Genomic DNA, 72089 nt, shown 5'->3' on the forward strand with positions numbered 1-72089 from the left:
ATATTGTTTTTGAAAAACCCTCTGACTGACATCTACTCACCTATAATTATGAGACCACACACCAAATTTTATTTGATCACCCTCATTTCAGCCCTTTTATCAGTTGTTTTTTTTTCAATATAAAAATTATGCTTTTCAGAGGGTCAAACATTTTTCTGTGGAAGCTACAAAACGTAACATAAAAATGTACTAATTATAAACTATAACGAGAAAGTCTCGTTTTAACCAATGTGTGAGCGGAGTAAGGACAGTGGAATAACGCCTATCACTTTTCACATTTGTATAATTCCATACCGATAACGCATTTCAAATAATGAATTACATGCAGGGCCGGCGCCAGACCCGGCCAGACTATCTGGCACCCTAGGCAAGGTTAGATTCTTGCGCCCCCCCCCCCCCCCCCCCCGCCCCCCAAGGAAAATATCAATTTCAAAATTTATAAACAATAAAAAAATTTAAAAATGCGCCCCCTGAAATTAGCGCCCTAGGCGGCTGCCTAGTTTGCCTACATGGTAGCGCCGTCCCTGATTACATGAGACTTTTAGCCCGTGCACATAGCTGTGATAGCATATGTAAAAAATACAGTATACACAATATAATTTATAGATAATTTATAGATATAGTTTATGTTTAGGAAAATGTAGCCAATTATGAGTTAGCTCTGCTAAAGTTGGAGCATCATATCTACACCACGTGACTTCAGTCCGACACAATAAGCAATCATTTCACTGAAATAGTAAATTATATCAACAAATAAGCTGTACGAGTTAAATTGTCTGGCGAAAATCGACAAAAGAACAGCATACAAGATAGACTGCACATATAAAGGTAAATATGTCCATATATGTTCTAAATATAGTACTTAACAATATAGCTTGGCTTATAATATAGGACGAATCATTGTTATGTATTGTTACAAGACATCCTCGCTATATATAGGCAGGTACAAATGTTACATGCATGTCTTTGTACGTACATGAAATAAAAGAAGTAGCATGCTTATTTGGTTGTCCTCAGTTTCGAAGCAGAACTCTCCATGAACCTATGGTTGCTTTTGTCAGTTTTTGACGTTACCATCACCATATATATATATATATATATATATATATATATATATATATATATATATATATATATATATATATATATATATATATATATATCGTCAAGCAGCCTCAGGCTTATTTCATTGACTATCTAGTTATTTAAATTTGGAACTGAAATAATAAAATAATATATATTAATATTATGTTTGATTCACACACACACACAAAAAACTCATTCAGTTAGTTGTCTCATAAAGTCTTATGACAGCTTAACAATTGTCTTTGCATGGACGACATTTCTGTACCTTCATACGATTTTCGAATACTAGGTCACTATCAATACGTATTCGAAACCATGGACATAAAATATATTTTCCTGTCAATTAAACAGATGGATTGTCGGTGAAATTTCTCCAACATTAACTGTAATAAATCTAGGCCTGGCCCTAGGATGTGCGGGCCCAAGGCAGCAAGCGATGAGCGTGTTCCAAAGCCAAAAAATTGCATTGCGGAGTTGATTTCCTGAAAGCGCAGGGCCTAAGTCGGTTGCCTCGTTCGCCTTGTCCTAGGGCCGGGCCTGAATAAATCCGTAATGAATACATCTTTCTCTGTTTGAATTTGAGACTTGAACTCTTTAAATTTTACTGTGATAGTGTAAGCTATCGTTCTAAAGTTTCCAGAAGTAACACTTTGCGTTGGCTCCAGTGTAAATATAATCTTCATGGGAAACCTAACGATTCTCATTCTTGGCTGGTATTGACGCTGTATATTTTGTGGTGTTGGTAGAGGTAGATTCTTTTAGGAGAGTGTTGAGCGGCGATACAGAACGCAGCCGTCGCTTGGCTGGTTCTACCTTGGAAATGTGTGATAACTTTACGACTGTAGATGAGTGAAAATAAATTTAAAAAGGTCACACACTAATATATATCCCAAACGGCACAATGACAAGATTAGTGTACATGGTAAATATTTAATATTTTTTAAAGGAAGAGATGGTTTGAACATGGAATTAAAAGAATTAACGACCTAGTGGATGCTAGTGGACAGTAGTTTCATATGGTTCAGCTTCATGTTTCAAACAATTAGTCTAGTTTAAAAAGATTTAATAGGAGCAATAATTGAGTTTGAAATAAATGTTGGTATTAGATTGATCCGTATATCAGTTCTAAGCTACTTTAGCTTAAAGTTAACTGAAAGAGTTGACAATGTATTTACAAGAAACTAATTAAAAAATGAGGAAATTCATTCCTCAAGATACGAGTCGTACAAAGAATTTGCCCAAGTAGAAGATGACAATTGGCAAATCAATTTTTCTTAGATCGAGATTTAAGAAATCGTCCACAAATTAGGTGTTTTTTAAGATCAAGGTATTGGACATAATTTTTTTTACAGATACATTTTTAATTTGGTGTAATAGATTGGTGCAATGTGTTTTTCTGTTGCCAGTTTTCTAAATCGACATGCCATTTGTTGGGGGGTGGACATAGTTTGGAGGTTATGGGCAAACGTTGTGTCACTGATTACCAAAAATAGTTGTAATTATATCCCAAATTGTAATGTATCTAAAGGAAATGTGTTGCTTGATATAATCAAGCGTCAAAATTCGAATGATTGTCTTTTTTATCTTACTGCTTGCAAAGTATTACATTTACTTTTCAAGCATTGTAATTCCCATCCTCATATGTCACATTTTAAATAAGCTTTAGGCAGCAGTTATTTTAGTTGTTTTTTTTATTAAAAAAACTGCAATGCTTTTGAAGAGTTTTGGACGCGAAACATTTTGGAAGAAGTGGATGACCTATATAAATGAGGTTCAGCAGAGCAAAGAGTCTCGAGAAACTTGAATTCGTTTTATAAATCTGTATTCTGATGGTAGTGTGTAGCCACCTTCATATTTACGTTCTTGTAATGTTTCAAAATCAGAAATAATTTGTTCAGGATTTAGTTCATCAGATATATATATATATATACATATATATATATATATATATATATATATATATATATATATATATATATATATATATATATATATATATATATATATATATATCGTCTTTTTCCAATTTTTTTAAAAGCAACAATAATATCATTGATATTTTCGTAATTCATTTTATACTAAATATACATTGAAAAGACAAACAAAACAAATAAACAATAGCATGATGAGTGGTCATCATTCATGGGGTCCCTTCCTTGGCCTTTGTGTCTTTCATATGGTCCTTTTTGAGACCACTTTTATGGTCTTCTCGACACCCTTTGACGGTTTCTTTTGGCCGACATTCTTTCTGAATGTCCTTGTGGGGTACCCTTCAGTCAGATTTAGAGCTCACATCAACATAAATCAGTTTAAAATGATAAATTGACAGTTGTATCATAATTACTTATGAACAATGACAAAAAAAGAAAGAAATTAAATAAATAGTAAATATAACGGGATAACTATTTAATTACTCTACCGGAGATATCTTAGCTTGACAGTTATCTCTAACAATAATGGAAAATGATTTTTTTAATTTATATTTCTTAGAGAGAGCAGATTTATATATTTTATATGCAGCAAATTGTACTGCACCTAGGTTAATATCAAAATATCTCCCAGCTGAATTTATTGATTGAAATATTATTTCTTCGCCTGTCTCTGAATTTGTAGATTTAACCGCCTTCCTTGAGACTTTTTTCCTATTTACCAGTCCCACCACATGCAGAATTCTGACTCTGCGTGATAGCTCTCAGACTGGATAAATTATTAAGTTTTTGGCCATCAATATGATGGATCACAAAACCGTCTTCGATCTTTTCACTGATACATTCAAATATATGTTTTATTTCCATTAGTAAATATGAGATAACCACGATTATTAACATAACCAACTGGATTTTTTCGTCGACAGTGCCTAATTACACCATCAAGAGATGCTTCATAATCTTTGATGATTGGATGCTTTACAAATTCTCGGTTCATTTATATATATTATTATTTGTTTAGATAATAATTTGTCTAAATTATTACTTTAAAAAGCTAGTTAGATAATCTTTTACGCTTTTTATAACCCTGTCACCGTCATTACTTTTTTATATCATCGTATCTTTTCAGTTCTCTATATCTTTTACCACCACATTACACACACAACTGCGTTTTCCTTCTAACTCCAACACTACACCGTAAGCACGGTTTTGGACCAAGACTCCCTCTCCTTACGCTCTGCAAATGCTGTCCGCAGAATTCATTTACGCAAGATTTGTTACAAGGAGTTGAAGACCCTATCATCAACCACTTGCATTATTTGAGTCATTGTATATATACTATTTTTTATTTAAATATTTGTCTAAAATATAATATGGAGGAGTTTGAGAGATTATCCACAATAGAGCCCTGGAAATCTTCGTTTCCTGAATCCAGATTCGATCTTGACAGAAGAACTCCTGACTTGCGGAGGTGAGCTTTGGTTGATCTGACGAATAATCTGATTAATAATATTCGGAATGCTACAAAAAAAGTATTTCGTGATGATGGGGCATCTCACACGTGGTCGACATACAAAATTATACGCAACACCAAAGGTGTCGATGAAGTCATTGGTGCTACAATGAACGATGAGATTGCGAAAAAGATTATTGAATATCTCAACAATCAAAGATATTTTTCAGAAGAACGTTTACTGTGCTAGCAGAAACAGATTCCGCTGAGTGGATTATCCGTGACAAACGTGATCCTGTTTTTCATAATGGAAAAACCATTGTGCTAAGTAAAAATTCCAAACCAGGAATGCTGACTGGTATTGATAAACCATATTACGCTCAAGCGTATGCTATGACCGCGGTTATTTATGGAATTTATCAGCTAAATGATAACCCCAACATTAATGATCTTTCGCCAATGAGATTTTCAAAGCTGAATTGTGTAGCCGAACGAGTAATCGGATATTTTACAAACGTAATGCTTGGAAATGGGTTAACGGATCTACGACGGGAAAAAATAAACAAATGGACTGAATTAGCTAAGGATACCGGAGCTACAATAAATGATGTCGCAGAGATATAAAATAAATTAAAATAAATTAAAGTTTCCAATAATAGTAAAAACCATAAGGGGGAGATTTTATACGAATCAAAGAATAAATCGAGAGGAGACCCAATTGAAATTATTGATCATAATGCGCACGCGTGGACTAGCGCAGTAACAATATTTCCACGAGATCGGACTGTAAGATTTTACCCCCAAGACTCTGGAAAAAACATGTTTTTTTTATTCACGAAATAAGTAAAAACGATCCTGTATCAGCATGGTTATTTCAAAGTTTCGATGATGGGAAATATGATCAATTTGTACGACCTAACGGCGAAATATATCGTAAAGAATCTCTCCACGAAGAAATGAAAAATCTTGCGCAGAAATTTTTAACAGAAAATATTGAGCAATTGTTGAATAATTGTTTTACAGTTCCGTTAGTTGCTGCTCACTTTGCAAGAGAGAAAAATTCGTGGAAGCCAACACGATTTGAATTTCTCTAAGACGTGAAATTAAGTTGCTGTGAATACGGTCATGGCGGATTGTGGAATACCGAGTATGGCCACAACGATGTTATCTGGGTTGATATGGTCGCGTGTTTTCCTGGAAGTTTTCTTGGTTACAGAGAGTGTTCTGGATATTTTAAAAGATTTGGACATCCCACACACGAGATGACTAGAGTATCGATAAATGGAATCCTACCTGATTTTGATCTAACTGGATTCGCTCGTATTGTATCATTCGAGTTTGCTGAAGGTCTTCAGCCGATCTGTTATGTTTGGTTTGGTAGGCACTTTTAAGAAGAAGAAAACAAAACGTTGAGTACCAATAGTTTTATTACAATATATGCTTGATTGTAAAATATTAATATCATTGATTGTAAGTGAGGCAGTTATATCATACCGTCCTCAGAAAGAAGTTTGGTTATCACCACCTGATGAAAATAAAATCGCAAAAGATCTTGGTAGAATAATAATTGGTAAATTTACTCAAGGCGGGGATATGATCATAAACGACATTATGCACGATTAATTCTAGATGAGGCTGAATATGATTTTATAATCGCTGATGCAACAAAGAGAGATATATTTGTAAGTCGAGAAAACGCTTACTTGTCTAACGGAACACGATTAGGTACAATTTTTGTTTATATTGATGGTGAGTCACCTCAGTTTACTCATTTAAGATCCTCAGTGCTCGCTTATATTTCTATAAGTTTATTATCGATGATAAATAGATTCCCTGACACTGTTGTCAGAGTTGGTACGGATTCATTTTATATCGAGAAAAAAAATATACAGGATTGTTGACTCAATTTACTGCTCATGATGCTTCGGGGGGTAAATGGAAAATAAAACAGGAAATGTTATATAATTATTCTGAATCCGCAGATGTTAAAATCAAAGATATTTATTACGAAAATAATCAGATATCAGAATTATCATCTACACCGTCCGTGTATAATCCAGTATCCCGACACAAGACTGTTTATCTAAACGGACCGGGAAGTTCTGGTAAAACATCTCGAGTGATCGAATTACTTCGACAGAATTCAGATGATATGGTTGTTTTAACACCTACACACAGAATCGCAAGAGAAATGAGAGAACGAGGAATGCAATCATGTACTTATCATAGCTTTTTTCGATGGAAAGGAGACACATGGACTCCTGACCGAATGGGCGAGAAATATATTCCAAAATTATTATTTGGGATGAGATATGTACAGTGTCGCTAGATACATTAAAAATGTTTCTCGATTGGCTGTTATTGAAAAATACAGCTGTGGTCATGTACGGCGATCATGGTCAACCACCATCGTTTGTTGGGTTATCTCCGCACGGGTGGCTAAATAATTTTGTAGATTATTATGAAGAAATAACTAATGATCATAGATCTCTTGATGTAGAATTAAGGGAGTTAAAAAAATTTAATCAGACTACAACCAATAACATTCAGTGTGAAATAATGCGTAAAATGATTTCAGAAACTTCTATGAACGATTTTCTGCAAGTGTGGAGACCAAATGATTTAATAGTGGCAAGTAGAAAGATAGTTCGTGATACACTTCAGCAGCGATTATTTCAGTTACATAAAGAACAAATTTCAGACTTATGTGTACCATTATGTTATAGACCAGCTGATACACGACGACAAAATATCGACATTGATATACCAGGACAGACTGAGAAACAGAATCTAGTATTAAATAATGTTGTTTTGGTTGATGTCAGTGTTGTTGAGGATACGATGAGCGCGTATAAGACTCCATGGAGACTGGGATACGCGATGACAATTCATTCATCTCAGGGGTTCCCGTCTCTGATACTCGAGTTTGGATTGTCAATGATCGTGTCGAGTGGTCTCTTTTTTGTTGTTGCGATTTTCAGAAATGCTTATTTTTGCGATTCGAGTATGAGTCAATTAGAGTTTTTGCGATTTTCAAGGAAGGCTTATTTTTGCGATTTGACAGATAAGTCAATTAGAGTCTGTTCACCCTCTCTGCTGCTCCCGGACTGAATGTCGCGCGCTGTAATACGCCTATGAAAGCTACGCGTGCTGATAAACAGCTTCTTACTACCCTATATTGTAACGACTAGAATCGACGTATTAATATTCTTTACCCAGTTTAGTACCTGGCCACCACTGTAAAAGTTCATAGCGATCGATAATTTTTGTCTGGAAATTCAGGGCCGTAGATAGCAATAAGAAACACCCGGGCCTCTCCTAGTTCTTGTTCAACAAAATTTTTCTTTAATAAAATTAAAAAGTGTTGTTCGGCCCGGGCCTCATGGATATATTATCGGTTTCCCCCCTCTTGTCAGCTCTGTGGATATAATTCATGTATTTACCACAAACCGCTGCAAACCACCACACTCCTAACGCAAACCACCTTTATAAATAAACTGATATGTATATCTATATTTCTTGTAACTCCTGGTATTTGATTTTATCATTTGTAGTCATATTTGTAATTAGTACAGAATACCTCTTTTAAATTTTGCTTCGATGACCTGAGTATATTAGAGTTTTGTATTGCATATGATAAATAATAGATGTTATGTGTTGCCAGTTATTAGTAACACTCTTAATAATAAGACTTAAATGGCGCTTATGACTTAATTTCACAGTGGCTGGTGGGGTTTCGATGTTTCTTGAATAATACTGTAACTTCTGACTGGTTGGGCTATGTCACACGAATTAGCCATTTCGATTCAAAATGAGTAGTGTATTCTGTCACGTGGGGTCTATTGTGACATACGGTCGCAACAGACGGTCTATATAAAGACTGAAACTTAAAATATAAATTATTCTAATTAAGCATAGATTACAAAATCAAAAATGCTTCTAACTGGTCTTTTGATATGGCGGAATTTGCGGAAGAGTATGACGAATTGTAATCAATATGCCGGTCTCAAAAGCTTTATGCAGAATAAATTTGTCCACATTATTTCAATCTAATTGCTAAATTTCAAGGGGAGGAGCACGCTTTCTTTTTAAGCTCGTAAAATTTACATTACATCTGGTTACAAAAATCCCAGCAAATAACATACGCTGTGAAATACTGTTCAAATAACCTCTTCTTCCTATACATGCCAGCAATGTATGGAATTTTGTTGAGAAAATTGTCGACACTATATCAGCACAATCAATTTTGTGGGGTGCAAAAATAATAACAATTATGAAAAATAAATGCATATCTAGTTACTAAATAGTACTAATAGTAGTACCCCAACTTCGTGGACGTTGAGGATACAACATCTTAGATAATTACTAAAATACACTAAAGTACACTCAAATATATTCAAATAAAATAAAGTTAGTTATTTCAATTATCCAATGAATGCAATGGATGTTTTAATGGCTATGAAAAAGAAATGCATGTGTCGTAACAACACTTTACAGCTGCAAATTGGACTTGGTGTAAAATTAAGTCCCTTTTTTAAAATAAAAAATCACATATTATATGATATCTTTCACATTTTATTTACTACTTACATCATTTTTCTCTGAGAGATTTGCATTATAATGCATTTTTAATGTGGTTTGTGGTAGGTTTGTGGTGGTCCGCGGTGTCTTGCGGAAATGCATGGACCCTCGAATGTCTATCAGGCATTGTGATGTTAATGGAGTTATTATGACGTAAGCCTAATAACAACCACGGGTTGAAGGAATTCAAACGAATTCAGAATGGTCATTAATTATATATGAGGGTTGTTTGTTTGTTTGTTTTAATTTTTTCAAACATGCGATGAAAAAGGTCGCGGATTTTCCATTGCTTTCGGAAGACAATGCACGATTCATAGGATTGATCTTGAATAAGTGAGGGTCTTTAGGTCTAATAGAACGAGACTGTTACAGTTCCGGAACTGAACTTTGTTTATTGTCCAGATCTTACTCCACATGGAGAAGCGAATACGCCTTAGTTTGTATATGACTGCTATACGCATATTTGTATGTCGGTATTGTAAGTTTTTCTTTCAACCACGATATATGACAGGGTGTCATATTGAGTTACTGTTTATTTCTGTCAAGATATACAGGTTTTTACATTATCCTAAGTCGTATATTTTCAGTATATCGGTAATTACACATTGTGTAAGTAGTCCACAAGCATAATGAAAAAAAAAAAAAAAAAAAAAAACAACAACCGAAAACAAACAGTTGCGAGGCAGTTATAAGAGTAGAAACTATCTTCCTTGTGATGTATTTTTGGCACTTTAGTTTGAACGTGAACAATATATTTCATGAATCAATAGATATCACTGATTTCGCAGCACATTTATGAAGTAATAAATTTGTCATTGGGTTTGTAAAGCGTGGTTTGCACATGTGCTTGAGGAGGTGTGTGAGCAATACGAATTACTTCCCTTTACGTTAGATTGGCCTGCCACTTTTGAAGGGACTTGTTTGGAATTATGTGTACATTAATTTTACCAGTACCATTTTTATCCATTTAAAAATCACAGTTTTGTAATTTGTAATCAACACTATATAACTAGTATTTTGCTTGTTTGACATTGAACCCACATACATACATACATACATACATACATACATACATACATACATGTATTTGGGGAACCCCTTGCATTGCAATGTTGGAGACAAGAGTGGAGGGGATTATAAAATAAATCCATCATTTGTCTGCGCTGCCGGATGGAGTTGCTATGGTGGCTTACAAAGAATTGCTCTGCACACCATGCTTTTTTGCGGAGTTGTAGAGGATTAACATTGTGGAAAGTAATTGGTCTCTATCAAATGGGCATGGTTTACTATTTATGACCCCAGCAAGCATGTTGTCTAAATAATAAACTTTATAATTTATTATTTCCATCTGTTAAAAAAATGCAAAATGCATCTTTTTTTATTCACATATTTATTTTGCAAATATTTTCAAAACCTTTTGATAGAATCTTACCATACATATCATAAATTGTTATGGAGTTAAAACAACTTTATTTTTGTGATATGCTTGCTTTTCTTTTATACCTTGGGATCAAGGCCACAGTCAGAAAATTTAATTAAGGTTTTGGTAAATTTTGTTCATTTGCTAATATTTTCTAAAGTTCTTGATAGCTTCTTATTATACTTCGGATTATGAAGTTAAGTAAATTCATCCTACAGCATTTTATTTGCTTCCATTCTGGTATAAAGGTTACAGTCAAAAGAAAATTCCCATTATTTTTGGTTACAGTTTTTCATTTTCAGATATTTCCTCAACCCCATGATGCAGTTTCTAAATATTTTGGATTCATCATTTCTAATCTGACACAGTTCATTCTGTAACATACTTATCTTTTGACATTGATGTCTAGATGACATGTTTTAAAGCAATGGTTTGACCATTAGTTGAACAGGCAGATTCACCCTTTGTTTTTTGTTCCTGTTTAATACAGTATTTTAATTTAAACTTGCTTCCAACTTTTCACAATTTCAGTGAGTAATACAGAGCTTTTCCAGTCAAAATAAGACCAAGGAATGTCATCCCCATCAAATATACCCCAGACCCAGGCAACTAACAATGCTGCTATATCTGGATCCCCTAATTCATCACACAGATTCCTATTACCAAGTCCAATACCAACTCGGAGAGACAGAACATACTCAGCGTAAGATTTCCTGCAGTTTGCTAACCATTATATATAGAATTTTGAGTAAATAGCATAGTCTCAGAGCTACAGGTACATTATGCTTGTGCAGGTCTGAGTTAATGTTGTTGGTAGTTATGCATGGATAAACATGGTAGCAGTTTTTTTAAAAAGCAGATGGCGTACAGTTTTTGTATTATTTGTCAAGTATAGATGAGATACAGGTACAGTATAGCTCAATCATTTTATTCTTCAGACTTTGTAGTGGGGTGTAGAGAGTAGAAGATTAAGAAGAAAACCCTCCATCATCTCTGCAAGTCCTGATGGAATTGAGATGGCATCTTGTGGAGAATAAATCTGCACACCATGTTTTCTTGCAGTCACATCTAATGACCACCACTGAGTGGATTTGGTCTTGTGTTATGTATATTTAATTTAATTGTTAGTTTTTGTTTTTATTTCATTAAATGATATTGTAATGTAACATTGTATGCTGGACTTGATCTTGTCTAAAACTGAGTTCATTTCTGCTTGACCTGATCGACTCATTTTTTATTTCATTTTATATAAACAACTAATACATAGCTAAATTATTCTCTGTGTTTGGGCTTAATATCAGGATCTTTATAATAGAAGTAAATATGTTTATTTGGTCAGGGTTTTGGACTTACCTAAGTGAATTGTACAGGTTATGGTTTAGATTTTGTAATCATCACGATCATTCTGTAAGGTTATTTTCCATTAGGTAATTTTTTGAAATAGAAAATGCTAATTGTGATCCGAGGTAAAGTAGAGAACTATATAATCTTGTAATTGTGAGGACTTTGTCATTCATGCTTTAACATCTAGCACTTTCAAATTGCATATTATATGTTGTGACCAGTAGTTTTGGGCTGGATTCTTTTTTGTTAAAATTATTGAATTCAAGTGATTATTTTCTCTGGAAATACAAGAGTGCTCTGATAATTCATGGATAGAGACATTCACTGGAGTTTATAGTTTATTCAAACCTGGAATTATATTTCTGTGATTCAACAAAAGACTGCTTAAACATCAACTCTTTAACAGCTACCACAGATGCTGCCATCAGCCTCAGTTTTGGGATTTTTTAAATATACTTTTACTGAATTTTATTCAGGACTTTAAGTTACATAGGACTTGTGTCAGTAATTCTTGGATTATTTTGGGATTTAATTCACAATACCATAAAAAAAATTCTCATTTTGACTTTGTATTCAAGGGAAATAAATTTTTAAATTTTAAAAAGCATGTTGTCTTTCACTCTTTTCTGTTACTTATTTTAAGAGCATAGACTTGTAACACTTGATAAATTAGGAGTGGTTTATTGTTACCCTACATGCATGCTTGAAAGAGAGAGGGAGAGAGAGATGCACCAGTATATCTACATAATTATTCTCTTTTTGTGAATAGTTTGCATGTTTTTTGATACTGAAAAACATCATTCAGTTAATTATAAACATTTGCTAGTTCTAAAGTAATGTATGAGACATAATGATCATAATGCCAAATACAATTTTAGATCCTATTAACATAATGACATTGTATTGCAAACTGTATTAATACTATATTTTGTGAAATGAATTGATTTTGTTCAGTGCTACTTTGTTGGAATCTTACAGATGCATTCATATCCTTATTTATTTTGCGGTTTGTACTTATACGTTTTTAATGCTCACATGAAGTCTGTGATATTGTACTCTCTACATTGAAAAGAATGATGAACATTGAATCGGATCCATACCTGACTGAAGTGAAACAATATCACACAAGTTCCATAGGTTACTCCATGCATGAGTTTTCATAAATATAATTTTAGAGAGGTGATTAAAACTTGAGAAAGCATAGTTCTGGCAGTTGCTGCATGAACATACAAAAACACAATTGATGCTAAAAGCTAACTGACCATGTACATTTCTAGAAATTGAAAGATGGTGATGAACTTGAGTTAATTCACATACTGAATTTCTGTACACCACTCCCTTGATAACTCATGTCCTGATAACTCGCAAACCTGCATATAATGTGGGTCAGGCGTGGATCCCATTTTGTTACCCAGAAAATACCAAAAATTGATCCCTATTTCTTGAACTTGATGAAAATTGCAATCAAAATCGGTAACTGAAATTATATATCGTTCGTTTTATGGTCGAAAATGGCAGATAGGACCTGGAAATTTAAATCAACTTTTTGAAATTATCAACTTTTAATAAGAAGTCACATAATTGGTTACATTTATCCAAACAACATTCTTAGTAGACCGTAATTAAAGATATTCAAGGGACTTTGATCAATGAAAATGTCACTTTTGCTAAGTGTAGGCATTACATTAATATTTAAATGCCAGTAAAATATTTCTTATTAAGTGAAATTTGTGTTTTAATTCTATCTTTTAGTTTCTCTTAAGTGTAATCATCATAAATGTAGTATGTATTTAATTGTAAAATGTGTCAATCTACCGTAACAGCTATGTCAGCAAATGTTTCTTGAGAACCTAATTAAGTGCTGCTTTTTGATATCCAACTTGCGGAAGTATTTGTTGTATTGTTGCACTGAATTAAAAGCTGGCCTCCTTTGTATTATCATGTTATGTCTTTTGAATCAAATAAAGGAGGTGGAATAAAGAAAAGTTAAAAGGCTTCCAAATTCTGCATGCTTAAAATCTAGTGGCCCGGTCGTATCTCAGGTGAACTCACTTCATTTAATCAATCGAACACTGTTATAAATGTCATTGTGTATGTAACATAATAAAACTACCTTAAAATAACTGACTCATTTATAACTATGATCCAGGATAGCAAGGCAACCAAACGAAACAATAAAGAGCTTGGTTTCACAGATATAGATCATTGTGGGCAAGCGAGTTTCAGAGAATTTCTGAACTGGCACATAGATACATCCTCAAGGATGATAAAAGTTTCACTTTTACTTCCAATGAAATCACAGCATCAATATTGTACTAACTAAACAATACAGAAATTGAGTTTGAACTTAAATGAATGTCTCATGAAATAAATGTCACTAATTTTAAAAAAAATGGAATCTTGTTTGGTGGTCAACAGTCTAGTTCCCTGCTACTTGGCAGTATACCATTAAATACCACTCCGGGAACCTAAAACTAATCAACGAAACAAAAAGCAATCATGTAATACACATATGTTTTCGCATATGCATGAGGGTTGTTGAAACCTGTTGGAATGATCTTTCACATGTTGGACGTTTTGAAAATGTTATTTATACAGAATAACGAAGAACTTCATTAGAAAACTTGCGTTATTAACAATTAATATCGATGTGATTGTAAAACGAGGATTCAGTCACTAAACAGCCCAGTTTCCTAATACCCACACACACCCAAGGTTTTCTCGATGTCTAAGTGTATTTTTTTCAATTTTTGGAGGTCCCTTGTTAACTTGCACTCTCACTTATAGCGCAGTCTATGTTTTGTGGACCCCGTTGTGCGCATGTTATTGTGGGAGACATGTATTTTGTGAAGAAAGAAAATGTGTTTATGCATTTAATAACAGAACTGTGTATGGGCATGGGCATTACTTAACATGCATGTTCGTCAGAGATATGTGTGAGAGAGGGAGAGCATCATTAAGATTTATATCTTTATTTTAGTTAAAACTACTATTTGGTATTAACTATCAGAGTAGTGGGTTGTTTTTTTTCACCAGTGGTAACACAAAGTCATCCTAGATGCATCTAGATTCACACATACACTTTTTGAAAATGGATGCTTATGTGAAACTAAGGGCACAATACAACTGAAACCATCAACACTGTTTGTTTTCTATGCCATTATGTTGACAGTAAACAGTGTATTGGGGGATTAAGTGAATGATTTTTTTTTTATTGAATGAGCATTTTGCTGAATCATACTGTATAACCCATTGTCTGATTTTTGTTAAAGAAAAATCAGTGATAGAAAGAAGGACTTGTAAACTAATCCATACAGTATCACATTTTTACATTTATCTGTTTATTGCATCTGCCAGATCACCTAAGTAAAGATTATTTGTTAAAGAGGAGAGAGAGCTTGAAATAAGACTAGTTATTTAAATTGGAAAATGGTCTTCTGCCAAACTGATTATAAAGCTGTAATTTTGACCTTTTGTTATTAACAATGAGACCAAGAACACTTGATCATTTGGCTACCTTTCTGTAGAGCTTTTTTCTTTTTTTTTCTTCTCAAAACTAACCTAAACTGGGATAAACATGTTACATATTGACAAAGGTTAGCATCAAAAGATCAGTTTTAGCGTGGGTATGTGGGAAAGCCTGCCAGTAGCTTCTCGTGGGTCGGTGGTTCTTTCCTGGGTTTTCCAGGGTTCTTCCTCCACCAGTTATACTGGCCGCCATATATGGCCTATCTTGTGCTGAAAAATGGCGTGCAAACCCTACAACAACAACAACAAAAAATCAGTTTTAGCAATGGTCTCTGCCAGGATTTCTGTAGAACATTGACTGGAGGTATGTCTCTATTAAGAAGAGACCATTTATTTTTCTAACGGGGATGGTTAAATGCTTGAAATCAATTGCCTTAGTGTGATCTGCATTATAAAAAGACATTCTACATTTTACAGAAATTTAATGCTTATATTTTATATTTGATATTGTTGTGCTTAATTTTGCTTATTTTGGAAGAGTTTATCTTCCTACATTTTATAAATTCATTTATACATTTTTCAAACATTTGTTTGCATTATATAGTCACTTTTATATTGAGGTTTTGTAAAACACTATTAAATATATTCTGGGCAAGTGGATTTTGATTCAGGGCAAAGCTACATGCTTTGACCTCTGTCTTGTTTGGTTTTTTAATAGATCAGTGAGAGCTCTTGAGGGACCAACTTATAAAGGAGTGGTGAAGACATTCTGTCGTCAGAGAGGGCATGGCTTTATTGTTGAAGAGGTTTCCAGGGAGAGCATTTTTGTGCATATCTCAGAGTAAGCATAGAGCATTAAATTGGTTATCTTTGAATAATAGTTTTGACAACAGGAAAAGCTATATAGTTATTGAATAATAAGAGAGCAAACTATACATGTCAAGTAGTTGCCCAGAAATTAGTTTTTATAAACTTAAAAAGGAAATAATGTGAATGTGGTCCTGCCTATAATTTTTAATTATTAATTAATTATTATTATGAAAGAACAGCAATCTGATTAAAATCAGATCTCCACTGTCCTATATGAAGATCTGACTGCGACCCCATAGGGATTATGTTCTGGTGACCATTGAATTTAGCAAATGGAAATGCAGCTTTCAGAAATCTGATGGTGTACCAAATCATTAGCCACATTGATGCTATTCAGCCATACTGCACAGTCTCCCAAACATGAAGATATAAGACTTTATTGAATTGACTGATAAAATTAGCAGTAACATTCACCAGAACATGACCCTTGAACAATTGCTGTCAGATCTTCACGTAGGACAGTGGAGATCTGATTTTAATCAGATTGGACAGAACAGTACATATGGACAAATGATTTATTGTCAATTTAATGTATCTACTTCAACAAGTTTGTGTTCTGTTTATGCAACTTTGTCAGTTTCAACATACATGTACATGGTAGATAAATACAGAAGTTATTGGCAAGATTTGTATTACAGCATGTATGTACATTTATGTGTCAGTAAACAGATATGAATAGATGAGATGAAATTATGCACAGGTGGTAAAACATGAAAGAAAGAGAACAAGGGTGCATGTAATATGAAATTAAAACATTTGCAGATATCCAATACAGCCATAGCTAGATAATAATAGTCCTACAAGTATCCAAGGGTTGATCCAGTAGAACATATATCCCCCTTGGAAATGACACTTTTAAGAAAAAACTTGTAATAGGTTTTATTTCAAGCCGTTTTTATTCTGACAGTGAAGGGTTGATTGGGAAGATTACTTATGGTGTGGGTTGTGTCAAACAATGTAGAAATCACAATTGTGGATGTCTAAAAATAATGATTATGTATTTAAAATCACATGTAACCTCCTCTGTAGTCTAACTTGTGACAGATCAACATACAGGGGAGAGAACTTGAAAAGGTGTGCAGTTAAGTAAAATATTGTGAATTAGACTACTTAAGAGATGAATTAAATCAGTTACAACCATCCATTCCAGTAAATACCTCTTTTCTGGTCCATTCCTGTTCTTTCCATTGATTCTTTCTACCAGAACAGTTTAGGTGGAAAAAAATTTAGCAAAATTATTGATCAGAAAATCTATTGGCAATTTATAATTTTGCTTCTGCCTGACAGACTTGATAATCTGATTTCTTGGTTTAATGAGTCTTACTCAATCCAAATCCATCAATTGAAAAACTTTTTTGTTTACAAATATTTATTAGACTGTGCACATCTCTAAATATGGCTGAAAAACTTGTTTTCTTACATGAAATTGTATTGTGTAGAAGCTGACAGAAATAATGCAACATCACTTTCACATGCATTAATATTTTCCTGACAAATCCTGTAATATCTGTTTACAAATACCTTTATTAGATTAGCATAAAAAGAAATAAACAGCATCTGAAAGCAGTACAAGATCTCACTACCATGCAAATCAAAAGCATCATGCTTCAGGTCAAAGAAATTTAAGCAAAACATTATCAATTACTGAAATAAGCACACAGATACATAAAAAAAGACGGTAGGGTCAGGATACAGATTCATGGTTTCTATGTTATATAGAATCACTATTACAAAATCTGTATTTTCATGGTAAGTTTTAAGTGACAGCTGTGATATCTACAGATAATAAGCGATCAAGACAATTTTTGATTTCAGTTTTTGAAACATCCATGGCTGACAGCAAACAAACAAACAAAGAAACAAAAGAACAAAAAGATAATTGACTATAAAAACAATGGATGCAAATGTTGTTGTTGATGATTTGGGTTTAACATCATTTCTCAACACATGATAGGCTATGCATGGCAGCCAGTATATAATTAGTGGAGGAGCAACCCAGGAAAACCCCTGTAAGAACCACCGACCCATGGGAATCTACTAGAAGCTTTCTCACATACCCACATTGGCCAAGCCTGAGATTTGATACCATGCAGACAGAGGTGAGATGACATTGACTGGTTAAGGCAAGTGCTTTAGACAACTGGGGCCCATGAATGCAAATAAACATATGCAATGGATCATATGAAATATAGGAATTCATTAAGTTACCTCTAGTCAGTTGTCATTTAAATTACTTTTGTCTCCACCCAAAATTAAATTCGCTTCTACTTCCCACTTACCCCATGTCAGAAATTATGTAAAATAATATTCCTCTGTAGGAGGTAGTGTTAAAACACGTCAGACAACAGATCAAAAAATGATTCTGTTAAATTTGAGAGTGACTTACATGCAGGAGGTATATGTTTTACTGGAACAGCCCTTTAAAAAAAATGTAACAGCAAAAGGACTGGTCAGAAGTGTCAACTTTCAGCTGGCTTGGTCATATCAAAATGCATATGAAAGTAAACTCAGAAGTACATTAGGGATTGTGACAACTACGTGATTATTTTCATTGTTAAAAAAAATAAGCCATGTATTATTAATAATTAAATATTTTTATCCATTAAATTTTGATAAATTATGTACATAAAAATGATAATATACAATGTTTCTATGCATTTTGCATCATGGAATTTTTATTAAATTCCTTTTGCATATTGTATTGTGGAAGTAATTTTGCCTCTCCATTTCCCACCTATCTTCAGGTGGGTAGGGCTAGGGGATCAGAATTAAAAGATGGGAGAAGAAAAGAAAAAAGACTAAATAGTGCAAGGACGTATTTCTTGAGAGCATGTTTGTGCAGAATGACAATTATTTTCATATTGCACAGCAGGATCACCTCTGCATTTGCATAAAGACAAACCAGCCTAATTCCACATAGTAAAAGATGCACATAAACCAGTTTAATCAAGTAAGATGTGGACTTGATAAATATATAAATATTGTCATTGCAGTTGGGGCCAAATCTGTTGTCTAGCTGTCTTGCTGACACACCACCCCAGTCAGTGATACCATTCTGTAGCATTGATTGATTTTTTTGTTAAACTTTATCAGATGATGATTTTCACTCAGTTTTGTCAGAATGTTAGAAATGCCACAATAAACCAGTTTCTTTGATTTGCAGACCATATGGTAATTGGGATAGGCATTTGAAAAGCAGTGTTTTATGATTGATGTAATGCCGGTTTCAGCATCATTAGTTTTCAACATTCTCACTCAGATAGCTAATACTTTCTATGGCAGATTGCAAAGCAATTGCAGCCTAGGAATTGTTTATGTGTATCCATCTGTTTGTCATCAACTCTCAGGGTAGTGTTTTGCATTTCGGTCTGTTTCTCCGATAAAATTCCTTGTAGAGTAACATAGGTTGGATATTTAGAAGTTTCTCCGATAAAATTCCTTGTAGAGTAACATGGGTTGGATATTTAGAAGTTTCTCCGATAAAATTCCTTGTCGAGTAACATAGGTTGGATATTTAGAAGTTACATGAAGTACTAGACCTCCAAATGAAATTGAGGTCACCATGTCCTATATTTCCTCATCCATTGCCTACGGAGTCATTTAAGCTGGTATGTAATTAAATCATGAGTACTACAGCCATTAGTGGAAACTACAGTGTTCCAGCCAGGATTTCAAATGACAGGGGTGATGACCAGGGCACTTTGAGTAAAGTTGGACAATGTTTCAAGATCAGAGCACTTCTTGTGTGAATGGATGTCATATAGTGACCAATACAAAAGAGAAAAAATAAGTAACTTTGACTTAACATCATTTAATTCTCAAACTATACACTATTTCAACCAATATGGAACTAAAAGCTAGAATTCTTTATTATAGGTTATAGGTTTTGGGTCTGTTGCTGTCTCATCCGTTCTGATTTCCTTGGTTGGTTCATTTTGAGAGAATCTAAAACAAATACAAATGGTCATTTTACTCTTCAAGCTCCAGTAATATTTATATAATTCAAAGTTTCAAATTTGTGATGAAAATAATAATAATAATAATGATAATAATAATAAAACAACAGCAGCAACAATAATAAATGACCTTATGGTCCACACAGTATATGATAATTAGAAAATTAATATCATAAAAATTAAAACCATGAAACTTAAAGTATAATTTCTTTCTCTCTCTGTACAATGTAAAGAATACAATATTTTTTAAAAACAAAATAGTTGCTTTTTTGTTGAAACATCATTCTTATAATTGTCAGATATGTTAATTTCATTATAAAGGCAAACCAATGTTTGTATTCCATTTCATCATTGTACTAATGTTGAGAAAGAAATGTCTGCCTACATACTGTGTGTTCTGAATAAATTAGAGCCAATTGTACAATTAATCGACGATGAGTATAAATGAAAAAAATAATAAATTAAATTGAGGGCTACTGCTTGTCAATAATTATTTCTTTATACACACATAAGTAAGAGTACATGGACAGAAAAGGCTGCAGTTTCCTGTTTTAATATGCTTTAAAGCAACACACCCAACAGAAATGGTTTTAGTTTACCAAGACAACAGCTTTTGATGATGGTGCAAGGATAGGGGTAACAAATAGGAATAAAATAAACATTTCGACCTCATGAATAAATTGAAAATGAAATGCAATTACGGAAAATATTCTGTCACTTTCCTGTTTTGCTCAGATACCACTTTTGCGAGTGAACTCTTTGGTAGGCATTCTCTGTGCCGATTGTGCATGCATCGATAGTGAGTCGTAAAAATAAAAACCAAAATTAACCAGTGGTATGGCTGTGGCAAGACTGGTCAAGAGCAGAAATAAATTTTGGACGTGAATGATTGGGGTGCTTTAAAATTTTATAGGGGTGTTCAAAGGCATCATAAATTTGAAAGGGGCACTAAAAAAGTTGGACAGGGACTAGCACCCCTCTATTTATGCTAGCTGGAACACAGAACTAGTTCACTGCGACCTTGATTTTATAGTCCATTGATTGTTTTAAGAATCTTTGCAGTAGTGCTATAGGTTGCAACTTCTATGGTAACATTTGCAACAAAAATTCAGAATTGGCAAATGAAAATTATCAACTGGTCTCCCTCTGGCAACCTTCAGAATCTTAATGCAGCAAGTAGAAAATGGCAACAGTACTTTCTAATTACAATTATTACAGCATAATTATGCTAAAAACATTAGCCAAGTAGTTTATTCAAAACATTTCTTTTTTGATTTTGAGATGTCCTGTTCCTAAAGCATGTCACCATATATACATATGATATGTATAAAAACATAGGAGTCCAGTGAGTTTAACAGTTTAATTGCATTTATTATTAGGTGTGTATTGCAGTCATCACAGAAAACTAGATCACTGTTACCTTTTTAAGTGATTATGGTTAAACTTTGCCTGTAGCTCAAGTTATCTAGGTTAGGGTGGCTTATTAGGTCATTTTCTCAGACTTGTAGAGTCAAATAAATTGGTTTTTAGATGCATATGGTAGAGTAGTGAACCATTAATTAAAATTAGGTCCCTATGACTTTAATTTTACAGTCTAGTGATTTTGGTTAATATTTGCATTTTTGCTAATTTTTTCAAGGTACCATTGCTTATAGAATCATATAACATCATACGTAATTGCATCATGAAGTGTACTTAGTGAGTATTAGGTCAGTTTGAAGTTTATTTCACATTAGGTCAGTGTGAATTTTATTTCACAAAATCCAGTTATATTGGTAAACGTTTTTCACTAGGTTAGGGTTTGAATACTTGTCACTTTCTCAGATCTATTACATGTAGAGTCACTTAAGTTTGCAATCAGATTCAGCTTGTGGAGTATTTCAATGTCACTGTGTCATAAGTACTACAGCCATCAGTAAAAAGTAGGTCACTGTGGCCTACATTCAAGAATCCAGAGATATTGGTTAACCAATGTATTTACAGTGTTTCCCCTAGGGGTGCAAGATTGAAAGTTGTAAACCCCATGGTGTTAGAACTGGAGGTTGAGTATACAACAGAACTTGGTGTTAGAACTGGGGGTAAAGAAAACAATTTGGTAGTCTCTGATACACAAACGAGGGTAAAGGAGAACAATGATTAAGCCCATTTTCACAAGCACTATTAGCCTGGTAATTTTTTAGACTCATAGTCTCATAAAAAGATATTATATGTATGTGAATCTGTGGTTCAGAGGAAGCTAAAAATCTTCAAAAATTGGTACCCCATGAATAAAAGGTAATTTATCATTTAGTGGTTTTCAAGACATTAAAACTGGCATTGGTTGTTTTCTTCTCTCTCCTTCAAATATGTTCCCCAATCACATTACATTAGGAATATTAGTTTTAGGAATTTCACTTTTTAGCCATATTTTAAACAAATCAGAAAGAAACAAGCAAGAAACACACTCATATTTTCAGAACCCCAGCAGGTCACTTTGTATTTCAGACCGTGTTTTATTAAATCTTATCAGCAATGTATCTGTTCATGATGATTGGCAATTTATAGGTTACTGCATTTGTATGGGAAAATATGAGCGAGGTTTTTGGATGGAATGCTGCATGACCTTGGGAGTGAAGTATATCCATCTGACAAAACGAGTTCGTATTTTCCCATACAAATGCAGTAACCTTTGTATTATATGCTCATTTTCTTATTCTATCTAAGGCTTAATTATATAAACAAAATGCAATACAAGAAACAAAGTAAATGAATGTATGCGTTATTTCAAACTAAATATACAAGCACAGATTCATCATTACACAACAACGTTATTAATGCGCACATAACTCTGCCCCGATAAATTTGAACATGTCCCATGCTAGACATAAGTTTTAAAAAAAAAAACCAAAATGGCGTTTTTGTCTACTTAAAATTGAAATTTGGAGTCGTATTGTGAATGAATGTGCATTGTAACAAGTTTTCCATTTGATCTGGAATGAATAGATTTTGTCGATTCTACGAAATTTTGTGATTATGGACTGGATTCATCTGTACAAATTGTACATGAAATACATCAGATTGAAGCAGCGCAGGAGAAGCATGTTGACATCTGCAAGTGTGTTTTTTCAGTCATTGACTATTTGAAATCATGATCTGGGAAGTATATGAGGTCTTTCAATTGCAATTATCAATAAGATGCTGTTGAATTTAATGTTTATTTCATTTTGAGTGCAGTAAGGAGGATGTAATTGCAGTTGGAATATAGTCGAAATTACAGTACAGTTTCAAAATGTGTAATTAAGCTTGAGAACTTGTGTCATGGCTCATGTAATTCAGATTTGCAGAACTAACAATGTACATTTTGAGGAAATTCACGATGTAAAACTGTAAGTATATTTTTTGCCATTCTTATTACCAAGCAATTTTATGAATGTGGAACTGGAATGTAGCAAAGCAGCTGGTACATGGCAGTCCACACAACATCTCAACATCTGCTTTAGTTCATTCAAAAACAAAATTAATCAACCAAAACGTAAACTGTCTGCTACACAAGTGTACATGATTTGTTTACAAAGTAGTTCCTAATACACTGTTGGGCACACCTGTCCTGCACGTGAGTGCAATATGAAGATGTGCAATATCATAAAATACTGAACAATTCTGACAATGTAAAGTTAACGGAGAAAAAAATGAGCATATAATAACTGTTTTTAAGTGATCGTAATGGAGAAATTGTATGATGTTGTACCACCTGAAGTAGAGTCCTGGTCATTTTTAGGGAACACAGTTTATATAAAATATTGTGATCATAAGTTTTATGTCTTTTAAATGTGAATGTATCATTTATATTGTTTACATTTTACAGAATTTTAAAATCTTTGCATTTTATATTTTATCTTCTACTTCCTTCTGCTTACATTTATCTGGAAAGAGTTTATCTTCCTAAAGTTTTTGTGGAATTCTTTATTTTAAATTTTTTTCCAAGTTTACCTCTAAACCTTTTGTTGGCATCATATAGCCAGTATTGTTCTGATGTGTTCTAAAAGACAACTTCATGCTTTGTTTTCAGTGTTGAAGGAGAGTATGTGCCCAAGGAAGGCGATGAGGTCACATTTAAAAAGATTCTGATTCCCCCAAAGCATGAGAAGTACCAGGCTTGTCATGTGAAGATCACACACTTGGCACCAGGCGTCAGCCATGAAACATGGGATTCACCAGCTAGCAGCCCCAGGAGCTAGGCCCCACCAACAACTCCTAGCTTGTAATTTATTTTCATATGCTTGGAAATTTGTATTATTGTGTCACCCGTTTAGGATAAATCCTGACACAAAGCACTCTTTTAGTGTGTCGCCATCAGTGGTGGTGTTGACATCAGTGATAATATCATTACAGTTAAGATGAATCTATGTAAACTGTTTTGTTCCTAATTTTTTTATATATAACATTGTGAATTGAACCTCTTAGTGGATCTTATAAAATATTCATGTGACCACCCTTAAAAAAGGGGTAGAAATGATTGTTATCATTCAAAGTCCTGACAATGCGTACTGCTTGTATCTCCATCCTTGTAAACACCATAATCCATTTAACTGATAAAGGTAAATAAACTCGTATTGTTGCAGCTGTTCACATAATATCTTTTGTTTGATCAATGAAAGTTTTGTTCACTTGATACAATTTCTCTTGGCTGCTTCTTTATTATGTTTTTTTGTATAATTAGATTTAAAAGTGAGTTTTAATTCTTGTTTGAATATGGGCCCCAGGTGGCTGTGTGGTCTAAGGTGCTCCCCTTTACCGAACATTTCCATTTTACCTCTCCTTGTGTGTTCAAGTCTTCAGTTTGGCCAGTGTTTTTTTCTGGAATTTTTTCAGGTTCCTCCAGCACCAGATATACTGGCCGCTATTTATAACCCGTACCTGCCAACCCTTACAAATGTCCTTAAGTCTTATGGAATTGATCCTTAAAATAAAGACTTATGGAATAATAGAAAAAGTTATGGAAGTATGATTGTTATGGTAAAATTCAAATAATGGCTTGTTTTTGTTTGATTTGGATCCTGGTTTCATATTAGAATCAACAGATTTGGCCAGGGAACTAGACTAACTGTATAAGAGTAGCTCAGACACTTTAAACTGCACTTATCTTTTCATGCATAACGTCTACATGATCAAACTTTTGCTCATAGGATTTTAACGTGTTTGAACAAACGATACACATTCAAAACAAAAGTGACAGTAAATCCTTCTTAAAAAGTTTAAATAGTTAGCATGGAAGAATAAAATAGAATATTCAGAACTCTTTGGCAAAAGACACAAGGGGCAACAATTGTATTTATTGGACATCATGTGCTGACTTTAGTATGTTTTGTCATGTAAGCATTGATTGCCATAACCACGTGAAAAGAAAAGCTGAGGATTACATCGGGTTGAGAGATACAAAGAAGACATTGAGCTCCAAAGGGTTTGGAACTGCAGTTTGTTAAATTATATTGGAGGTCATTAAGGTCTAAGTGTACGTTGCAAGCATCATAGTTGAACTTAATGTTAACAGTCAATGCATCTGTCTCTGATTACACTTATGAACTTTTGAAATGCTTGTTTTCCAAATTTACATTATCAATGAGTTTAATTAATTTATTAAACTTTACTGAAACTTGGCATGACTTACAGAAGAAATGTCTTGTTAGGGTTGGCAGGTCTGATAACCTATCATGTGCTGAAAAATAGTTTTAAAACCGATAATACCTATCTGAATGATAAATTGCAATTTTGTATGCAGACTACTTTCTGTAATATGTAACCTTTTCAAGGGCATTAACTCTTGAAAGGTTATGCCAGCTTCAGACTACTCTTGTCACTCTTTAATTTTACTACATGGATTCGTGTTTCCTTGATGCATTAATTGAGTGCTTTATGTTTACAAGGACAGTGGAGGGAATTATATATAATTTGAGAGGCATTAATTATAAGAACCATTTTACACAATTTCTGAAGGACTGTTGCCTCATTGCTTTTGTTAGGTCCAGCATGAGGATGGAGTCTCGATGCTTTGTAAGGTCCTTCACGAGGAGGAAGCCTTGATACCATATGAAAAGAATTATATTTTTGGCCTTTGTCAGCATTGATATTACTACGAGACTTGGATTTGATTACTTTTGTCAATTACAATTACAATTATGATGTGTCAGTTAGAGTTATAGTTTCATTTACTCAAAGTTGTGACTGTTCAGTTACAATTATAATTACAGTTATTTTTGTCAGTTTCAAAGAGAATTACTTTTTCCCCATAATGAGACAAATTCCCCATATAATGAGACAAAAAAGACAAATAATTTTGGTTTGTGTATTGTATGCATCTGCTATATCAAATATATACATTATAAGCAAATGTAAATATAGTGACATGAAAAAAATTGTATTTGACAGAAATTATAATAAATATTTGATAATGATTACAAATACTCAAACCAGTTAAATAAAATGCTGATTGTAGTTTTCTTTTCTTAGGAAATAGCCTTGTTTCTTATTCAGTATTGATTCCTATATTATTAGCCTAACACCATACAGTTAAGATAAATATGTACATTTTTTAATTTTTATAATTTGGAAGTAAAAAAACACAGTTATCTTTGCTTTTGTAATTGTTATTGAGCAATTATGCCAGTATAGACCTTCAGTTACAAATACAATTACATCATATTGGTGATATTCAGTTATAATTACAATTATGAATACAGTGTAATTGTAATTAATTACTCACGTATACCAATTACATTGTAATTGAAGCCATATTTGCTTACTACTGCATAATTTTCATCAAGTACTGTAAAAACATTTAAATGTAGGTTATTCATTTCATCAACTCTTAACATCAAGAAATATGTTATTTCTACAAAAACACGATAATGTACAGAAAAAATAAATTTTCCAAAGGCTCTGTTATTTAAGAATGGTATTGAGGTTGTATTATTCTCCAAAGATTTAGTTATTGAAGGTGATTAGAAAACATTTTCACCTCATAAGAGTAAAGTAGAAAGTAGAAGTCTAAGTGGAATGGATAAAGTAAGGAATGCTCATTAATAGAAAACTAGTACAGGAGATGAAGGTAATCATTGAACTGTGGAGCAACAACCAATGTATTTTTAGAACAGGAGAAAGATACGATTTTTATGATTAAAGAAATGAAACTTGCAAATGCTGCTAGTCAGTGTTGTTGCAAAGCCAACTTGAGTAATAAGTTCTTCTTCCCGTCCCCCCATTACAATTTAAAAACTAAATCAGTGATAATTATACTGTGTTCTAAATGCACTGGGTTCAAATGTAATGCATCACTGTTCAAAATATTTTGAAGAGGAAACCTGCATCTACTAAAATGACTACAAAATTTGTACATTTTATATTAATAATGACCATTTTCATAGGCTGTATTACATATTAGTCAAATTGCAACTTTCAGATGCAGGAAAAAATTTGGTTTTGTATATGAATCCTTGATGTGGATTACATGTTATTATCCATGCGGACAACGAACAGTTAACCACCATGTGGTATTCAACAGTTCATTACAATCATTTTGTTGATGTCAGTTGTTGTTGAATCCTAATAATAGATAATTTGTGTTTTAGTTACCGTATATACTTGCTTTTAAGACAAGACCAACTGCCAACTGCATAGACCCAGATCTACCATCGCATAATGCGCCAGCAGATCTGGGTCTGTGCATTTTGTTAGGAATAATCAGTTGAACAAAAAATAGATCCTGAACAACAGGCACATTATGCTATGGCAGATTAAGATCTTTGTTGTTTGCACTTTGATTTGTCTTAAAAGTGAGTATGTACGATATCAGTTTTAATGAATGAAACTTCAGGCACACTGTATTGGATGCCATTCTTTGAAGACTGAAATATTGTTTGTAAAAATTGTTTAAGTTGTTACCTAATGAGTCTTCGGTTTGATGTTAAGAAAATCATGACTATTTTTATATTGGCATTTTTTTAATATTGTATATTTTATTTTATACTGCATATATAGGTAGAGGTCTATAGTCATCATGATGTTTGTCTGTCTATTCAATCTTTCATGCAGCACTTAAAAATGCAGCTAGTGCACTTGGGACAGAACAGAGCTTTTACTTTAAACCAGGAGGATTTTCACCAAACTGATTATTAGTATGCACATGGACAAAACTGACAACTTTTGAGCAAATTTTTTTTTATGTATTAAAAAATATGTACATAATCTCATCACACCATCGTTTTACAGTAACTTGTTGCCTTTTATGCTCTCCATATTACTAGTATATTTAATATTTCTTGGTAGATCAGTACCTGGATTACCTTTGTGTTAGTCCTCATTATTTTTGATCTCAGCAATTAGGAGATGATGTAACTTTACTATAGTCTGATAATACAAACCCATTTGTTTGTACCCCCCTACCGATTTAAATAATGGAAACCTTTAATGTGATAAAAAGTGCAAGGAACTTAGTTCATTCATTGATTTATAGTAGAGTGGCCCTAACACCGTCATCTTATGCGCGTTTCATGCTTAACAGAAGTTTTCAGTGCAATAGTCGGACATGCTCGGATCCATTTCCAGTTTCTGGACAAGTCCATTTTCAGAAAAGGGGTGTATCATGACTACAGATGTACATACATAAGTCGTCTGCTTTCGATAATTACAATGTCGAATCAAGAAGGAAAATGACAACTACGCATTTCATGTGGATTTAACAAGCGGTTTAATTTCTATGTTCATGTATGCAGAAGGATATAATTCCAAACTCTCAATGTTATGTAATTTACGCAATTATTCAGCATTTGCCGAACAGGATGAACTATGTCATTATGTTGTCTGATGGAAATAAACTAGCCTATAATGTACGCAATATGGCGCTGTGTTAGTATGGAAAGTCCGTTAAGCATGAAATGGTGCAGGGGATGCCAGTATTAGTGTCGTTCTGGTCACAGTCAGGTTAGAAATTATAAATCAGTGATTCAATTGACTTAGTTCTGCGCACTTTTTATCACATTAAATGTTCTTGTTTTTGAAATTGGTAGGGGGTACAAACAAACAGGTTTGTATTATCAGACTATAGATCCAGGTTTCCACTGGTGTCAACCTGAATTTTCCCCAGAGTGGGAAATGTCCTTTCACTATTTGCATTGGAATGTGGCAATGTTAGTACAAATCTACCAGGACCACCAGGCTGTTTAAATTGTTTCCTGCCTGTGTGTAGATTTAGTTTGTGGACTTCCTGCTTGAACTGTCCATGATTGGTGCTTTATGGGTAGAATTTATGCAGTACTTCTTAAAATCAACTTAAAATGAATGGTAGATTGTTTATTGATATCCATTTGAACTTGATTCCAACCACTGAAATTGCTGTTTTCATTCATTACTGAATTTCGTGTCATATTTTGGTTGTTTAGTTTTTTGGCATTTTAGCATTTGGAGGCAATATAATCTTAGATATCTGAACATACCTTAAATACCAAAGTCATCAGATCTCATTTGCCATTACTAATCCAACTTTAATCCATTAGTGTCTTTAGTTCTTTCAAAATTACTTCTGATCACACATAGTTTAATCCATCTCCACAAAATTTAAGGGGGCCTCGAGTGGCCAAGTGGTCTAAAGCGCTCTCTGTTATGGATCACTGCCATCTCACCACTGCCTGTGGCGGTTTGAGTCTTGGATTCAGCCAATGTAGGCATGTGAGAAAGCTTGCCAGTAACTTCTTGTGGGTCGGTGGTTCTTTCCAGGGGTTTCCTGGGTTCTTCCTCCACCATTAATACTGGTCGCCATGTATAGCCTATCGTTGCTGAAATATGGCATTAAACCCCACAACAACAACAACAACAACAACAACAAAATTTAAGTTAAAGACCAAATCCAAACCAATCCTGCCAAAAATAGCACATACTTGTGATAAATAAATGGTGAAAAATTTTGCAGTAGTTGTCAGCAGTCCCACTTGTTTTCAGAAATGTTTGTAATATTAATCAACATTGATCATCTGATTTTTCACCCCATTGAATTTATCCTGTAGGTGTATCAGATAGGACAGTTTTATATGAAACAAGGCATTATATTAGATAACATAGGACACTTGTAGTATGTTTTAAACATTGAGAACATAAATGACAATGAAATGATTTGATAATCAGTAGAGTTAGATACATCTATTCAGTTATTAGGCAGTAGTGTTCAGTTTTGATTTGTAGTATTTTGGATATGAGCATATAATTGTGTATATCACTGTTTTGTTTCTTCTCAGACCTCTGTACATCATTCAGAGTTCATTGAAGAAAGGGTGTTTATGGTGAGATGGTGAATTTTCCAGTGACCTCTAAGGCAGATAGGATGAGGAAACATGTTTAATGTGCATGACAGCAAGCATTTGCATATCAACCAGAATGTGTCATGATTCATTAGCAAGTTTCCTATTTCCCCTGATGGACCAAGGAGACCTGGCCCGACTGTTGCTAATTGCTTTATTCTGTTAGAGCTCTTTAATAATCTAATCATAATCCATTAACATCTGTAATCTTTCTTGAATTTCTACTGATTCACATACTATAATCCACTGACTACTTTCATATTATTGACTGTTAAATTAATAATTAAAGTGTCATGTTTAAAGAATAAGCCAGTTTTCAATCACATGTTTGCAGGAAGTATACTATATTTGAAGCTAGGCATGGAAAAAAACCCAGAAAAATATCTGTTCCAGAATTTTTTAATAATAATTTTGAGTATGTTGGAGATTTCAGTGAGTGATGGGTTTGAACAAGAGATGCCCTCCTCTCAGGAGGAAAACCCTCTCAGCCATGAGGTGTACATATGTGAAATAGTCTCACAGCTTTTAATGGATATATATTACAGTTATTACCAGATGTATGTAGAGATAAATCAGTGTTAGTATAATTTTTGGTAGCGCTATTGCCATATTTTGCTTATAGCTTAATGCAGTGTATGACACAAGCTTACTAATGGATTATTCTCCCTTTTTATGGATATCTTAGTAAGTTGGTACATATTATTGTCATCTAAAGACGAAAAATCTTTGTGACTTGATTTGTGTTAGGGTTGCTCTTTTTTACCTTGTAGATGGTGGAAGTTTGACAGAATGTTCTGAATGCAACTACTCATGCAGTTTTGAATGAATAGCTTTGAAACTTTTTAAATATTATTGTCACTGTTGGAGATATGCATGTGGATAAAATCATTTCACTTGCACTTTTTTCACAAAAGTTCCAAATTTTTTTTAACTATAGATTTCTCTCATCCTTGGGTATGGGTGGGATGTGAAAAAATTAGGGATATATTTATGTGAGCAAATTGATCATCTTTCATCTAGTTGTAATATCTGTATGAAAAAGATTGCTATGTCAATGCCACCACTGACCATAAAATTAAAAGAACTTTAATGATAGGTTTGCAAATGGTTTTCAGTATGAGATTGTATTGAAAAAATTATTGTGGCGACAACCCAGTGACATAAATTGTTAATAATGTATATCTAAAATTATTTTTCTATACTGTTCAAGGGTTTTCAATACCTGGCTTATTCATACAGTGTGTGCAAGTCTTTTGACCTTTCTTTTTTTATGCATATCAGAGTGTATAATTTTACAGCCACATTTAAAACAAATTTGTCAATAATTATCATTATACTGTACTTTACCGTAGCTTATTATCTTATTTACAGTATACTTTACATTTATTTATCCATTGCTTGTAAATTGCAGAAAATGTTTTCATTTTATAAGCTAACTGTTCTTTATCATGATGGTTCAAGCTCACCTCTGTGAAATAGCATCAGTGTCAATGTTGCATAGAAAACCATCTACATGTACTCCAGTGGGGCCCCGAGTGGCCAAGTTGTCTAAAGCGCTCTCCGTTACGGATCACTGCCATCTCACCTCTGTCTGCGTGGGTTCGAGTCTCGGATTCAGCCAATGTGGGTATGTGAGAAAGCTTGCCAGTAGCTTCTCGTGGGTCGGTGGTTCTTTCCGGGGTTTTCCCTGGTTCTTCCTCCACTATTAATACTGGCCGCCATGTATAGCCTATCGTGTGCTGAAAAATGGCGTTAAACCCTACAACAACATGTACTCAATTTCACTTCATCTCAGTAGTTTGGAGTTCGTTTGATAACACATACCACCTAAGGGGACTAACTTTGTTCATATGTGTACATTATTTGTACATTTTTGATTAAGTTTTTGTATTTACCTCAAGACCCAGTGGATATCATAAAAATACTTCTCTCTCTCTCTTCATCTGGGTAGGTCACCATGACTAATATTTCACACTGTACGGACTTGAATTAAATTTTGTGTTTTAAGTTTGTTTCTCAGGTACAGTTCATGCTAGAATCATCAAATTACATGACTCAGTACATGTTTGTTAGAACCACACCATTGCAAAAAATAAGGTTACAGTGACGTATATTTCTTGTTGTACTAGTTTAAATTACGTTTTTGCATTTAACTGCAAATTGTGTGCTTGTGTTCATGCTATCATCTCTGTAGTCATGAAACTTGCTGAGGGGATGCACCTCCGTGGGCACTTTACAAAATAAAAGCAGGTCATAGTGGGGCACAATTTTTGCATCACATACTTGGGTTAAATTTGGGATTTGATGCTCTATTCTCAGGCTCAGTTCAATCTACAGTCATGAAATTGATGATAATGTTTAGCTATTAGTACCAAATCCTTACCCCAGAATGGAAGTCACTGTGACCGGTATTTCATGTTTTACTGGTTTTGGTTAAGTTTATGTGTTTAGCTCATGACTGCAGGAGCTTTTGACATGCTGTATTCATATTATTCTAATTAGAATCCTAACCTTAGTGAGTGGCTGCATGTTGCTAAGTACTACATCCTTTTTCTTAAAAGTTATCTGTGACCTTTATTTCATGTTTAAGTGACTTTGTTAAATTTGCATTTAGAGTTTATTTTCATAGTGGTCTTTATGTGAGATTCATGAAACTTGATCTTTTAGCACTACATTTTTACAATCAGAGAAGTCTTTGTAACCTATATTTTTTTAATGATTTATAAACATGTTAAACATTTGTGTTTAGCACATGTCCACAGTGATTTTTGAATGAAATATCTGTACTAACATTTGTTTAAAAAGGTGTTACAAGAATGGGCATGGTTTTCAAGTGATCTCTTTGCTGTAGTGGCTGATCAAGGTAATTACTGATGCATGAACTGTGCCTGTAATAGTGGCCAAATGGACTGTCACCAGAATGGCACTCCAAATGACATCCATTAAGTCAAATCTGGCTTTTTGGGTTAGACAATTAACATAGTATTTGAAGCAGATTTTATGAACCATGAAACAATAAATAAAATAATTTCAGTTTTTTTTCCAGCTCATTATAGTACCTCTACTTTGATATTTTAGAAATGATACTCTTTTTTTTTCATTGTTTATTATCTTTTGTACCCAGTAATGGTGGGAAATATTTTGTAGGCCCAGATCACTTTTGTCTGAATTTAATTTCTGCATTATAATTAATGTTTACACTGGCAGCTGGAGAGTACTGTAAGCTTCATAGAGGTGAGTTATGTAAGCATTTTTTAAATTTGATGTACCAATTAACAGTAATAATATACTCAGTTATTACAAATATTTCCACTGATTAAACATTACAATTTGAAAATGCTTCTCACACATTTGTAACTCTTTTTTTTTTCCTGCATATGTTTTACCTCAGTCTTTTTCTTTTGTGAGTATGTCTTTGAAATTGAAATGAATTATTTTGACTCCATCAAACATCATACATTGTCATAATATGCATGTAATTTCTGTCAAGCATGACTAAACAAAAGATCAACAAACTAGTTTAGCTGGAGCTCTACAAGACAATCTAAGCAGGAGCTCAACAAGCCAGACTATAAAACTAGTCTAGGCAGGAGCTCAACAAGCCAGACTAGGCAGGAACATGACAAGCCTGTCTATAAAACTAGACTAGACAGGAGTATGACAAGCCTGTTTATAAAACTTGACTAGACAGGAACATGACAAGCCTGTTTATAAAACTTGACTGGACAGGAACATGACACACCTGTTTATAAAACTTGACTAGACAGGAGCATGACAAGCCTGTCTAGGCGAGAGCTTGTGAAGCAATCGCTTTGGCATCTCTGTGCTTGTCTTTTACATTTTCGCTTTGGCATCTCTGTGCTTGTCTTTTACATTTGTATGTCCACACAATGTCCTAGATTAATTTCAGTGTTCAAGAGTTTTAGATTAAACCCATTGTTAAAGAATGTTACATCTAGTTATATAAAAGGCAGGCATGGCAAAATTGGAGTCTTAAAAATCAGAAAACACTGTCCGTTCTTGTCCACACAACTCCGTACTGTCCATTTGATCAAGTTTCTTTTCAAAATCTTTGGTAAAGTTCTCAGTATAAAAGTTTTTCTGTTTGCTGATAAATCTCAAACCCAGGGAGGGAAAAATATATTTGGACTGTACAGTCATAAGCACTTCTCATTAGTGTCCACATGCCTTAATCTTACATCAAGGCCAAGGTTATTTGCCAGTTTTGGTTTTGTTATTATGTTTTTCTCTATGGTCATAAGTTCGCAAACCCTGAGAGGAATAGTAGTAATATGCAGACTTGCACCACCCTTTCATATCAATCACTTCTACTCTCCCTCTGATGTTTGGGCAAGGTCAGGTTCATTTTTCAGTACAAGGTTTGCTCAGTACCTTTAGAGGAAGGCGATTATACTTTTTTAGAATAAGGAAGCTTTGTCCTTTCATGTTCATTTCACTGCTGCCCTTCCTTGGACTCTAATTCAAAGTGATGGCCATTTGAAAATCTGTTAAGATATTGATTGCTGTTAAGTCCAATAGTTTAGGGACAGAGGTAGGGTAGGGATGCTTGTATAGCTATCACATTTTAACTGTAGAATCAGTAAGCTCTGCCTTGTACCAATACTTCTACCCTCCCTTTGACCTTCAGGTAAGGTCAAGGTTGTAGCTATCAGGCAGCAGAGCAGGCAGTATCTATAATTCCTTTGAGCTGTTTTTGATAATGCTTATAGGTATAGTGTAAATCGAATCGGTTGTTAGCAGTTATGAATGAAATCATACTGAAAGGATGAGAGAACAAAGACTGCATATCAGCATTTACAGGAGGACATCATTAAGTGCTGTCTATTTATGGTTTCAGTGGTCACAATATATTATATTTGCTTTTTATAAATCCCACCAAATGGCAAATAGGATCAGCATGGTCTGTTATTTTATATGGTGCCAGCAGGCCCATGTGTACACTGTTTGGTCCACTAGCAATTTCAGTGGAATTGTGCAAACCCTGATGTGTTGGCACATTCTTCCTTGACATGACTGGGTCTATGCTGTTAATATTGTCAGTTTAAATGAGGATAGAGACTGATACAAAGATAAAGTATTAGGGAAAATATGCATTTTGTCTTCTGTTGGTAAAGATAAGTGTTATTTTGACTTTTGCTTTCAGTTTTTGCTTGATATTATTTAATATGTCACCACAATATAACAACACTCAGGGTAGAATTCAGGTTAAACTTGTCTCAATATTAATAGCACTTTTACTGGTTTCAGGTATAAAATATACAGCATTTTCTCGGTAGTTGAGTACCTCAAAATTTTCATAACTGATATCCTAGCAACCTTTATTTTAACTTTATCTAAGACACATTTTTCAAGTAGTAAATGAAAACAGGCTTATTTCATTGCATGAAATTATTTAATTTTATTTCTATTTCAAATGTAAAAAAGAGATGTACACAAAGTTTCTTGATATCTACATGTAATCTTCATGCAGCTTCTTCTGAAATTATTTGATGCATCAGAATCAAAATATTATAAATTCTAATCATAAATACTTTTAATTTTGATACACATAGTATTCAAATAAATTTTGTGATATTGAAAGTGTTAACATTATTTTTTTATCTCACGTGCTGAAAGATACATATATGTTCTTTTGGTTGTTGGTGAGAGCAAATAGACAAACAACATTTAATTTGAGCTTTTCTGCACTAAAGTGCAGATTATATACTATATCTTGAGGTCAGAGATTGTGGCATTCAAAAATGTCTGTCTTGGTTGATGTATGATCATGAAACTTGATTATGGCATGCTTTGTAAGGAGTACTATACCAAAGTAGTCACTGTAACATTTTGTTACACTTCATTGACTTCATCTTTCATGTTTAGGCCATTTCCTATAATAATTAATTCCATAGTCATGACCATTTAGCATGTGCATACAATCTGATGAGTACTATATCACCATAATAAAAGTAGGTCATTGTGAACTATTTGCATGTTTTAATGAGTTTTCACTTTTGTGTTATGTTTATGTCAGTTTCTGATACACTTGTGTAGTCATGGAATGTCTTACATGCATGGATCCTGGCCTGTACACCACTCCAATAGAAGAAAATAGGCTATTGTTTAACCTTCATAATGCCACTTTACATTGGGGAAAAATAAGGTCGCAGACACAACGACTGCACGTGGATTACTCTCATATCATGTCTGGAATATGGTCAGACAAGTGGTGATAAATTTAGCCCATTTTCTCCATCAAGTTTTATACTTTCAACATCTGGTATCAGAAATAACAGTAACTTCTAATAAATGCACAGCGTGTCATTCATTTTCTTTAACAATTCGTGACGAGTGTGCAAAAACGCCATCATTTCATCAAATTTCAGACTGGGTCTTATCTTAATTCACCACAAACAACGACCATGTTGCATCTAGATTTTCTTACCATTAAAATTGTTTTACAGAACTACTTATAAGATACCTCATTGATATCCCCTGATTTCTTCCACATATATTGGAAAAATCTTGGTATCAAACGATGCAGTTGAAGATCTGTTGGTAAACTTTTAATAAAATAAAGAACTTTCGTTTCCTGCTTTCGTGAACAATACTTGCTTCCATTGTTTAAACTTAACTTTGCTTGAAAGTGTAACACCTAGATATTGAAAACCACTTACAAGTGTAACACCTAGATATTGAAAACCACTTACAAGTGTAACACCTAGATATTGAAAACCACTTACAAGTGCAAGTTTTTTACTTTTGTTATTATAATTTAAAACATTCATTCTGGACTTGGAAAATAGTACTTTCTTTGACTTTCCTACATTTACATACAAAAATCAAAGCTGTGTGAGACTATACATGTAAATACGCAGCATATAAAGATGTTTCCAGCCATGGGCGCCTCAAATGGGGTTGGGGAGGGGCAGGGGCTATGATCTGCATCTGTAAAACTAATTAGCTGGCCGCTACATGTGTGCACCAACCCCCCGTATCATTTTGAATGCGCCTCTGCTTCGAGCAAATATAACTTTATCATTAATCTAATGTAATATGTAAATTGACATATAGAAACACATATATGTTTCTTCGTAATCCACCACGTACACTCCCATTCGCGATATAACAGGCATGCCAGTTTACCGCGGTTTTTAGGTGTGTATTTTTTGTTTTTGTTTTTGTTATTTTTGTTTTCCGGTGGCATGTTCCACAGTACTTTTTCACTGTATCGGCACGTCGATAGTTTCCATCAGTAAGGAATGTAAATTCCTGACGAATCTTTTTCGATTTTATTGTTATTAACTGCGTGTTTTCATTATTCAAGACCTCCCTCCAAATATTTTTTAAACGAAAGAGTTGTATTCGTCACAAACAATGGTGAATATTACAAATATATGAATGAATCTTTAATCACATGTTGGATACGTGTCACGTATGCCAAAGCGGTGGCCAAATGAAATGTTTTGACAAATCCAATTTTTGGAAAAAATGTCGGCTTAATAAAATACAAACAAACAAAAAATAAAAATCCCACGCGTAATGGTTTAGTTATTTCTTAACGTATGTGAATGTATTAAGTTTATGTATTCCTTTGTAAGACTGCGAATCATCCTACGTTTTTCACGAGTGCATTTCCTGTCTGAACTTGGAGGTACTTTCTCAAGTACACTAATAATATCCCATTTGTTGAGTAAATATGTGTTATGTTTACTGGCTCTCTCTGATAAATATCTTGCCTGGGTGTTCGCATCCCACTCAAAGTTTCCCTGCCTGTTACATTAATAGTGTAGCTAGTAAGTTGTTTCAACACTTCTATTTTTATCAGTAGACTTTCTAACGTCTGCTTTAAGTCTTTCAGGGTATTATATATAGTGTATGCTTAAACACACCACTTATGTTACAGCTTATAAGTTACAACTTTTAGATTGCAACCTACACAACAATTAACGTACGTATAGCAAATTCATATGCTATAAGGTACTGACCATTAATATTTCTTTATGTGTGTGGGGGAGGGGAGCGGATTTATTTTGAGCTCAAATATTTTCTTTTATCTTAACATAATATTTGTAAAGATATACTATCATGGATATAATATGGTGTTATTTTTTTCTATTCACCAGAGCAAGATATTTCTCCAGCTATTAAGTGACGAAAATTAAACAAGAAAGTTTCAGGCACCTGTCCCAAAAAATTGAATTGTTGGTCCCCAATATAATTGCAGTATACCGTAGTAAGTTCACAAATACTGCAGTACAAAAATTGTCCTCGTACACAGACCTAAGTCTCGTATAACTTAATAATCTTTGACATCCGTTAGCCAAAAATTAGCGAAAAAGAAATTACGGATGGGCCTTGGCATGAACCTTCGACTAATCTAGGTCTGGACGAACATTTTACCGATCGTACTATTTGATGCAATTTGCCAAATAATAATAATAATAATAATTATAATAATAATACAACAGCTCTGAGGCTGGAGTTGGCAGTGGGACAATATATTTGCTTGGTACAAAGACTAATCGCGGATCACTAATGCCTGCATGAACGATAATGGCGGACTGGAGAGGGGCAGGATAATCGGTATGAAGCATCCAAAATAATTTACGTGACGTTGTCTCATTGTCGTTTGCAATGCGCTATACATGACGATGCAAATCCCATGATATCCTCATGGCAACGTCATAATTCGAGATGGAGGGAGTCTTGGAACCAGTGTCATTCTTTCCTTCTTAAAAGGAGTCATGTCCATTACTTGTTCCTACGAGAAGCAAGATATTTTATACAATAAAATCCGACATTGCTTGGGACAAGAAAAACTGACGAGAATTTTATGGTATGATGTTGAACCTCATTCAAAGAAAAAAAAACAATGGATACATTTTGATACGTTTACACCTGACAACAGTAAGAGCAAATACCCCATTGAGTCCCTGGTGCTAAGTGAAAGATATTCCTGTGACGAACCCCTTGACATCAGGGAATGTCCAATAAGTGAGTATGACCCAGTGCATGAACACCATATATTTTTTAAAGCATCTATTAAACTGAATAAAGATTAAAATTTACTTATTTAAATCTATTGCAAAACCAAAAAGTCTCAAAGGTTGAATAAACCAGGACTACTGGAGAAGACCACCAACCCTTTTTAGTATAATGTTTTAGTGCTGTATTACTGGAACAATTAGTCCGAAGACAACACTATCGAAAGTATTTATCAAAAGTAGCATTCTTGTCTGATTTGGATAATTCTTTTTTACCCTCCCTCTCTCTCTCCCTCCCTCTCTCTCTTGACAGATTGATAGATAAAGTAAGACACGTTGTTCAGACAAATACTATCATGAAAAAAGAAACATTAAAGCTTTCTCGTCAGACACCATCGTATTTGTATTCTTTGCCATTACTAATGGCACGTCTTATCTTATAACAAATGTCGCACCTTCAAATCGGCAGTAACCTGCTTTTTGACATCAATATGGCTTGGTGTTTTATTTTGCTTTGTTTTTCAGAAAATTGAAACTGGTTTTTAATTGTGACTACTTTCAAACATAATTTTAAGGCCACCTTATAGTTTACTCGTTGTAAATTTTCACGAGATTATAAAAAATAACCCAAACTTATTTTTTACAGTATCCTCGCGATATTGGTTTACATTTCAGTTTGTCCCACTTTCTGTCAGTTCAACTCGGGTGCAAATCAGTTTCTATTGCCCTACACATAAATAAATAATGGTTAAGTCAGTTTAATCTTATAACATTTTTAGAATCATTTGTTTGCCGTCAGACAATGTATAAAATTACAGCTTTTCCATCCAGAACTCGGTCCTTCTGGACTCGGGCGATAGTTTGTCTATGTCAACAAACCTTTGGTAATCGCAACAAAATAGATTTGTTAGGGCATTTCAAACAAGGATACCATACCAACCTGGCATTATTCCTGATTTTGGCGGGTGCTATCTGACTCAATCTTGTAGGTTACGAGATTTGTGTTGTCATGTGGGTAGCAATGCAAATGGCGAGTTCCAGGTAAAATTTCAACAAAGATGTAGTTTTGTCTCGTCTGTCAGCGGAATAAAGACATAATGAATGCTATACTTGTAAATTTAAGAGAACAAATGTCATATTCCTGTCGATTTCATGCAGATATATCTCAATGAATGGTCGTTCATGTTTGCTAGCCGACTAGTTAGCGACTACCCTCTCCCGACACCGCATGGTAACGTCGAATTCCAACTTCGATAAGCAACTGTCTCTTACCCTACACCCCAACATAAAGGTCCAAATATAAAAAATTGGATGGGAAGGGTCAGAGGAAACTCGGAATAACCCCACCTTAGCTCTATTATGGTGTACAGCTAGTAATTCTGATTCTATGACATTATCTGTTCTAACATTCAAAAGTACTTGGATAAATTTCTATTATATCTAATAATCAGCATTCCTTCCGGAAATTACACAGCTTGCGAAACACAAACTTCATGTGCCATCGATGATTAGGGTAAACCACGCTTGATATGATGGAAGAGGGTTAGTGTCCGTATTTGGACAAAACTTGTCTGCAGAATACAATAAGCATCTTATCATTTCAATGATATCTTGTCCGTTCTAAAATGAAATCGGAGTCATATAGGTCATGAACATTTACCATCGAGAAGTAAATAATTTATGTTTTGTATGTTGACTTTCATTCAAATACGCGCACGTTCATTACTCAGTCATTTCAGAATTAATGCTTATTTAATCGAGGAGTCTTCACTGCATGAAAATGGTCAGAAGTAAACCAAACGATATCAACTTCAGGCGATAAGTAGTTTCACTATGTTTTATCGGTCTATATCCAAGTGTTGTAGAGTGATAATTCAGTCAAGGTATTATCTTAAAAATGTATTCCAAGTCACAGAGTGGGTATAATTCCATCAAAGTAGTTCTCCTAAAGCACGAAAAGCACGAAACATGTAATGATAGCCGGCCTACTAACTATTTATCTTATTGGTTTTGCATAATCTTCCCACCTAGATAGCGCATAGGGTATGAAAGCACGCATTGATCGAGAAACAGATAGACTGACAAGAGCTAATTGCAGAAGTGTAGCGTTCGTTCTTGTCGAGGTCAAAATAAAATCAACATGTTCTTGCTTACTGTACTTGCGCTTGAGACGGTGATATCATTCTCTATTGAGCAGTACATAAATTAAGAGTCATACCGTCTATTTGTCAGATGAGTTTTGGGACTACCTGTTCTCAGAGGACTGGTCTGAAGGGTCCTCTTTGCGGGTCCTTAAGGGTCGACTACAGGACCAGATTGTCATATGCCTCGCTCACATGAAGAAAGTTGGCATCATCACGCACCACAGAACATACGCCTGCGCCGTCAACTTGAGAAGGAAGCAGTGCAAGGACGACCAGAGTGATATACCGGTAAACTCAATCAATTGCAAGTTCAGTTTCTTCTTTGATTAATATCAATTCAAATGATAGCATGCCAAGCAAATCTTGAGGTAACCACGAAAGTAAACGTTGCTTGTCAGCAATCATCTTTTGTTATATACTTTCTTGAAATAATCACCGCTACTGTTTTAAGCAGTGCATTGGTCCCCACTGCTTGCATCGGGGGATCTTGAATGGTCCTGTCGTCTGTTTCCTTAAAAGGGCGTTGTCAGTGTCATTAGTGTTCTTCCATGTCTGAATCATGCATGATATAAATACTTATCTGTTTACCCTTCTTCACACTTGGTAACGTACACGACCTGAGAAAACTAACAGAACTAGGAAAATGCGTGCAATTTTTTCCATATCAAACTAGTTGTTTTTCATGGTATGATTACGTTCGGGCATCTACACCACTTGACAGAAGGAGGCATGCGATGTTTATTATTACTACCAAATAAAGAAAAGTTTATTCCTCAAACATACTATTCGTATGACACTGTCTCTTCCTCTGTCCCTGACTGCTTCAAAATATAGGAGTGTCTATCACTGTTGATGTCGCGATACGATATAATGACAAAGGCCCGATACAATCTGTATCCCAACACATACCTTGAAAGTTTTGTTTTAAATCAGTTAAACAGCATATAATGAGCTTTACATGGTAAATAAAACTCAATACCACATTGACATTAATTGCTTTTTAAACGTTTCAAACGTGAAGTGCATTTCGTGATCAAAACTTGCTATAATGCGAGAAAAATATAAAAGAAAATTGTAACAGTAAGAAATAAAACAAGATCATTAACAAATCTTACAATTCTGTTCAATTTCATGTGCTAGTGAATTTACAAAATTGGGTAATAAGTTCTCGATCTAAATGGAGCTTAGCGCGATTAGAGGAGTGGTGGCGATACGACACATTTTATCGATACACAAAAATAAAGAAAGAATCACGGGATCGTGTCATATCTCCATTTCGCCACTCACATGCGCGTTTCCAGAGGAGGCGGGGCGGTTACTGTCGTAACTCTTAACTTCAGCTGGATTAGAATCAACTTGTATCTGGTACCGAAAGATCTAAGAATCAAATGCATAGTATTTGCTTGTATGGGAGGGAGTGGTCAATATTGATCATTGGGGATGGGGTGGCTAGATATTTTGTGATGGGTAAGATCGTTTTCTGTTCAGTCAAAGATTCAAGGGTATAATAACCAGATGAATCTTGACGATCACCGTGGTGTGCAGTTTTGTGCATATAGTCAGATCCGATACAAATACCTGGATTTTGGATTCCCTAAGACATAACAACTGCCAAGAACGAATAAATAAAAAATAATTAACACGCATGTATTAATAAACTGGTACATTTTTTGAGATAAAGCAAAAGGCTCTCATTTTTAGCAGAGTATAGCGTACAGTGCGAAATAGGAAGCAAATGTTTTTATTATGAAAACACGAGAGAGAGAGAGAGAGAGAAGCATCAGTTAAATAAGTACATTGACAAATCTGTATTTAGTTTGTATTATTTGTTGGCTTTTCTTAATGATTATATATATATATATATATATATATATATATATATATATATATATATATATCGACTCGGAAATGCCTAATGTTACTGGCAACTTCGAATGTCTCAAAGAGAAGGCTGCCCTACATATGGGTTCTATTGTCGTGTCTTAACTTTTTATATTTACTCAGAAATTACTTATTCTTGCCTTAATATCTTGAAGCAGAATCAGTATTTTTATTATGTTCAGTTTTTCATTCAAATTATTAATTGAAATTACGAAGTGTTCATCAATAATATAATTGGACTGGAACATTAATTTGGTATTATAACGAATTTAGCCAATAACAATTTTGGATTATATTATTGGAATTTAGTTGAAATACAACTGGAATTTAGTTGGAACTTTATACATTTGGACATGTAATAGAAATGTATTTGACTATTAGGTATTTAATTCACAATACTGAAAGTTTTGTTTTAAATGTTCATTTTTGTATTCTAGGGAACTAAATTATTTTTTGAATTTTACGAAACTTGTTTGTTCTCGCTCTTTTCTATCACGTAGTTTAAGACTGTATAATCCTAACAGGTGTATTCTTCATGTAACAACGAATAATCGGTCTGAGAACAGCGATTTTTTCTCTTCTGATGCTAACTCGTATTTTTTATATTTGTCATCAGGGTTAATAATTCACACCCCCATCTACCATCAAGACAACATATCGATTATCAAGATTAGACGAGTAGAGCACAATTAAAGTCGATGACCTTATGTTGATGAGTGTGTACCTTGTCGTATTGGAGGACGTTGGTGTCAATACTTTACGATAATCATCATCATCATCATCATCATCTAGTGGCATAACCAGAGCCCATGTAAACCCCACAACTGTGCTGCCCAAAATTCCCCATCTTCGCTAGCCAAGGTTCCGATATGTTAGCCCTATCTAAACCTAGGCGGATCGAACATATATTTCTATGTTTCGAATCTATGAATTTCATTGGATGCGGCGGCAAGTCACTGCATCCAATCAAATTAAATTTTTCCAAGTTAAACACTGTTCCTACATGATCAAGACAAAGGGAGTACACAACTTGAATGGACTCATAACTAAGCAATTTTCTACTGCCAGTCCGTGTTTCACTCGAATACACACGCAATGGCTTCTGTCTGGTACGTAGTCGCACTTTCGTTGTTAAACTTACTAAGTATCCTTTTAAAGTCGATTGCCTTCGCCATTTTCGGCCGATATACAATGCACCGCTGTTACACGCTATTGGTTAGTTGGCATTACATACTAAGGGAGGCAACTCATGAAATCCAATAAATGTCGTTAGTACAAAGCACTTAAATATCTGCTCGATGCGTCAAGGTATACATAGGGTTTACATATCGGAACCTTTGCTAGCGAATATACCCATAAAACAATTTATTTTGGGAGAGTGCTCCTCATAGTTAAGTTTCTCAAGAGAAGGGAGGGGCATCAATATTTGCTATGTTAATGTCATCATCATCATCATCATCATTGACGTTTCCTCGTTGTCACATACAAATTACTTAAGGTAACATTTTTAGCACACGTTAGCTTTTATGAACTCAAAGGAAACATTAAGAAAAACTTGGTAAAGATTAATTACTGGTAGATAACTATTTGACGAAAATAGTTTCTAATAGGTCTCAGAAGGTCCGCCTTTAAATGATTTAAATGGCATCAGGTCTATGCCTTTTCCTTATAACCTAATTGATGAATTTTGCATTTTCTTCAATACAGACCATAACTTCATCGTAATAAGAAATATTAGACGAAACTTATCAGCATCACTGGATATTGTGTTCATATACTCCTGCTGATTAAGAAAATCCATTGTTGACGAATTTGGTGAGATATGAGTTTGGATCATTGATTTCCCCATTTGATTTATGATTGGTTGGCTGGTAAAGAATCTGGCCTTGTTGACAAGTTAGAATGACGATGAAATGAATATTTGACTCTCTTCCTGGTTCTGAAATTGTAAATTAGTTTTTATAGAAGGGATATTTACCTGAGAACTAATTATACCTATTTTAATCAGTCTTAGTAGAATCAGATTCAGTTGTGATTCAGTATTATTTGAGAGTATTTATTTCATTTCAATTATTCATTGGGATTACAAGATGCTCATGAAATTGATGAATAAGTAACCATTTCGTAATTAATGTGAATCATTTAAAGACATTTGAGATAATATTTTTGCAATACAACAAGACTGTTAGCACATCAAACAATTCCAGACTTTTGGTACATCAGAATACTGTATTGAACTTCATTCGGAACACCACTGGAGTTCACTTTAAATACTCCATAGCTTGTGGACTTGTGATAGAACTTCTAGGACTGTTTAGGATTCCATTCACCATACTGAAGGTTATTTTTAATTTTTCACCTTGTGTTTTAGGGAATTAATTATTTGTTGAATTTTACAGAACTTCTTGGTTTTCGCTCCTATTTTCTGATACTTAGTTTAAGACCATAGAGTCGCACCACTTGAATTTTCGCGTAAAATGTCAAATACACTTCCAACATATTTACTGATATTTGATAGTGTAAAGATTCTGCATTATATACTTCATAATGAGACTCTGAATGGTGCAAATTGTCACGGACTAACTGTAGGTACATAACTTGTTTCTATTCGATATTCAGTGTCCTCATATATTCATATCCTCGATTTGCTATGATTCGTGCGCTTAAAGTTAACTTTAATGCATGGGATTTACAATTTAGAGAAACTATTAAAATATCTATAGCAAGTGTTTAACTATCTTTGCTTAATTTATTCATCTTTGAAAAGGGGGCCCCGAGTGGCCGAGTGGTCTAAAGCGCTCTTCGTTACGGATCACTGCCATCTCACCTCTGTCTGCGGCGGTTCGAGTCTAAGATTCAGCCAATGTGGGCATGTGAGAAAGCCTGCCAGTAGCTTCTCGTGGGTCGGTGGTTCTTTCCGGGGTTTTCCGGGTTCTTCCTCCACCATTAATACTGGCCGCCATGTATAGCCTATCGTGCTGAAAAATGGCGTTAAACCCCACAACAACAACAACAACATCATCTTTGAAAAAGTTTATTAAAGTTCTAAATCGTTTGCTAGTTACCTTTGTTTTCGAGCGTGTTAAAGTTTGTCTGTTTCCAAATGTTACGTTTATTGTTCTTAACCCGAAATTAAATGCCACGTAACACAACGATGCAAAACCGTCGAAACGTTCTAAATCAACTCTTGCTGTTACTGTCATTAAACGCAGTTGATGACGCCAGATCTCAAAACAGGACCGTGAGTTCGCGAGAAACATGGATCACAAATAAAGGCCGGGAATCATGTTAGCACGGTCGATGACATCTGTTACACTCTGTCACGCGAAATTCTTTTTTTTTTTTGGCAAAGCTCTGGATTATTTATATTAGAAAATATTTTTTGCTTGATGATATTTACTATCTTAGTTATGCTGAAAAGTATAAAGTAACCTTGGATAAATGAGTGCTCATTGGAAACCGAAATCAAGTGACTATCGAAATTTGGTACGGCGTTTGTTATCGCGTTAGATTGCAAACATGCCAAGGGCGCATACTTCCCGTTTGAACGCAGTAATGAACAGAATTATTAAGTATTATTCTAATAGGTAAGCTTAAATTTAAGTCTTCAATTTAAAACCTTTACGCTTTAGGTCTGTTGGAACCCAGCGTTCAGTGATGATTCTGTCCCCATTCAAACAATGATTACTGGATCGGTCGGAGCAAGAAATATATTAACGAAAATAAAAGTTTATTTTTAAATATAAAAATAGTCATAAGTTTAACAAAATACATAGTTTGAAGCATTACATGTTACACATATATTAGCAAAACGCGAGTATCCTAAATTATTGCAAAATTGGGTAACTACTTTACATTAAAGTATTAATACAGCTGTTAACCACTTAGGGGCGGAATGAGAAAAAAATCTAATCAAAAGAATTTTAAAAAATCAGATATAAAAAAATATTTCATTCATAAAGCGAGAACATTTTGTACTGTCACTCACGGATTCGCCACTCTTGAAAATACATTTTCACATCAATCGTGAAATATTTACCGACATATACGAAATAATCAAAGTATTATTTTGTTTATCAAAATAAAAAGTAATAACGTTTCATTTTTGAGTAACTCTCCTCAATGCAGCATACATAAAATAATTTATAGTTGACATTTCAACACCATATATATTTGTACAAAACTCTTAATTACTCCTTTTATAGCATCACTTCTGGGTGATGGAGACAAAGTGTCGTTTGTGTGATATCGCGTGTAAGTGAGTACGTAAACTATGCTCTAATTTTGCGTGATCTGGTGGGACCTTGATCACCCTTATTCGTTCCCAGCACCCACCACAGTATCGTTGTATGTGAAAGAAAGACGGTGAAAGTTCAGTAACTGGAGCCAAGAGTAAGTATCAGGATGGAACCCTTGTAATGCAATCCCTTGATCAACAGCTTGCCAGGTCGAGGTGGCTCCATGATGAATTAGTAGATAGGGTATTATCTGCTGAAGTTCTTGTGGTTGATATGTAGCCCCATGTCTACGTTTTGAGCGCCACACATGAAGCTCAGGATCTGGTGGTAAGCGCGGGCCCCGTTGAATTCGAATAGTCCAGAGGGATTCCAATGTTTGCCCCCTGGTGACCACTGAGGCGCAGGGCTCACCTGAATAAATGAGTTTGTTGAACACCATTTTGTTGAGCTCCTGGTTATTCTCCAGACTCAAGAGCTGGAAGACTACGAAGGCGTAAAAATTATATGGAGATGCCATGCTGAGCATTTATCTGCCAAGAGAATTGGACGGAGACCTGTATGAATATTTCAAACACATCAAAAACGCCCAGGGCTGAGTCCTGCGCGTTTTGAAAGAAATCTATTTGCGTATACTACACTTTGATCAAATCTAATAAGGAGATCGACATAGGCTCACAGCTCAGTTAGCGACAAATGTGTCGCTCACTCCTCAGCCGCCCGCTCTACGAACGTTTGTCGACCCGCCTCGTTGACTACATCCGGCACGTCTGAGGGAATGTTTTCAGTCGCAGTATTATCAGGCGATTGAGGTTCTCTCTCATGGGCGCAGTCACCATAGCTTTCTACCGCTCTATGCGCGTGAGGCTATGCATTGTCTATCAGCGCGCTGTCATGGCTAACTCTGCTGTCACCTTGAGGTGAAGATAGCTCAGAACTTGTTTCTAAGCATTTCAATCCCTATGCATTTGGTACGTCAGTCTCCGGAAGCAAACCACCCGTATTCGGAATGCGCACCTTGGTTAATTCATGACTATTAAATTCGTACTTTCATTTGTAATATATTAACCAAGTGCATGGTGATCGAGGATTTAGAGGCTGTAGGTGGTCGCCTTACCTCAAAGGTTTAGCGCCGACCGTCTTGGTTGGTCAGCCTCAAGTGTAAGCTGATTTCTGCAGGGAAGGTTTACGGGCCGCGGAGGCGTAAACATTGTAGCTATAGAGCATGTTGCTTTGGTAGGTCGGACTACTTATGTTGGAATCCACATAGTAGCAGTTCACATCGTCCTAGGTGAGATACGATGCGATTGTTGACGTGATCGTAGATGTTTTTAACAGCTTAATGTAACGTAAGTTATTTCCAGTGGACCATAGGCCGCATCCATCAAGGTGTTCTTCTTTTGGAAACTTTTGCGACGTGATTTACTTTTGAAACTTGTACACGTGCGCATAGAGATATATATTCCACACAGCATGGCTTAAAATGCAGCAACTGTTTCTTCCTCAACTCCCCAGCCGCCTGATTTACATCCTTGATCCCATCACTGGTTTCTTATTTTGTACTTTACGGGCGTTATTTTATGGCTGATAGCTGGCGAGTTTATCGCGCAATACGCTGAACGCAGCCATGTGTATCTCCTGAAGCGCATTATGTCTTCGTCGCTGTTCATCTTTGATAACGGCATTTTGTTCCAAATTTAAAACGTACTGGTGGACTGCTGCTAGCGGACTACTGTTTTCTGACTGCTTATTGGCAATCTGCTGAGCCAAAGATGGATGAACACAGGCTTGCTCTAATTACATATCCACACGTTGTCGTGGTACTTTTCAGATCTACGGTTGCACAGCTGTGTTGCATTGTACTATCCTCAGTACAATAAGCTGCAGAACTCGCGTCAGTTCATATATGTGTCACACTACGGATTATTGATGTGGGCTAGGTACTGGTGCACTCGTAATACAACAAAAAGGCCATCCGGGGGGCCCAGTATTGGCGATCGGTTTGGCCGCACGCTCACTACTGGTGGGATACAAGTCGAGCTTGCAGTCTTTAGCTGCTACAGGGCGGCCTAGCCCATGATCAACAAGGAAACTGCAGAGGTTTCTGTAGTTTCCTGCAAAGTTCCTGGCTATTCGTGACGTATGCATGCAGCATGACGAGGCCGTCGGTCAGCGCTTTAATCAATCCGTGGCCGAGAGACTGTTTGGGCACCAGTATGCTTAGGAGGAGTTGCTGCTTCAGAATAGTTCAATTCACCTCTAGTACGTATCATTTGAAGGTGTTTGAGGCTGTGCTGAATAAATCAATTACGTTAGGGTTGGCCTTTAGAAATGCGTCCTTGAGTAAGTCCTTCATCATATTATGATCTGAAAGGTTATTGAATCCAGAAAAAAATGATCCAGATTTGGATTTGGAGAAATCGTTGTATGGGTGTTTGGGGTTGTTAGCCTTCGTGTATGACTTACAATCCATGAAAGTGCCACATCGAGTCCTTCTCTCGACAAAGAGATGCAATCAGTGTCTATAATTATTTCGTACTCCACTTTTATGGGTTTGAAAATGGTGTCCAAACTCACTTTGGGAGTGTTAAAGTAATGGAAAGGGTCTGTGGCATATGTCTTTAGGTAGGTGACCCGAATGGCCTCTAAGACTTCCCTCAGAAGAAGCATGTCTGTCTTGAAGTAAAGGTCACGATAGTCTTCCCATACTCTTGCAGCCCAAGGTATCCCATACTTTCTTGGCGTGCTGATAGTGCTCAGAAGATATGTTTGTACGGCCATGTTGATAATGGGATATCTTAGACTCCCCAAACCGGTTTCACACATCAAAATATCCGTTCGAATATACACTCTTTGCAGTAAAAGGGGTTTATCGACAGGTGATGTGGGAAACATTCTGAGGATAATCGGTGTCCAGTTTGGCAAAGCGGTGAAGTAGAATCTGGCTGCTGTCTATAAAATGGAGCTGTCTCAGAGAAAAGGTCATATACTTTTCCAGTTTAGTGCCATTGACAGTTACTATTTGTAGTTTCTCAGGTTATGGAAGTTAATGGAGACTTTTTCTGGGCTTAGTCGCAGCTGGAGGTTATAGCTATTATGGGCTACCACTCGGTATCGGCCGATGATGATGCAGTGGTTTCTCACTTGGTCATCACACAGGCGCTTTTGCTAGATGTGACAGACCTTAGCAGCTTCAAACGCTGAGATGGTTTGTGTCATCCCGAGCGGGCAATGTTGGACTAATTACTCTTGAAGGCTTACAAATTCTTTCTCTATGCTTTTAATCAGATGAACTCCTGAGTCTTTTCCTGTGTTTTCCACTGAGATGGGGGTAGTCTTACGATCACATCATTTGATGATGTTGCAGAAGCGCAGAGAGGGGAGCTGGAAGTATTATAAGTTTCGCTTTAGGTGGGGTTCAGCTCTTCCCTCTTCACGGGCACGTTAAGGGTCTTGAGATCAGTGTAAATAAGGTAGGGCATTTCCATTTGATGAAACATGTGCTTAAAGTTAAGCTTATTCTTTCCAGCTTCTGGTAAAAGAAAGTCCTCGGAGGTTTTAGCCTATTCCACATCAGACTTTGATGTACATATTGATATGGTCAGGTCTGGAGAAGGCGTGTAGGCATTGGCAGCTTTCAACGCTTGATATGATCCTGCTATATACCATCCAGAAAAGGTCATTTGGTGCCTGTCATCGTCGGTCAGTAGTTGTAGGTTGACGATCTTGTCCATCACCTTTTATCGGAGGTGCGTATAGTGTAAAGCGTGTGGTCCCATCAAAAGACGTCAGCATCAATGATAGGTTAAGGTTCTAAACATTCGTAATGTATTATACCTTCATCGGACACTTCAGCTCGTAAAAATGTAAATATACTTGATATTTGCAATTCTTGCTGGTACGATCGGGCTGATGGTCATCAGGAAAATAGGGAGCAGAAAGAATGGCCTATTTACAACACTTGGTGTCATTATGTTTTACACTGATGACTACCCTTTTAAGAATCCACTTTGGCACGTGTGTGTGCGCCCTTTTCCTTGAAACGGGTGGTTCTGGAAAATGTAGAGCTTTATCTCACCGCACCTCACAAGCCACCAAACCTGAGCTTTTGATCGTAAACTTTTTCAGCCGCTCCTCTTTGATATGGTTTTAAGGATACACAATATTAATGGTATGGAAAAAATAGGAACCAGCCTGGAAATAGGTGAACATAAAATAGAGTAGATATGGGTTAGGCTGACCAGGACTGGTTAATACTGTAAGGTATGTTGTAGGAAAAGAATCTTTTGAGAGCTTATTCTAGAGATTTGTTTTTGAGACATTGTTTTATTGATGGAATATCTGTCGTTTAACAGTCCTGAGTTTGGAACACTCATTACTAAAATTAGCACCTGACTCTTTGGTGCGGAATTGAAAGCACATGTTTCAAACATATGCAGGTCCAGAAAATGTCACGGTTCATATTCTTTCCTCTGCACAGAAGCTGACACCCAGGTTTCATCTATACTGATAAATATAGGTTTGATCATGGGCACTAAAATAATTTAAGTTATTGAATTTTTAATATCATGATGTTTGCATAGGTTTACTATGGGAACTGAATTAGTACCATGAGTCCTTTAAGATCAGCTCATCGCGATCATTGAGCAACAGTGCCACATCGATCAACAGCGCCACATATACTTGGCTGGCTTCAGTGTATTCCCCAGGGGTGTAAAACTGAGGGTAAAACACCCCCCTTAGTGTAAGAACTGGATGTCAAATAAAAAATGTGGGAGTCAAAAATATACTGACAAATTTTCATCTGAATCGTACTTTGTCAGCTTGAAATAGGATATTGCAACTTGCACAACATACTCTCTCTCTCTCTCTCTCTCTCTCTCTCTCTCTCTCTCTCTCTCTCTCAATATACAAATAAACCAACATACAACAATTAACAAACAAATGCATTGTCCAGTCAAAGAATAATTTTATTGGTTCATTTGTCTTTTAAAGTCGTACTTTTAACAGTCTCCTTATAATCTTTTTGAAGCAATATTATAGACAACACATTACATACAAGCCAATAGAAAAAGCCTAATAAATCTTTTTAACCAAATGGCAGTTAAGGTGGCGCTCACCAGTTATATTGTACTTTTGAGAGAATGACGTGTGTAAGGTGAAGTTGTTTGCATTTAAAACATGCACAATGGAGGAAATGTTGGCATACCTCTATGCTAAATTAATGTAATGTGGATGACATTTCCTTGGATATTGTACTTTTGAAAATTGTACATGATTTAAGTACACTGCTGACTAAAATGACTGCTCCCTTGTGCTAAAAATCAGCCTGACAAAGTCTAAAGTACACTATCCATAGCAGCTATTAAAATAGGGAAAATGAATTTTGCCAGACTAGACAATACCAGCTTCTGAAAGTGCAATGAATGTATTGCCAAATATATAAAATGTAAAAATACAATTTACCTCTGAAGTTCAGGAAGTGAAAATGACGAAGTGAAGCTAGCAATTTTTTGAAAGGTGCACATCTGGAGTAAGGCCAATCTGTATACTCTATATCTCATATTACACCCATTAATCATACACCAAAATAAAGGGAATTAAAGGTTCTTTGCATTATACCTAAGATATACAAGATCTTTTTTAAATTGCTAGTATAACCAGTGACGAAAGCGGAAGAAATTATTTTTCTTTAAAATTCTAACCCCTATGCAAAATACGAAACTATAGAGCGCCATCTAATGTACTGCCTGTCATAAAAGGTGTACTATCATCGGTTTCATTGTACTTCATCCTAGAACAAATTTATCCAACAGTCAAGGAAGCTAATGATTCATCTTGTTTATAATAGGCTACACTTGATCTTTAAGATCTTTCTTTTATTGCAGCATAGTTAAAAGCCAACAAAATCTGCAATGACCCCCTGACTTTGTAATCCAAATAACGCATTTGTCTCGGCAAGTTTACTGATTTCTTTTTTGTGAAAGAATGTCTTGGGTTATAATGTCTTTTCCAGATATCTTGTGGCGAACGAGGGCAGTTTTTAAAAAAATTCTTACACCCTGTCACGAAAGGATTATTTACTTTTGCAGGCTTCTCAATCAGAAGTCACATCGGTAATCTTAATGGATGTGCCGTATTCCAGTTAAGGGAATTATTTTCTCCATTTTTCATCAAATTAGATCCACGGTTAATCTTTTGTGTTCTGCTTCTTTCACTTTCTTCACTAATGATTTTTAGTGCACGACGTTTTAATCTGGAGATCACTTTCTAGTGCAACAAGCATTGAGGTTAAACATCTAGATGACATCTTGCTGAGCTCGATGGAAATCGCGTGAGAGCTCGCGACATTACGGGAAGCTACTCCGTCATAACATTGCATATGTTAGTCTGGTTCCTTTTTTCGTATGTTCCCTGCGTTGCACTCTGCTATACGAATAGAGGAGCACAACGCAGGGAGCAAACAAAGCGGGGAACCAGTCAATGCCTATGTTCGAAGTATACACGATGCCATCTCTCGCCCAATGCATTGGATATTAAATAAATCCTGATAGCATTAAGCGTCAGTTTTCTCCAGCGTACGTCCCTGACGCACAAATAAGCGTAAAGGGAAACACTGACTGGCATATAAGTAGTCCGCTTAGAGATTGCTTCTCCTTCAGCTGCAATATTTTGTAGCTGGGCATTGACGCTTGACGTCCTTCATTGAATCACCTGTGTGGTGATATTGCTCAGGCTGGCGTAGTGGCTCTGAGTAATATGGAGAGGTCCACTTCCATGGGTAAACTTTTAGTATCATGGCTTCACTGTATCCTTTCAGGAACGACTCGTTCTACACGAGTGTGGCCAAGGGACTAGGTGAAGGACATTTTTCTCCTTGGAGGCCTTCCGTTTGACCCGTGATTTAGCCGGTTTGGATAGTCTCAGGGCCGGTATGGTTGGCTGCCTTGGAGTTGATGTACACATTTGGACTGATGTTGACTGCGCCATAGATGGGGCTTGCTGCCTAGCTCGGGCTGCTAGTATATCCTCCAGCATGTCATTATATTCGCTGTCAGCGCTATGTCCCTCCATAAATAAGGCGTTCATTCTCTGTATATTTACCATATACAGTTGTTATATATACTTATTGTGCACCACCAATCTCTAAACAGAAAAGTGTTGCTCATTGCTATTGTTGTCCGTTAGGGCATGCTTGTGTGTGCCGCAATGTATGCAATTGTCTCGCTAAACGATTGGGTGGTAGGCATGGTAGAGATATGCTTAGGTACGTACATCTAGCTGAAGCCAACACATCGTAAGTAGTAGCTCTAACTACTTGGGACGCATCGAGTTCAGGTAGAAAATAACCAATGTGGTTGCCAGCATATTTTGAAATATTAGCTTTACTGTATATATGATTTATTAATGTTTGGTTCACTGTGTCTAAATGTATTTACCCGCAGACGTGACAGAAGACTCCTAAGTAGTTCAAACCTGGGTGTGTGATACGGACATACGGCCTGAATATCTCTATCCTACGCCAAATCAAGCATGCAAGACAAATGGGTACTTAATCCCCCGACTCGTAACAATACGTGAATGAGGTTTTGTATTTATTGCATACCTTTTAATTAACGCTTTCGAAATATGCATCAATAAAATTTTTAAAAATTGAGATTTCTACAAGTTAGATTCACTGCATCTTAAAAATGTCTACGTGCGGACGTCAAATGAGACACCTAAGTAGTTCCAATTTGGATGTGTGTTACGCAACAACGATTTGAACAGTAGCATCAAAGGCCAGATTGAGCATTTAAAATTAAATGAATTTGTCATAAAAAAAAAGATTAAATAAACGCTACTAAAGTAATTGACGTATGACCATGAAAACCAAACGTTAAAGTTTTAACAAATGAGAGTGTCAACCATTAACATTCATTGATACTTAATGTAGCTATTAATATGCGCGTGGTAAATACAAATTTGCGATTTATGCATTCCACTGAGACGATAACAGAAAGACCATATACAACTGATGACGGTCTGTTCTATTTTGCATTGGAGCAATGATGTCAGTCGCAGGCTGCATGTGACCGAATTGTGAGAAACAAAACGGTTGAACGCTGCCTAGTTATACCGTTATCAGTCGGATTAAAAACTGCGCGGATATTCCTTGTTCGTATACTATTTTTCTTGTACTGTCTCGTTTGAATGAACAATTGTAAAATGGTATTTATCACGTGTATTCATCGTGACAATAATAGCAGAGCGACCAAAAATCGTTATTGTATAACAACTTTAATATTTTGATAAATACAAGTTAAACTGTTAAAGAGTCAATCACAATGAATCGCATCCCATGTCCAAGGAGTGCCCTACACTCTCTTTCCAGGAATTTAACAGACTCTGTTATGAAATGTATAGACACAATATAATATCACATCCAAATTCATAAGCAGACTGTTTTAATCCAAAACCATATTCTGTTTTAGATGGATGACGTTATGACAAAAAGAGAGACATTCCTGTTGGAGTTCGCATATTATGGACCATATCAAGAGGACATGAACCGTAACTACCTTACACAGAGTAGTTCTAGCGAATACCCAGAGAGTTCCACATTACCATTGTCATCCTCCTCCGACTCAAGCCTACCGACTTCCATCTCAGATCAGCAAAGTCAGATAAAGGGTTAATATTTAGGTTTTAGCACATATTACTGTTGTTTAAGTAACTGTACAATATTATAACTGTCACAGATTCACAGTTACAAGACTGCCTCAGTTTTTACCAGCTTGATCAAGATGTGTAGTCATGCAAGTAAATGCAGATTATACATTGCTGGTCGTGTGATAAACGATCTTGCTTTGCAAACTCCACAGTTCTTACTTCTCCCAAATTAAGCCCGTTGTTTTGATAATAACATATCCTACATTTTAAAAAAATGGTGTCAATTTTCTGCAAAGTTTTTATCTGACAAGTCCCACCACGTATCTACCTCGCCATTTACTAAGTGAGTCCCACGTGACTAACGTAGTAAAAATACTGTATTTAGTTTGAAGTGTTTCTAAATACGTTTATGGTCTAGCAAGAACTAATCCCGTCAGGGTGGGGTTGTTTCCAAAGAAATTATACGGTGAGAAACATATTCAAGGGTAAATTATATTGCAAAAATTATTTTCTTCTTCTTCCTTTTTTTCTTCTTCTTCTTCTTTTTCTTCTTCTTCTTCTTCTTCTTCTTCTTCTTATTATTATTATTATTATTATTATTATTATTAAGTAACAGCAGTTGAAACGAAAAAAAAATCGACCTTTAAAATTTAATGTGTTTTCGGATATATTTTTTTACTTCACTAATTTTGCACATTTTGACAAGTTAACCGACCGCCGATCCTTTAAAAGACAATACTTATTGATTAGAGATTTGCTGAAAAAAATGCTTATGAAATGGTCTTAGATTGATTTTGAACCATCAATAGAGAAAATTCCCTACGAAAAAAAATGAATAAGTCTGTCAAAAATTACTGACAGATGAAAATAATAAACATCCCCTAATGTATCAGAAGTATCAGCAGTAGTCGGATAGTGTCGCTAGTGTAACCAACTCTACCTTTTCGTTTCATCGTTGTAGTTTATTCCCTTCTTCCTCTTATTGATGTAATCTACATCGTTATGGTTCTTGTAATTGATGTTGTAATTGCTGTTGTTTTGCGTGTGTATGTGTATGTGCGTGTGCTGCTTTCTCAAATACATTTATGTCTATTTCGAACAGGCAAAAGTGTGATAGATCATAAATCAGGATTAAAGAGAACAACTGAAATCGCCACGGGAACAAGTGTAAAAGCAAATTCAAACAGTAAAGAACCACGTGATCTTTATACCAAAAATGCACATGACCATCGTCTGAAAATTCGCCGCAGAAATCCGCAACACAAAACGATTTTACTCGACAACATTTCGTCGGAAGAACGAATTAGCATCCAGGTAAGTCAGGACAGGATTTCGGGATCAACAAGTGGTAGCCCCTCTGGTGATTCATCGGCAGTAGGAGTCCAAATCACAAATTCGATCAAGGACAGAGTACCAATGTTTTCCAGCTATAAAACTTGCTGCAACTCACCCGGCTCCGAAATTCCTTACTCCTTCAAAAGTTCGCTGCAGAACAATAGAATCTTCCCCACGTCTTCAATAAGCACAAATTCTTCTGGGGATTCGACCTTTACTGACACATTTTCATCACAAGCATCAAAATCGCACGTTCGTACTTCAGGTTTAAAAGAAACCGTCAGTTACTGCGAAAGCAGCACCGATTCTTCTGTAATCATCGAAGCAGAAAATATCAATCTTCAACAGTTTTTATGCACGGAAAAAATTCACTACCTTGGGTCATTTAAACTGGATGCTCAAGGTAAACCAGAGAGTTCTTACAATAAAGACGAAGACGAGAAGGAACCATCATTTAACACTGATTACTCCCTTGGAGATGTCTCCGCTAGGAGGGAGGATAAATCTGTACTTTTGAAACTAAGGAGAAGGAACCAACAAAGAATGAAGGAAAGAGATCAAATAAAGATAACGGCAAAAGAATATCCGAAGACATTGTCCAACATAATTGCATGGCCAGACTCAAAAGTAGAGAATTTCAGAACAATAAGAACTCTTCCAGAACAAGGATTAATTTTTGATAAAGTTCCCGAGTTTCAGGAAATTATAGAGATTTTAAAGCACGATAAAAATGTGATTGATCTGTTTCCAGCTTTAAACACATCTCAAACTAACATTAAAACGAAAGCAGGCGAACGGAGAGAGACGATTCCAAGCAAAGCTGTCGAAATGAGCATATTTAAGGATTGTAAAGAAAATGAAAACAATGAATTATATAATGCTGACAAGTTTGAAGCAACCGTTGGTGAAATAATAGATTCAGCTGAATCCAGAAGATTCTGCAGTGTTCGCCTTAAACAGTTCAAATGGCTGGAAACTAACCACTTTCCACATACCAAACTATATGAGCATTTGAAAGTTCTAAGAGGAGAAAGAGTGTTTCCCAAGAAAGCTAAGACAGCCCCATCTCCTGTGGAGCCTCAGGTAAAAGATGACATCACTGCGACAAGAGAAGCGGATGTGGTAAATAAATATGCACACATCACTAAAGCCATCCGTACGTTAAAAAAATTAAAACATGGAAAGGAGAAAAAAAGTAATATCCATGAACAATATGGTAAGACCAATACACAAGGTAATGCAGATCGTTTGGGTGTCCCGTGTGTTGTTGTCACGTCTCCATCAGGGGATATGCAGCCCGTTTTGTACATCCAAGGTTACCAACCTTCCAGTAACAAATCTGCACCTATTCAGAACGTCGAATCTCCTATGCTGACATCCCATCCCCCGGAAACTACATTAGATAAACGAGTCATTCCAAAAGAGTCGTCACTGGAAGAGGAGTCGTCTAATTCAAGTTCAGAAGAGAAGAATGCATTTGAGGAAGAATCAACTTTTGACGTTGGAAAGTTAAATCTTAGTTACAGTATCGAACAACTTCAAAGGAAAATAAAAATTAAAGAACAAAGAGCTGTGAAGAGTTGGAAGGCGTACTGCCGTATGAAAAAAATCATTGCAGCTTTCACCAGAGGAGAGAGAGAAGAAAGAGGTGGGATGAAAACTCCATCAAAAGGGAAGAAGTCGGAAAAAGAAGATGATCCGGGAAGATCTTGGCAAATGTCTACAGTAATTGGCCGACTGAGATGGTTCCCTTTTCTGTCGAAAGCGGATGCAAAGAGAATAACCCCAGACCTACATCCATCCTTTCAAAAGGTATATTCTATGGATGTTCTCCAACGAATCCTTCTAAGGGCAATGGAATCATTTGTGGTCAGGAAGGAGATTGTGGTGTCAGATTACAATGGAGAGACCTGTATGTCGATAACATTCACTAAACCATCTGTCTTCCAGAAATACAAGAAGTTTGATGCTAGCAAGTAACTGGAGGCACAAAAATTTGGTTAACCGAACTGAAAACCTGTTGATATTTATAGTTGTGCATGAATGGCTTATTTAGAAAAATCATTCGTCAACTACCAAACTTTCATACAGGTGTAATTTTAGAGTATGTGAACTGTGTTAAAACAAGTATTTCCAGTTTGATGCACAATGTCTTGAATACTATTTGTCCTCGTAATCTACATTTCAGTCATAATTGTAATAAATGTTGTATATAGTCTAAATGTTTTGCCATTTATCCAATGTTTAGTGTACATTTTTGTCATTGGCATTGGTCATAAGTAACAAAAACATTATCCCTTAAATGCATTGGTCTTGTGTTTCAGATTATCTCATTGTCAGAAGAAATAATTAAATATGGAGACAAATATTGACTTGAAATATTGTACTTTGACCCAGTTACTAAGATTAATGTCGCTACATGTCTCAAACCAGTATATTTGATCGCCTTATAATTGATACTTATAAAGCTTAGGTATAGAACGACTAAGAACAGAAATTACCGAAATGTTTTAGTTTATATAGTCAGTTAAGAGTAACCCTGGAAGTAAAAGTTTTAATTACATACCTATGGCTGTGCAGTGTGCCAGTGGAAGTTTGATTTGAAACTGAAATGGAATTACTGATTTAGCTAAATATATATTCTTTTTTGTTTTGAGCAACGTGGGCAACATATTTCGAAGTAGAACTCCATAATTAGTAACTTTGCACCTTGCCTTTGTTAATGAAATATATGTATGGTAGAGACCGACCGAAATTCGGTTTCGGTTTCGGTTTCGGCGCCGAAAGTTGGCAAATGGCCTCTTTCGGCATAGTTTCGGTTTCGGCCGAAGCCAAAAAGTTAGCTTTCGGTTTGCTTTCGGTTTCGGCCGAAACTGATATTGACTTTCGGTCATCAGCCGAAGATCTATTTTAACTTTCAGGATGCAACGCTAGTGCTGCGTCTATTACTCTGCTTGTCGGCCGGTCGGTCGGCGCTAGGCATTTCTAGGCACTGTTGCATTTCAGTCTACTCGCATGCTGAATACAGAGATTTCGAAGTCTGACAATATTGATAATTTCAGTTAGTTAAACTGTAGCGAGTTAATCTGTGTGAAGTAGAAAATTGAAGTTAATAATAAACGGATTAGTTAATCACCGCAAAGAATGTCGAAAAATGCAGTGTGGGATTACATCACAAAAATCGGTTCTGATGCAAGCTAGGCGCAGTGCAAAGAATGCAACAAACTGTTATCACTTGGCAGCGATAAACCAAGACTTCAGACAGTTTCAGACTTGAAAGGTCATCTGGCCAGCTGCCACACGGAGCTCCATGGTACGTATCTCAAGAGGTCCATGAACGACGGAGCAGAGCGTGCCTCGAAAAAGATGATGTTGGAAGAGAAAGCGACTAAACATTACTTACCGAATTTTGTGCAGTCGTCCTTGACACCAATGGTCGAGAGCAGAATGGTCTGGCCTGATGACCACGTTGCAGTTCAGAGAATTGATAAGTGCATCATGGACCCCTGATCGTTGTCGACATGTTACCTTATTCAGTTGTTGAAGTGTAGCATTGCATCATGACCCAGGCCTATGGAATAAATCTTGAGTTCAGTAACTTCGGTTTATCTTTCGGTTTCGGCCGAAGGTGTAGTTAAACTTTCGGTTTCGGCTTCGGTTTCGGCCATAAGTCAATTATAACTTTCCGTCTGGTTTCGTTTTCGGCCGAAACCAGAAATTTAGTTTCGGTCGGCCTCTAATGTATATCATAATTTAAATGGTTCCCAAACAATAGCTTTAGTTGATTGTAAATAACACCTTATTTTGTTAGTTGGGGTTTTCACGTGATTATATGACAGATTCTTTTAACGCCACTTTGAAAACATTATGGTCCATATCAGGCACGTGTAAATTATGTTCTGCGACCTGGTCTTATCCGTTTATTTACATTTTTGACAGTAGCTTTAAAAATTGCTTATCAGAGTAGTCAAATGTTTATGAGCGTAACTACAGGCTTAGTGGTCGTTCAAGTCCTGTCCTAGGGAATTCACACTAAAAACCGTGTATATATAGAATAAAATGTTCGAGAAATGTCCCTCAGATTTTATTAACTGTTTGAATCCATTTACCACATTTACAATTAATCGTATAAAGATAAGGATAATCGATTCAATTCTTTAAAATTTAAAATTCAAATTTACATTTGGGTAATATTTCAAATAACTAATATGGTCCCAGATTAATTGTATTCTTTCATGAAATGTAATTTTTTTTTATAATCTTGATAGTCATGGGTCTTTTTACATCCATTCGCTGGTGCAGGCCGTAAAACATATTATTCTTATTCATATTTCCATTTTATTTAAAAAAAAGGTATTCATCACTCTGTACCCATATGCACTTGATAAAAATCCAGGGTCTATCCCCAATTTTATTAAGTTCATTCTGCAGTAGTGACCGAATGGTCTAAAGCGCTCTCCGTTACGGATCACTGCCATCTCACCTCTGTCTGCGTGGGTTCGAGTCTCGGATTCAGCCAATGTGGATATGTGAGAAAGCTTGCCAGTAGCTTCTCGTGGGTAGGTGGTTCTTTCCGGGGTTTTCCCGGGTTCTTCCTCCACCATTAATACTGGCCGCCATGTATAGCCTATCGTGTGCTGAAAAATAGCGTTAAACCCTACAACAACAACAACAAAATCATTCTGCAGTGAAGACAAGCACAATGGTAACTATGGTAAACATGCATTCAATCCAATCAGGCCATGTCATACAAATAGCACATGATAATGTGACTTGACAAAAATAAATTTTTCTGGTAACTTCAAGATTACTAAATCAAACTATATGTATATGATGAAGTAATGAAATGAAGAACAAAACGCAAGGTCTGCTTATCGGGATTACTTTAGCGAAAAAAAAATTCTGGGTGCCCTAACTAGCATAAGTGGGATGTATGCACTGGCGAGTTAATAGGATTGCGTAGGCCTGGGCAGTTTATGATAGTACGGGACATCAGGGCTGCTTCAGTGCGTTTCCATACAGTGACGGGTTAAGTTAATATCACGCTTCAGTGTTTATATCTTTTATTAGGAACGCTTTCAAGTTCTTCTTATGGTCTAAAGGTAGAACGGATGGCTTTCCAAACACACGATATATATCAATGAGTGTTCGGAACTCCGTCACCGCATTTTTTAAAAATATTCGTTGGGTTTATCTTGCATTTATGCAAGTATGTAATAAATTTGGCAATGATACGAGTTGATATTGATTCAGATAGAAACGAGTTACAGCAATTCAATCAATCAAAACCTGATACCACTTAATATAGTTTCAGAAAGCACAAATTATCATGTTACGATGGCTGCCGTTACACTCAAATATTTAAGTTGGTGACGTAATCAAATCTTGTGTTCCAGCTTTCGACTGAAATCAGTTGACCCGCGCCGTTCAACGTCGGATCAGTTCGTACGCATTTGAATACTGTCCGGGTTTCTCAGTTCGAGAGAGAAAATCCATGGCTCATAATGTGATGAAACGTTGATATTATCTAGTTTTAATGGCACCCAACGAAATTTAGGACCAATATCTTTCAAGAATCAGTATTATTCAGATGATTGGCATATACAATTGTTTGCACGTAACTCCGGCATTGAGGCTTTAATTGATTATGCTACAACATTAAATGCCCATTTTTGTTTATGAATATGAATCAATTATGGTGGCAACTTAACTAAATAGAGAAATATTTAAGTTCGATATGAATGCATCTTCAGGTCCAATAAAAAAATTCCGAACTTATGGATGATAAAACAGTCCACTTACAAATTACACAAAAAGGGAAATTACATATAAATAGATTTACTCACGCATATTCTATGTTCTAGGCAGATAGAGTTGAAATGCATGCATATAAACAATTTAATAATTGTCGTTGAGTTATACATCTTGATAAAGTCTGACTGGGCTAAAGAAGTAAAAACAAAAACAAGAGATGACATATATCATGCCTTTGAATAAATAATTTTAGAGAGAAAAACAGGCAAATTATAATTGGTTGATTGAAAGAAATTCATAAATTAAGGTCAATTAATTTATTGGCGGAAGAAAATATTGAGTATTTTCCACTAATTCAGACAAACAAGCTTTTGCAGTGGAGAGATTTAATCGAACTTGTAATACACGCAAGTGGAAGCATTTTGCTTTAAATGAAATTAAAAAATGGGAAATAATACAAACTCTCTTGACCGATACAATAAATCATACCATCGATCAATAGTCATGTCGCCAACTGAAATTAGCAGGGAAGAACAAGATCTAAAGTATGGACAAATTCATCTGGTTATCTTTCAACAGATTCCTATGTAAATTATGCGAGAATGTCAAAGTCTTAAAATATAAGTCCACTTTTTGCTAAGACTATCTTCTTTATTTCACAAACGTAATTTTATAATCAGATATATAATTTTAGAGTCAATGTAGCTCAAACCTTAAATGACATCTAGGGAGAGAAGACTGAATAATTTGCGACGCGTACGAGCTATCTATGCTACAATCAAGACAATGTCGTCAAGACTGAGACAATTATTTAAAATAAAAATGGAAACGGCATGACAAATCGTTGAATAGCAGCGATCAGGGACACAAACAAATTTCTTCCAGTAAAGACATTGTAGAAGTTAAGTGGGAAAACATGCACTATATAAGGAATTAGTTATCTTTTATGCACATTTTCAAATTAGGCATTTTAATGAAACGGAACGTCAAAATACGCACAATGCACGATGTAACAACTGTGCAGATATAATGAAATATCACTGGTATTACAACGTGGGAGAAAAAAATCAGATAATTCATCCAAACAAACACTATCTGTGAATGTGGAAAAGGTATATAAAAAGACTCAAAGTTCTTTAAAGGAAAGGGATATTTATCATTAATTTTATATCTGGAGAAACCTTTAAAAATGAAAACAATTTCAAAAAATTTTGGAGTGAAATAAAATACTTGTATTCACAAGATATGCCTAATGCAATAATACCAAAATCTAAAGGAAGAAAATTCGTCTTCCAAAGGAATATTTTATCATATTGTATTTGTTAACTTTTAAAGACGTTGACAGTGCTCAATGGAAAATAACAAGTAGAAAAATGAGGCATGTAGGCTCAGAAAAATTCAGTCAGATTTTTCGATTCAAATGTTTTCTTCTTCTTCAGGAAAATAGATAAAGATTGGTGTCATGCAATACAAGCTAAAATCACAATTAACAAAATTAAAATAAAATGTAACATTTCTTTGAAGGTTAATTTTCTGTATACAGCATTTGATCAGGAACACGTATCTGTTTTAACGAGATATCGTTTTTACTCTGCTCGTTGATCAATTCAAGCCATTTGGAGAAAATTGGTACATAGATTTGCCAGATTGGATAAACAATATAAAGCCTGACTTTATCTGCAACACGTTTTGTAGTATATGCAGGTTTTATTTGGCATGCAATATAATATATGTTAAAACAACCGCGGAATCACCCATACATACTATAAAAGTGAAACTGTGACAAACATAAACACTGATTTTATAAATGCCCAGTAAATATATAGAAAATAAAGCATATGAAAATGAACCGAAGATGCCCGTCTCTGTCTACCAATCAGTCCAAAAACTTAAAAGACCCGTTACAATAACGGAATGAGATAGAGACAGCCAGGAAGACTTTTTTACACATATTCAAATGAGAGTATTATCAGTATTGTGAATAAAGGATTATATCAAGATTAGTGTCAAATCATGAGATAATTAACATAGTGAAAAAGCACGTTTTTGCAACAAAGGCATGCGTTATTTAAATATTCTGAATTAAAATTACAAGAACACAAATGATTTATGTAAACTAACATCAAACATCATAGATATTATGCTAAAAGAGGATTCTGTCAATCAATCAAATTTTAACAACCAAAATGAATTAAATGTTTCATTTGTTCTTAATAGTAATTGTTAAAGTATCATTAAGCAAATAAGTAATGAGGATGGACATTTTTCTCCGGACTTATAAATAACAATCCCAAAATTCATGTATGAATGACTGAAGTGATTATGTCATGGGCAATAAAAACAAATAAAACGCATGCCATTTGGATTTTGCTTTTATCTTAATTCAAATCACGAGGAGTATAGACCAGTAGTTTACTGAGAAGAAGACCGTATAATTAAATTGTATTAATATTTAGAACCAATCGCATATACCATTTATCAAGAACGAAGCGCAAGCTAGGTTGGAAAGTATGGAGGTTCAGCACTTCTTCAATATAATTTATATTATAATTATTCAATATATCTTCAACTATTTTGTTCACAAGAATAATAAATAAACCTGCTTATACGAAAGTATAAGCATGGAAGCCAGATAGATTTTTCAACGTTTTAATGAAACTGAATTACCAACAATCGAGAACTTTATTCAAACCTATAAGGATCACGAATTAACTCAGAAGACTGCGAATATGTACCAAGATGTTGTGACATTATTCAGAATAAAATTCTCTTAGCGATCTTCAAGACTACTAAGAAAGATCTTTAAATGCTCGGTAATTTTTATTTTTATAATTAGGTAAACTCTGTGTAATTTTTTCACTGAGTTAAAAGATGATTGATGTTCAAGTTCTGTTTTTGATGGTGTCTATTGTTCTATATACATTATACATTTCTTCTTTAATTGTCTCTGTTTATGTTATCTTTTCTACCATATCCTATTAATTTCTTTAATTTTGTTTGCATCAATCTTTTTTTGTTTTAATTCTGTTCTATTCTAATTAATAACTGTAAAAATTGTATCATCTTATTCTGTCCATGTTTAAATATATTTCCAATTATTATCCTCCAAAATTCTTTTGTATATGATTGTCGGTATGTCTTGGTAGAAACTGTCAATATACTTTTGTACAAACTATTATTATGTCCTTGTACAAACTGTTATTGTCATGTATACAGTATAAACATTTAAATCATTTACAGGTTTGATGTTTAAGTTTATACAAAAGAAATGAACATAAACCTAACTTATTTATTGTAATAATCTTATGTTACGTGTTTAGGCTTGAATAAACAGTAACACAAGAAAGAGTGAAAACAACAGGTTTTGAAAAAATATAATAATTTATTTCCCTGGAAAAATTCTGTAAAAATGAAAGAATATGAACTTACGGTTTTAAGAATCATATCCAAAAATAATCCAAGAATATTCCACGAATAAAATTTTAGTAGTCCTAATAATAAGATGTTCTAATGATTTCAAGTTCGAGTCCTGATGAAGAATCCAAGATGAAAGACGATGACGTACGTTGTAATATGTAATGTTGAAGTCTACAGTTCCTTGGAGAAACAAGAAATATCACTCCGGTTTTGGGAATCTGAATAAATGTTTATAAAAGCTGTCCTTGTTAAATAATTTCATATGATCACACGTATTTTCCAGGGGAAAAAAGAATTAATCCTTTTGAATCCAAGTAATTTGAAATAACTCCAAACAGCACAACATACATCTTCCAGTGTAAGAGCCCGACTACTACTGATAACATCTCTCAAAAACAAAGGTTATATGCATTCTAAAATGTAAAAAGAGGGACACGTGATCATGTTCCAGAACCTCTCAAAAGTATGTACTTGTTAAAGATCACGTATGCCCAGTGTGGCCCTGACGAAAACCAATCATTTTACTCTAAGAAAATTTTTAAAAAAATTGTTTACATTTTAAGCACGAAGTCCCCTCATGACCTCGACAACAACCAATCATTTTAAAATAAAAATAGAACTTATTTTCTGTCCAAATTTGATGGTGGGAAAACTCAAATGTTTCACATATATGGCAAAAATAAACGTCAGAGACGAAGTCCTGATAGTGAGGAAACAAACCAAAAGCCAAATGTGCTCCTGAGGCAAATCTTTATTCTGCATGTTGGTTCACCAATTCAAACCATATAAATGTAAATGTTATTATATGTGTTCAAGTTATGGTGCTTTTCGTCACCCTCCTTTTGTAACCACGTGTCTTGGTTTGAAAGGTGATGACACAATGAACATCATTCTCTACCATGTTTCAACCAGGATTGGTTTAAGCATATTGCATGCGTTCGTACGTGAGGACAGATGGGTGGGCGGACTGCATGACAATTTCCCTGCGATTTGAAAGCGCGATGATAATAATCTAATCACCAGTAAATACCAGACAGAAAGAAAGACTGAAAGCAAAACGATAAAGCTGAAAGCAAGAAAACTAAAACGGGAAAAGGAAGAAAAAATAAAGAAGAAAGAAAAGATACAACAAATATTGATAGATGAAGAGAAGAGACACTGAAAAAAAAACGTATTTGAGACCAATGACAAAGTTAAAGAGGGCCAGTTAAGCAATAATATATAAGAGTAATTTTATTGTCTTGATAAAGCAAAGCACACATAGTATTTGCCATTTTCACATCCATTTCTTTAGCAACATGTTCTACTTGCATTACACCACCGGTAATGATGATATAGTTTTGGTTAATTCCCTCTGGAACAGTCTCATAGAGTTTACCACTAGTCACCCACTTCCATTTAGTTCAAATTTCGGTGAAAAAACTGATTTCCGTGTGAAAGTTACCGTAGCGCAGTACCTCCCTTTTTTGTTAGACATGACACTCTCACGTCGGACCACAAAGTCGTCGAGTGCCTGATATAATCTGAGTGCAAATGTCTCGGTGGAGGAGCATGGGAAATGGGATGGTATTGGAGATGACATGAAGACCTTCGTGTTAGTAGATACTTTTGAAAGAAAATTAAAAGTGCGAAGTTTGCCAATCACAACTGCCCTGCGTTCTTTAAACTGTCGCGAGCGTAGGCCTATCTTGAGTTTTCTTGATCTTGCTTTTGTCGGCCTTTTGTCATTCACAGGATTGCCGACGTGTGACGCTTTTAGGCCACCTTGAAAGCCGTAGTGTTTTTTCAAGATGTTAGAAATAACAGTATTATTTTTTTTAAGACGTCTCTGTTGTCTGATCTTTTCCGCACTGTATCTGAGATTTAGCTTTGTCGTATCAAACTTGTTTTTCGACGGCTGTTCTTGCTCCTGAACAACGTCTGATTCCTCACTCGAATCAGATATTATATCCTTCTCATGGTCTTCATTAATTACGCTAATGTTCTGAAAAAGATCAGCAAGTGCAGCCGTACTAGTCTCAGTTTTCATGTCTAACAGCATGGCATGGGGTTCACTCTGAGAGTCAGTCAGTCCTGAAAGATGTGAATCCTTTGTAGACTCAATACTGCTACTGGGACTTATTGTATTCTGAAGTTTGTACTCCACGTTCTCAGACGTGCTTATGATCCGGATTTCTTGTAATGAATTATGTTCTGCATGAGAAATTGTTACCGCTCCGGTCACATCCATCGAATCATCTATATCTACTGGGGTAACAAGTGTCTTGCTAGAATCATCCTGAAAATCTTTGCTTTGTTCTGTCAATTTGTGCAGACGTTCATGTCCCACATGGGCATCACAATCTGCAATTCCTCCATCCAGGGATGCTTGGTTTGGTTTGGGGCGTTTTTCAGCATCTATGGAATCCTTCTGCAGCATTAGGCTCTTCTCTGGGTACTTGCTGAATGATTGTTCGGGAAATCTTTGTTTATCTTCTGTGATATCATCGTTCCATTCATCATCCACATCATATTCTAAAGACGAAGCGTATCTTTTTTTCAGATACTCTCCCCAGGAATAATTAAAGGTTAGAGGGTTCATTGCATGTCGTCTTTTAATACTCCTCAGCTTCTTCATTATCGTATCTGGATCCAGATTGTACTTGTGAATTATTTTTCTTATTTTATAGTTTTGTTTATCAATCTTGAACCTCGGATCAACATACTCCTCATCCTTTATGTAGTGAATCAGCTGCTCGAGCGTTGGAACCGTATCATAACTGAGAATGGGATAATAGTAATGTTTTTTCTTAGTGCTTTCTGGATCTAGATGTTCTAAATTGGGAAGAAATGGTTTTGTTCCCACCTCATGCTCTTTGGTCAAGGACTTCCTTTGTTCTCTTTCTTTTAGAAGTTCTGTTTTTCTCCTTTGAAGTTTCGTTGCTGCTGTTTCCACTATCTGTATCGCCGAAGGACCTATCATGTCTCCCAGATAAAGAGCTGTCCTTAAATTGCCAGTGGCCTGTTGTTGATTAAGCTTCACTGCAGCCTCCTCTTTCTTCTTTAACGTAATTTCTATATAAATAAAGTTTTTTATTCTCTCAGTTTTCAGTATTATATAATTGTGTGTGTGTGTGTGTGTGTGTGTGTGTGAGGTCAGCAATTACAGAAAATTTATGTGCATTTCTTCATAAATATCTACTGTTATTCAGTGCTAAACGATGGTTGGCATGACTCCCATTTTTGTTTCGTTTAGCATATACATTGATCACAAACAATTCATTGAACTGTTTAAATAGTGATTTTATTTTACGAATTGATGTAGTAACCTTCATTCATGGCCATTAGCATTACCTGGAATACTTGGATACTTATCTGACATACTACATGCATACATACCTGCAAAACTGAGACTAAATATCATCCATATTTCCAAAGTTTGACAATATACTTACAATTAGCTAAATGTCTTAGTACTCTGTATTTTTAATAACATTTATTAAATAAAGTGTAGATACATTATCAGAAGAAATGTAAGTCGGCCACTGAGAGCGAGTGCTTACAGAAATTTCTCTGCGTTTGCTGCCCAGCAAACAGCCAGATTTCCCTTGTCATTCCCCATGGGTGGGTTGTGAGCACATGACTGCTTTTGTGTCTGGTGTTTGAATTTGTAAGGGTCACGTTGGAGGTTCCATTTCTTCATACAGTGTTTAAGAAAGGTTTCACCAGGATGTAAAATTCCAATTAAGACAGTGCAAAGAAAATATTTATTATTTTGCAGAAATCAACAATCTACAGACTTCTCACGACATTGGCTCATTGATGTGAAAGGAAAATAATGCTCTAATGTAGTCCAGGACTAAACGTATACTCTGAAATCTTGTTGGTAGAAAATAGGAAATTTTGTGATCTTTAATACTTCAGCTTGATACTGAAAACGCATCATTTTTAGTCCAAATATTTGCATAAACAGCAGAAATGCAAGCAAGCATAAATTCTCACGATTTTATTATGTCATGTCAAGTGGTGTGTCCATAAATAACAACTAAATCAGATAAAACGCGTGTAGAAAATATCATCGATTAAATCACGTGGAAGTTATGTGGATAGTAGACATTTCATTACATTTCACAGATGCATCACTTATTTGTTGATTTGTGACTTTTTATAGATGATTTCTAACTTTTAGCTTCCGAAGGTTTTTGTAATTATTGCAAAGCCACATATCCGCCCCTTTTATCTCTTCACGCATAATGCTTTTATATCCATCACACTCACCAAAATAAAACCCCATCTAAAATCTCAAGATCGGATTTAACCATATAAGTGAGGAAAAACAGTCAAAACCATTTAGATTGTATTTTTTTTGTATATTTACCTGGTGACCTGTAAGAAAAGAAACATAAAATTTGTAAGCATCTACATTATCTTTTCTATTTATCTGAAGGCTTATCCTACTTAATATTAGTTACTTTACGACCGCTACAGTTCAGTTTATTATCACATGCACTTCTTAAATCAAACAAGTACAACGTTGATCCATTACAAAAATATTCATAAATATAATATTGAGTTCCTCATGTTTCTGTTGCTCGTCAGATAAATGCTCTGTTACTCAAGTAAGCTACTGTTTTAATTTATTCCCAAAAGAATTATATCGCTGAAAAGAAAAACGTTTTTGAATAAGTTTATCTGTCTTTCACAACATCAAAGTTCCACTGAAAAACATCATCGGTGGATCAGCATGACATTTGCTAAGGTGTAATTAACTGCTACATCAATAGTTCATTTTCTGATGGTGTAGTCGTAGAAGAATCTAGAGAACTTGTAATATACTGAAAAAAGATTTCCAATTAGTAGTCTTAGATACCACATTCTACAACTTCACAAATTTTGGTTATGTAATTGTAAACCACGCATGAAAGAACAATCAGACTGTGGCCTGTCTATATGAACATCAAGTGAGATTCTAAATATTTACTCAAGCACTGTAAAATAAATACCAAGTGTTTTGTGCATTACCCGCTACTGATCGTAACTTGTAATTTTTTTCATTCATAATATCAGAATCTACTGTGTTTATTCTCACAAACGCTAGTAGCCACAACACGTTTATACGTCACACGGTTGTTGCATTCATTTGAAATGAGCGTAAATACCATAAGAAATGGACATATCCTGCATTATTATGTATATTATATTTTTGGCATAGATTACAAGCATCATAAGAATCCTACAATATGTTTATTGTATGCAACAAAATCATTTCGT

At 35.2% G+C, this 72089-nt stretch overlaps 2 protein-coding genes across 4 annotated transcripts; both read left to right on the plus strand.

The window, feature by feature from the left end:
- The first annotated feature begins 9456 nt into the window (after window positions 1-9456).
- On the plus strand, window positions 9457-36423 carry LOC149803018 (calcium-regulated heat-stable protein 1-like). 3 transcript variants are annotated; one of them, XM_089952577.1, is made up of 5 exons: window positions 9476-9602; window positions 11000-11171; window positions 15999-16121; window positions 24155-24346; window positions 30369-36423. In XM_089952577.1, the coding sequence occupies exons 2-4, from the start codon at window positions 11041-11043 to the stop codon at window positions 24321-24323; spliced, it is 423 nt and encodes a 140-aa protein (XP_089808703.1). In that variant the 5' UTR covers window positions 9476-9602; window positions 11000-11040; the 3' UTR covers window positions 24324-24346; window positions 30369-36423. The 3 variants fall into 3 exon arrangements, with proteins under 3 accessions (XP_089808702.1, XP_089808703.1, XP_089808700.1); XM_089952576.1 differs by having other exon boundaries at window positions 9457-9526; window positions 24155-36423; XM_089952574.1 differs by having other exon boundaries at window positions 24155-36423.
- Window positions 36424-39114: 2691 nt separating this feature from the next.
- LOC149803019 (uncharacterized) lies at window positions 39115-59984 on the plus strand. The gene is made up of 4 exons (XM_089952578.1): window positions 39115-39431; window positions 41654-41853; window positions 56156-56354; window positions 57436-59984. Exons 1-4 carry the CDS (start codon window positions 39182-39184, stop codon window positions 59646-59648), a joined length of 2862 nt encoding a protein of 953 aa, XP_089808704.1. The 5' UTR covers window positions 39115-39181; the 3' UTR covers window positions 59649-59984.
- Window positions 59985-72089: the final 12105 nt, after the last annotated feature.

This window comes from Sinohyriopsis cumingii, chromosome 3, assembly GCF_028554795.1.
Source record: "Sinohyriopsis cumingii isolate HCF-2022 chromosome 3, ASM2855479v2, whole genome shotgun sequence".
Lineage (NCBI taxonomy): Eukaryota > Metazoa > Mollusca > Bivalvia > Unionida > Unionidae > Sinohyriopsis > Sinohyriopsis cumingii.

Excerpts from the sequence above, each read along its gene's own strand:
- LOC149803018 (XM_089952576.1), top strand. The coding sequence starts at position 11,041 with ATGTCATCCCCATCAAATATACCCCAGACCCAGGCAACTAACAATGCT. Across the intron at positions 11,172-15,998 it reads AGAGACAGAACATACTCAGC|ATCAGTGAGAGCTCTTGAGG; the intron begins GTAAGATTTCCT and ends GTTTTTTAATAG. Across the intron at positions 16,122-24,154 it reads ATTTTTGTGCATATCTCAGA|TGTTGAAGGAGAGTATGTGC; the intron begins GTAAGCATAGAG and ends CTTTGTTTTCAG.
- LOC149803019 (XM_089952578.1), top strand. The coding sequence starts at position 39,182 with ATGTCCATTACTTGTTCCTACGAGAAGCAAGATATTTTATACAATAAA. Across the intron at positions 39,432-41,653 it reads CATCAGGGAATGTCCAATAA|ATGAGTTTTGGGACTACCTG; the intron begins GTGAGTATGACC and ends TCTATTTGTCAG. Across the intron at positions 56,355-57,435 it reads TCAGCAAAGTCAGATAAAGG|GCAAAAGTGTGATAGATCAT; the intron begins GTTAATATTTAG and ends TATTTCGAACAG.